The sequence below is a fragment of the Microchirus variegatus genome, assembly GCF_963457635.1.
Source record: "Microchirus variegatus genome assembly, chromosome: 5".
Classification (NCBI taxonomy): domain Eukaryota; kingdom Metazoa; phylum Chordata; class Actinopteri; order Pleuronectiformes; family Soleidae; genus Microchirus; species Microchirus variegatus.
Window position 1 is genome coordinate 17,829,744 of NC_139806.1, and position 72,089 is coordinate 17,901,832.

The 72,089-nt window shown below is 41.0% G+C and overlaps 3 protein-coding genes across 4 annotated transcripts in view; 1 reads left to right on the top strand and 2 right to left on the bottom strand.

Moving 5' to 3' along the window:
* The window catches only part of psma8 (proteasome 20S subunit alpha 8), a 2,653-nt gene extending 2,622 nt beyond the window's left edge, over positions 1-31 (top strand). Inside the window, exon 7 of the mRNA XM_083889471.1 lies at positions 1-31. This exon is cut by the window's left edge and continues 405 nt beyond it. The gene's annotated coding sequence lies outside the window, so the exon portion shown is untranslated.
* Positions 32-22,064: 22,033 nt separating this feature from the next.
* LOC310927664 (BTB/POZ domain-containing protein KCTD1) lies at positions 22,065-29,339 on the bottom strand (the record flags this gene model as incomplete). The annotated part of the gene is made up of 5 exons (XM_083890028.1): positions 22,065-22,226; positions 25,472-25,777; positions 26,938-27,082; positions 28,284-28,462; positions 29,100-29,339. 5 exons carry the CDS (start codon positions 29,337-29,339, stop codon positions 22,065-22,067), a joined length of 1,032 nt encoding a protein of 343 aa, XP_083746154.1.
* An 11,937-nt stretch (positions 29,340-41,276) lies between these two features.
* aqp4 (aquaporin 4) lies at positions 41,277-45,740 on the bottom strand (the record flags this gene model as incomplete). Of its 2 annotated transcripts, none has more annotated exons than XM_083888826.1 (5): positions 41,277-42,787; positions 43,622-43,702; positions 44,390-44,548; positions 44,638-45,055; positions 45,649-45,740. In XM_083888826.1, 5 exons carry the CDS (start codon positions 45,738-45,740, stop codon positions 42,536-42,538), a joined length of 1,002 nt encoding a protein of 333 aa, XP_083744952.1. In that variant the 3' UTR covers positions 41,277-42,535. The 2 variants fall into 2 exon arrangements, with proteins under 2 accessions (XP_083744952.1, XP_083744953.1); XM_083888827.1 differs by lacking the exon at positions 45,649-45,740 and adding an exon at positions 45,500-45,629.
* Positions 45,741-72,089: the final 26,349 nt, after the last annotated feature.

Here is a 72,089-nt window from a genome sequence, read left to right on the forward strand (position 1 = left end):
TGTTAAAATAAAGCATTTGTTTGTACCATGTTTTATTATTATTATTATTATTATTATCATCATCATCATTATTATGATTATTAGTAATTAAGTAAAGTAGTCAACCAGATGGTGTCTACTTATGAGACTTTCTTTTCTGGTGATGCACCGACTGGTTTCTTCAAGATAGGATTTGGGGGACGTATTGATTAGCCTGCTGCAAAGCAAGTACTGAGATAAAGATAACTACAGTTTTAAACGGCACTTGCGGCAATGCGGTGTGTGGCTATAAACGGCAGTGTTTTTCATTTGTCAGCATTCTGTGGCACAGACCTGGAAATGTGGGGGGTGGGTAGCGCAGGTTCCTTTTATAAATCACTCACCTCTCCCTCAGTCATTTAAAACAAATTAGCAATGAGTGAATGAAGTGTCTAATGGTGGCCCAACGAGACTCCTTTTTTTTGCCTCTCCTTTTTTATTTCACCCTAAATTCGCTTATCAAGCAACCACTGCTCTGAATTCTCAACGACACAATTATGGCCGGCGGTGTGGTAGGGCTGCTTAATGGGATCCTGGCCTCAGACCCCAGTGGGAACTTTCAGTGACTTTAATCTGGAGCCCTTTGAAAAGTTGTGCCGTGCTGTGCTGAAGAGCCCCGGGGTTCCCTCTGACTCTCACCAAAGACATAATGGTGAATGGTAAAGTCCTTCATTTAGAGTCATCTCCCCAAGCCAGGATTTCCTGAGTGGGTGCCCTGGCTGCCTTGACTAGAGCAATTGCACTTTGTCTGCAATTTGTCTTGTTTGTGAGTCTTGTAGGTTTGGGTTGATGTCAGAGGATCAATTAAGTCTCTTAATATGACTTTCCATACACGATGCCATTAAATCTTAGGAGGGCAATAAAACGGGGGGCTTGGATGACTCGCTCTAAGCCTTCTTAACTATACACTAATTGCTACTCACGTGTCAGGTAATAATCTGATAACATTATTATGTGGCAGTCACTTTTTTTGGTGCCCCGGTTCCAGGCAGAGATGTGTTCAGTCCATTTCATGACAACATTATCTGTGGGTAACCTTCCTTAAGTTTAAGTGTGAGCAATCCTTTGGCTACAGAGGTTATCTAATCCATCTCGTCAATACAGCTAAGGCAGCTTACTCTGTGTTGCTGTTAAGACTACTAGGCTTTTGAACTGCTTGTGGGAAGAGTTTTCATTTCTGTCTTTTATTTATTTATTTTACTCTTTTTTTCTTTTTCTTTTTGGCATTGTTGTTGCCCATAATCAGCGCAACTGTGCCTCAGGACAGAGTCCATCTCTCTCATCACTGACTGCTGCTCATCATTAATGCACAAAATAATGGCTTCACCAGAGGTCATCAACAGAGGAACGAGGCCCGAGGACATGTACTCTCCGAGCAAGAATGCACAGTGCTGCAGGCTGTCAACCGAGTGCATTGTTTGTATGCACACATACACATGCACGCACACAAGCAAACGTCTCACAGGCTGATTGCACATGCACACAGCAAAGACTATATTAGTGTGAACACATAACATATTTATATTTTTTTACAGTGCCTGCATCTTTCCTTTTCTTGATCCGTCATACACAACACGGTGAGCCGTTTTTCTCACGTTAATATACCGCAGAAACATTAACGTGTCTCACATCAGTGTGACCGTTTTATCTATCGATGTCCCCAATTCTCCTCTCTAGCTGATTGTCAAGTCACAAGCAGATTTCACTTTTGAGTGTCTTCATTTTTGTCACTCTGATGTGCCGCCCTGTGGCCACATTTCAAAGCATGCACCTCTCGGGATGGTTAAAGTTTTTCACTGCTGAATGTCCTTAGGTCCAAATAAGGCAACTGCTTCAAGGGTAGAGACATGCAGACACTTGCATCCTTGGGGAACTGAGGTTACACTCTTCCCCTCCTTATCCAGGGGTGTTATCACCCTGTGTACCAGCAGAGTGCAGTGTTGCATAAATGCAGCGTTCCCATCATACTGGTTTTTACTTTCATCTCACTTTTTTTGTCCTACAGATTGGCAGCATGGCTCTTGTAGCTTAGAGTGAACACAATCGACCAGGCTGCTGACATGTTTCTGTTTCTGTACTTGAATGCACGGCCACAAAAGGCTCTGTGAACAATCCAAGCCACCGAGGGAGAGTTGTTTTTGCTTAAAATTGTCAGATGAAAACGCAACATAGCTCGTGTCCCCGAGCAATGGCCAAGCTGTCAAAGTGTGTTGGGTTATAAAAGGCTATGTTCTCAACACTGTCCCTTTTCTGCTTGTCACATGTTGACAGTTACACACACATGCACCGTTTGTGTGTAGTGGATTGGCTTTTGTGTCTTTTGTGAGCTGCTGCAGTGTGAGGTGAAGTTGGAGCACATTGGTGTGCAAGCTTACATATCCAGAAGCAATCAAAATATGTTCTCTTTTAATGTTCTCTTTTTACCTCTAGCTCTGGGGATACATTTTGAATATCATTGTATTATCTCATATCACACATCTCATCTTCTCTGTCCTTAAATCTCTTTTGTCTCTGCCTGCTTTCTCTCTCTCGATCTCTTTCTGTCTCTTTCTTGCATAGCACGCAGCAAATCTTGATTTTCATCAGATTTCTTCTTGAACACACACTCAACTCTAATCATCGTCATATAAAATAATATATACAGTACAGTTGAGTTAAGAATACCGCCATCAGCTTTAGTTGGCATTTACCTTTGTCTCCTCTGGAATACGAACAGTTTTTTTTTTAAAGAAGACTAAAGGCATGGTTTGTGTTACCCCTCAAGAGTGACCAGTCAGGGGAGTTTGTCTCACAAAAGAATACAAGTGCGCCCTCCTCTAATTGAAAGTAGACACCACTGGGTCTAGATAGAAAGATAGAAACAGGGGGAACAGGAGAAACGAGGAAGGAGATGGTAAGATGAGGGGGAGGCAAAGAGAGCAAACATAGCTAAAATAAACAACTCCCTAATTGCTGCAGGGCAAAAGTAAATGGCCCTACGGCTCCGTGGCCTTGCAGGGCCATGGCAGAAGCCAGTCACACACATCACATAGCATTACTTGGGATGGGGTTACAGGAAAATGTCAGCCGACGCATAAGGAGGAACCATCGGCCCATAGGATAATTTGATTGCCTGAGGGAGGTGCAATCTTGCATTCCCACGATTCCTCTCTTTCCACCCACAGCCCCTTTTCATTGTATTTTTGAATTCATTTTCAATTTTGTTGTTTGCTCTTCTCTCCACACATACGTACATTCATGCTGTATTATTTTAAATGGAGCTCACTATGCCGATGTTGCTGCAGTCCTTTATTGCTCCTTAGGACAGAACAGGGAATTTATGGGTCACTGGTTCATCGTGTGGCCTCTGATATCTTCATTTACAACCTGATCTTTTTCCAAAAAAACATCTCCCCTCTTGCCCTAATGCACCCGTATACTGTTATGGGATGTGTGTATAACTGGTCATGGAGGAAATCATGCACCCTCTAGTCCTCCTGTGTCAGATGTGCTCAAGATGCCATTATTTAGAAATATGAAATGACTCAATGCGTGCTGTACATTTAAAGCAGATGTTTATGGCTTATTTAAATCGTCAGTTCGCTCCTCAGTGCACAGAATCATTGCTTTAGATGCAGCAGCTGCATATAGGATATATATATATATATATATATCAGAGTGTCATGGATAACCACAGAAAGGAGAGAGCAAAAGAAAAGAGAGACTGCGAGAGAGTTCAGCGTGGATATCTGAGTGCGTCTGACAGAGAGGACAGCCCTGAAGGCAGGTCCCAGCCCTTCAGCACCGAAAATGACACATGACTGCTTTGACTTTTGTCATCCCCTTTCTCCCTCCACCCCCAATACCAAGCCTCCCACTGAGGCGACCAAGGATACACACACTTAAAGACACACAGTCACACACTGTATACTGCTTAGATTACATTATCTTTATCCCCAGGACATTAGCCCTCCTTGTTGGATGACATTTGGGCTTGTGCAGCACTCAGGTTACCTTTCTTTGCCCCTGAGTTAAAGATGCCAGTCTGCATCATGCATTTGAAATGAAGGAGAGGGGGGGAAAAAAAAATCAGATGAGAAAGATTTCCAAAAGCACTTTGATCAGAGGCATCAACAGTCACGCACAAACTTGTTAAGCAGTATGTAAATTTGGGCTGATACTGAATAAAGTTGCCAGAATGGCATGAATCCATTGTGCTGCGATGATCAAAATAAAAGAGGGCTTCATACGCTGGAGGGCAAGAAAGTCACAGACATGAAGGTTTTTTTTTTTCCTTCCTCTTTTTTTTTTTTCTACAAAGGGGCTGATGGGATGCAGAGAGGAGAGATGGAGGGGAGGGAAATGAAAGATAGGGGAAAGCCTGGAAGGATCTCAATCTAAATTAGCAGAGTAGAAGGGAGACTTTGCTGAATGAGACATATAATTAAAACCAAAGTGATGAAAACATCAGCACTCATTCACTCACTCGCCCGATGAATTTCTTAAATTGCTACTAGGACGATCGGAACTTGAATGCTGAAGGTAAACCAGTCCTATTGTTAAGGCACACCAATCACCCATCTACTCTATTCTCTGCATTCCCTCACCAGCTTTCCTCTCATCAGCCTGCTCCCTCTGTATCTCTAGCCGTCCCTGGTTGCTTCTTTCTATCTGACACCCTGAGATGAATAGACGCTGTCACAGAGACTCTTGTAAGCCTGTCAGCTTTTAAACAAACAGTCAGCAAAAGGATCACTTTTCACAGGAAGTCTCCCAGTGTGAGGTGACGTTATTGGCCTGAGCTTGTTGTGTCCTGTCTGTGTGCGCAGACCCACCCATTGATTCAGGTAAGGAACACGACTTCATACAAGGACCTGCCGTCTCATGACTCATCCTGTAGCACCTCACAGTCAAACAATACGCTGCTTGGAATCAGTGAATTCGCAAGATTGTTGTTGTTGTACTTCCACAGCGGTAGCACACTGTCTTACATGCTGATAATTGTATTTATTCTGGCACTCTGCTTACAAAATACTTTGGCAGATCGAGAGGAAGCATTTTAACTTGTACCACCACCAGTAAATCTTTTCTCCTGAAATAGAAAAATACAAATACCCCTGCACTAAAAAGGGCCCTGAAAAAAAAAAAACAAGCACAACTTTTGTGAGTAAGAAAAAAAAAAAAAATCAACCCCCTCAGGTGTGTTCCCTCTCACTCTTCCTCCTTGCACCTGCACTGAGTTTCTCAAGTCCTCCGAGTGTCTCTCCACACAATGGAGACAGTGCATAGCCTCTGGCACCTCTCTCCAGCTGAGAGCCACCTCTCTCTAGAGGACAGTAGAGGAAAACCGCCAGCACTAACAACTGATCCTGGCAGATAAAGGAGCAGATAGGCAAAGAAAATGTGCCTTGGACAATACTTGCCTCGTCCTGGTCTTCAGTGCTTAATTTTTCGGCTTTGAGACATTGATGATAACAACCACAAAGACAAAATGTCACTGGTGATGTGGTGGTTACGGGAGAAAGGGCCAATAGCTACATTCTTTGACTTTACAGTGAAATCTGTTTCATCGCACAGTGTCTGGGAAACCACCCCTCACACTGATTCAATAGTGGATCCCTCACTATCAATCGTGCCGGCTCGACCACACACACCCCTGGCTTTCCTCTTCTTAAATCTTTTTTTTTTGTTACACGCTGTAACGTAGTAGTGCCAGGCCAGATGACCCAATACCAGATCGGTGTACCCCTCACACTGCTGGCGGCAGCTGACTGGAACGGCAGTGAGGCAAGATGGCCGTCTCAGGTCGCCTGGGCCACAGCTGGGGTCCCCCGAGCCAAAGTGTTGACCTGATGTGATTAAGTGTACATCCAGCTGCACAGATTATATTGCATGGAAATAGTGATACACCGGGAGATTTGTTTTTACTCATGTAAACATAATTGTTGTGCCATAATCAGCAAATTAAGACAGATGACAACTGTACTGTTCAGTGAGAGCTACCATGGATGGTTTTGCAAATTGTATTCCCTCGCCTCATATTAGTGATGCATTCAGTCCAGTGCGTGTGGTCTATAAGATTCAAAGTCCCTATATTTGTCCTGACAAAGACCTTGATAGGAACAGGGGTCTGAGTGAGAGTGCTTATTTTATTCTCTCCCATGCTGCTGCAGGCTATGGCTGTGTTAATGCAATGGCAGGGATCTTTGAAGTTGTGACTTTATGAGACAAAAGCTAATTTCCTTTCCTTTGTTCATTATCGAGAGAGACTTCCAGCCGGGCGGAAAGCATGCTGTGCTAATTATTCCATTCATGAGTCGTCTCTAAAGTATGTAATGGATTTCTGTGGGTTTTTCACAGGTAAGCAGGGTGATATACATTTTTGTCAACACGCTGGATTACAGCAAATATTCTTCTTAAGTCTCTTTGGCTAAACAAATGCTACATCCTCAAACACTTGCAGTTTGCAGAATGGATCTGTAACTTTGAGTTGCCACTCTGTGAGCGAGTTGTAAGTGAACTCTAAATGCATACTGGAGATAGCCACACTTCCAGTGATGTTTCAACAAATATATTCTCAGCAGACTTACAAGGCCATAAGTGTTTTGCAACTCATTAAGATCTGAACCCAATTTCACAAATGAGCCTCCAAGTTTGTCGGGCCAAGTTAGGCATGTGACATAATGGGATTTCAATGTTTCCCTAAAACACAACTTGGCAGAACATGAAGGGAAATGCAACATTTTGGTTCCCATCTCCTGCACATTACCAGGATGCCACCCACAACACCTGAGCACTCCCAAATGAGTGAGATGTGTGTGTGTGTGTCCCTGCACGCATGGTGTTTACCCTGCCACTTAGAGTTAGATCAGACAGCAAAAAACGGGTATAACTGTGATACAAGTAAAGCCATGTACCTCCTCCACTGCTGCCTGACACCCTTCATCCTCATCCTCCTCCTCTCTCTCCCCTGCTTTGTTTGTGCTCATTTTATTCCGTGTGCTGCCTCCTGGCAGGCAGGTCAAGGTTTACCCTCGCACCACACACCATTTCCCTCACATGCCGCCTGGGGGAGGAACACTGGAGGCCCGAGGCAAGGGCAAGCCCAAACAGCTCACACAGCATTGCTGCCACCACCACCTCTAACCACGCACAACACTGAGCTTTCGAATCACAGTTAGATCTTTTCTTCTTTCTTTTCTTCTTTCTTTCTCTCTCCTGTCCTTTGTTTTTTTTGTGCACGTTATTGATTTCTGTCAGTAGTAAGGTATATGTCTATAAACCGACAGATTTAATAGAGTGACAATAGAAAGATACTCATTTGTTCCCCCCGTAGTGTAAGTGTTCATTTTGAGAGTCTGATACTAACCCTGGCTAGAAGCTAGTGCTGGATTTTTAGCTGTAAATGGAAAACGCCTGTGGGCTTTTCATTTTCTAGGCCCAGACGTTCCCTTCATGGTGTCGGAGCCCTTGTGTTCACAGAGTTCATGTTTTGCTGCAGGGCTTTTTTTTTATTTTGTTTTATCTCATAGCTTAGACTAGCAGGGCTTTAACTCCCAGAGGACTCCTGTGTAGCAACAGCAGAGATCAACAAAGTAAGTTTGTTTATGTTGGCGGTGTCCGCATGTTGTCGACTTATACATTTCTCAGTCTCCATTTCCTGCCTCTCCTTGCCCCAGGGGAAAGGAGCCCTCTAATTGGATCTTGTTCTAATTGAGCCTAATACTGGAGCTAACCGGAGTTGGACCCTGTGGCTAATGAAGAGCTGAATCAAAACTAAGCATTAAAAGTTTGACTGTGTATGTGTGCAATTTAGGTCCACACTGTTATGCATGCACCACTACTTATTTTGGTTTGGACTTTGGTTTTTACTTCTCCCTTCTACAGATTGACGGACTGGTGACCTGTCTAGGGCGTACCCTGCCTTTCACCCTCATGTGGAGGAAGAACCCAAAAGCACGACAACAAGACAGGCATGTTTGTAGAGGAACAGGCAGTTTACCTGGTCCAAAGGCATAAAGATCAGTCAAAAACAGGCACGAAAATCAAGGGGCAGCCAAGTGTCCGAAGCCCCAAACAGGCACATATGCTTGGCAACAACAACAACACTACACAAGACAATCTAGCAGGAGCTGAGTGAAAATGGGCTGGTATATATACACAGAGGAACTAATGAGTAAATGGACTGCAGGTGAGGAGATGGGCGGGGAAGACCAGGCGAGGGTGATGAGATGATTGCAAGGCATGAGGGGAAAAGGCCGGGTCTGAAACGACAGGGGAGTTAGTGACACAGCATGGAAACAAATAAAAAGAAAAACAAACACATAGTAGATGTAACTACGTTACAGAGTGAGTGAGCGGGTGAGCATTGATCCTACTCACAGATATTCACCAAACAACGTGTTTTGGATGCTCCACAGGAGGGAGCTATTCAGTTATTGTCGCACCAGTTTGACACAAGTGGCAACCAGTCATGACATCACGCTTAAGAATCTGAACTCCTGTTTTGAAGCCTCCAAAATCAGAATTTGGTCAGTGCCACATTGACATTTTGCAAGCAGAAGTTCACTGAAACCACCTGCAAGCAAGGACGATAGTAGATTTTAGTCTCTTTTTTTAGTATGTAGGCTACACAGTTTGCTTTGATATCGCAAGGTTAGAAAAGTGAAGGTTTAAATACTTAAATCAATGGTGCTGAATACCACTTTCTTAGGATCCAGCTGTAATGGTCAAGCTGGCCTTCTGTATACTCGTATTTTTGGACTGAGGTTCTCTGTCCTGATTTCACATGAACTAACACACGCTTCTTCTGGTTCTTCCGTGACAATTTAATAATATTTATGTCTTAATGTATTTGTAATCTGATTCCATTTTTATGTTGCGTGCATGGGTTTCCCAGGGTTCTCCGGTTTCCTCCCACAGTCAAAAACATGCAGGTTTGGGGATTAGGCAAATTGGGGACTCTAAATTGAATGTAGGTGTGAGAGTGAATTTTTTTTTTGTCCCTATGTGGCCCTGTAATAGACTGGAGATCTGTCCAAGATGTACCCTGACTTTCATCCTATGTCAGTTGGGATTGGCACCAACAACCCTCATGTGGAGGATAAAGCGGGAGAAGATGAGATTTTTAAGTTACTTTGTAGAGTAGGCATTTGTTGCCAGTGCAGGAATAGCAAACTTTTCACTTCTGGTTAAGTAGAAAAGCCAATAGACTTTTCTACTGAACATTCTCTGACTGCAAGTCCACAGTCACTGGAGACAGGAAACAACGCATAGATGAGGTGAAGAGGTTTTGTTCTCTCTGTGATCGTGATTCAAACTATTGATTCCGACTTTGAGAAGCCCAACAAAGGCCCATTGTGGTCATCGTATACATCTGTAGGTGAAAAAGTGTTTTTAGTTTTCTGCAGCGTTTGTAGCTGTATGATAACGCCTGCATGGTCCTGGTTTCTGTATCAGTGCCGTTGCATGACCCTGTTCATTAACTCACCACAACATCAGACAATGTTGCTGAGTGAAAACCCATTTTCACAGGATTGATTTTTTTTCACCCCCCACATATTCTTTTCACGGCTGTCACAAATGCCAGTCCATTGGAAATTAAATTAAACAAACCATGCTCATGCTGCACTTTCAACTGTGATGCAGGCAACGGAGAAATGGAAATGAATAACGCCAGGTTTGTTGCTCGAGGGCTGGAGAATAAATGATTTCTCTATTGCCTCCAGCAAGGAGACGGTGTTCTTTAATATATGTTTCTACCAATCTGAAAATCATCTTGCTTCATAGAACAGTCAGATGTATACTCCATATGAATATCTGTAGTATAGTGCCTATGCATATTATCCAGTTTGAGGTGTTAGTTTATTTATTTATTACAGGTTAGTTTGCAAGTGAGAACTCAGAAGTGAGACTCATGGCTTTACCACAAAAAAGTCAGGGTAAATCACACACATTGCTCAAATTAAATAGGTTTGTTTATGTTGGAGGTATAGTGCCAACAATAATTTGGCACTTACAAGCAAACAACCATACATATGGTTCAATTTAATCTGACTTTCACTTATAGCTGCCTTACCTATTATGATAACAAGTTTATTTTATGCCATATTTGCATGGATGTTATGCTATTTTAAGGACTATTAACTGGCACGAGGTGTTAGCTCTAGGTGCTGCTTCAGTGAAGCTACCTGTTAGCCAGTCGGTTCCCAAAATAAACATGGAAACAGGATGCACTTCGACGATACATGTCAACTTTCCAGCATCTATGATTTTGTAAATAATCCAGCTTGTAAACTGTAATTGCTGCTGCCATAACATAGCTGTGGTCAAGCCCCTCATTGGCCACATATGCTTCAAATCCATTCTCTCAGCTGTGTACCATACAAACTGATGTTTGGAAGCCGGCAAAGTTCAATCTTGATTTCCAGATTATGATGTCTTTCCAAGCAGTTGCTATAGTTGGAGGCCTTCAAGGCACGAACTAATGCTGCACAGCATTGGTGACTAGCACCAGAGGGAGGGGTTAGGTGGAGACACAGCACTCCAGGTGGGCCGAGTTGCACCCCCCTCAGGCGCTCTGCCATGTCTCGAGATGGAGGGGGCCACAGTAAATGGTTCCAGAGCAAATATAGCCTTCCAAACCTCCAGCCTCAAGGATGAAGCCCAAAGGCCAATATGAAGATTGGAAACAGATGAAAGAAAGAACTTGGGGTGGGGCTCTTGGTTAGTCTTATGAAAGCCAGCTGGATGAAAGGGTTTTCTTTCAAGAATGCAAGAAATACTTTTTTGTTTAAAGACTTGATAGGAAAAAAAAACAAAAAACGTATTTTTCTTTTTTTGTGTGCAGGAACTGTTGGACATGTATGGACACGATACATGTGCATGTTTCATGTGCTCATACTCATTCAAGAGTGGGACTGCATTGGCACCAATAGCCCTTCAGCTCTTGTCTTATTTGTTGACAGTATTAAACAAATCACCGCAAAGCCCATTACTCAAGGGAACGAAATGAAACCCAGAGTGCATGTTTGGTAACATATACACTATATATGAGTATGTTTTGTGTGCATGGCCCCTCCCTCGCCCTGCAGGTTTCGCTGGGGTTTCTTGTCGCCTTATGTGTTGGAGGTGAGAGGGCAGGTGATAATTGAACACTCCCTGGTACTTTTAACAAATGTATTGAAAGAAGGAATCGAAAAACCTGTTAATGAGATTTCCATCCCCAGGCAGTGCTCAGAGTGATTATTCTTATAATTTTCTTTAATGTAATGAGTTACTCTAAGTTTATTTTCAGATTAATTCCCCCCCCTATACGAGTTGTGTTTTATTAGCCTCTCTTGTTCAGCAACACACAAGGTTTATTAATAATCAATGTACAGTGCTGTGGAGGAAGGTCCAATTGAGACTCAGCCTAGATGTTTGAAACCAAACAAATGATAAGACAGTTTGAATGATGGTACATCACTGGCCCTGTACCAAAGTGCACTTCTTGTGCTTGGGTTTGTTTACCTCACAAGATGGCTCCTGGCTTCGGGAATGGACCATGAAAATGGCTGCTCTCTTGTGCCTGCAGCACTCTATATAGATTGGAGTTTTTCATGTGGCAGTTAGGCTGCTGGGACATACACCCCAGGGGATGTACTCTCATTAAGGGCAGTAGCCTTGGGCACTTTTGCACTGGCTCCTGTGGCCATTGACCTCCTTTTCACCTGTGGGCTTGTAGCCATACCACATCTCTGATTCCCTGTCACTCCCAACAAAGCCCTGGGGTTGTCACATGATTCCAGTGACTCCTGACCTGCCTGGCCTCCTCCAACCCTTCCTGTCCTGTTGGCGAGCCGGTTAGAATAATCACACACACACCATAAGAGTCATATGTGCCCTTAAACATGGTTGGTATGTCCTTGGGCTTATGAAGGAAGGATTTTTCCAAGTTGACAGTGTTAAAATATCATGTCAAAAATGGCCAGTCCAATGTGTCATCTTAAAGCAACATGCAAAAAAAAAGTTAGAGCACTACAGTGCAACTAAGTAAGCCATCCATCATTTCTACAACAGTTACTGAGAGCAAATACAGTGATAGAAAGCACCTGTCTGGTTGAATGTTTACCTTGAGTTCAAGCAAATACTTGAGTCTTGCTGCTTGAATGGACACAAGCAGGATAATAACATTGCTTCGTCATTGTCCTCCCTAAGCCATTTTTGCAGCCATTTCCTGCTGTGGCTCATTTTAGCCACAAGACAAACTAACTTGTGAGGAGCACCTAAAGCTGATCTAAGATCCCATCTAAGGTAGTTAATCATTGATCAAAAACACATTACTGTGGACTTCAGGCGTTTCACTTCTCTGCCTTAAGTGCACAGAAAAATATCAATAAAAATCCCCCTGATCTTTTTTTTAATTAAAGGCTAAAAGCTCGATGCTGCCTGTTGCTGTTGAATTGGAACAAAAACCACCCTTATTTTCATTGTCCATTTAATGTGAAAACTGAGCACAAATACGCAGAAGACAGTATTAGTACATGAATGATATGATTTTAAAAGGTAGGCTGTTGGGTGGCCCTGCGTAGCTGATTGGTGGATTGAGATATCAGACCAGTTCTCAGCACCACCCATACGTATACCTGCAGGCAAAACAATTTTGTCCTCCACTAGTAAGCAATTAGATTATATTCAAACGCACTCACACAAAGCCTCAACAAACTGTATTCCCATATGCAGCATTCTCTCTTCCTCGGTATGACAATTGCTTCCTCCATATGTGTGAGTTTGTGTCAACACAAGGATTTGAGCAGTCGCACATAGATACGCTCTTACACACACACACACACCCTGTAGGTATAAGGTTCCAGTTGGTATATCTCTGTCTCTAAGCCCCAGTTTGATGCCCTAGACTCATGGTATCCAACCCCCACTCTCTCTGCATCCCCTCAGGCGTGTATGTGTGTGCGTGTATGTGTGTAAGATGGCTCCTTAACCAAGAGGGCATTGTTTCTCTCAGTAAGGTTTCATAATTGAACATTCACACTCTGATGAGCAGAAGACTAAAAGTAGAAGGGAAACATGTAACCATGCGCCACACGAATTATCCGTAGTCAAATTGTAACTCAAGATTGATCCTATGATTATAGTTGTGTGGTGTTAAGCGCAACTCATACATATACAGTATGCCGCGCACATTTTTTTAGTGGCTGCACATATATGGTAGACGATCACACACGGACCGAGGATTTTCCGCTGAAGGTGCGAAATCCAGTCAGCATGCAGCAAGTTGTGTATTTTTCGTAGGTACATGTGTGAGTGAATCAGGGAATGGAAAAGGGAACAGGCAATAGGGACAAACCCGTCAGCCACTCAGATCACATCAGGTCTGTCGGGACACATTGGAGCACAGCGAGCCTGATGGGATATGCCCCCCGGGGGTGTGAAGCAGGCCAGATGACATACAGACACAGAGGCGGGCGAAGACGAAAGAAAGAATAGTGGATGGCACATCCTGCCTTTAATGCACAATATGTTCCAATAATATGCACGCAATTATGAATCGTAACTATGACTACATTATGTCCTAATTACACAGCAACACCATACCATCACAGACTCACACTTGCATACAATCTTGTAGGCAAGCAGACACACACGCACACACACAACACACACACACACAAACACAACCATGTATACATGCATGTATGCTCTGTGATATCACTACAAACATGTAGCCTGGATCGCACACCAGATAACCTACATCTTAAACAACACAGGACATATGCTAATGTGGAAGGCATGATGTTCATGAGCTGCACACGATGCATATGCTCCTGCGTGTGGGTAAATGCACAGACACGCTTGGGTACATATGTCTGCGGGGGCAAAATGGGAAACAGACACTTGTCTTCATGCCTGTTCTTTAATTGGGGCATTTATTGTTTTTTGGTGGTGTTTACTTCGTTAAATTATGGCACATTGAGAGAAATGCGGCATGTTTCAAGGTTTATATAAGCAAAATTATGCTTTCAGCCATTAAGTTGCAAATTAACATATGGCTGTGGGATATGCCAGTTGAGGATGCTTTCACATTTCACACTAATCAACTTGACTCTAACATGTTGGATTTCAGTTTGATTTGCTTTCATCGCAAATATTGTTTCCCCCCTCGGCTGTGTGTGTGTGTGTGTGTGTGCGTGTGTGCTTGTGTATTTGAGTGGAGCCATGTGTGTGTGAACATTCTTCTGTCAGTTGTCCATGGCACCTTCATGTCAGCCTAAATTGTTCCCTTTCTTGAGAAATAAGAAGATGTGTGCACAAGGAGGGGGTGTTGCAAGGACAAAATGAACTAATGTTGAATATTCCGTATTGGTTTTACTGTAATTCTTTTCTAATTCTTAGTTTATTCAATTTCATCTCCTTGAGGCTGGTAGGTATGGAAATTAGGTCTGTTTTTTTTTCTCTTTTCTTTTCTTTCTTTTTTTGCCTGTGTAAATTGCAGCTATCACCCCAAGCCTTTTGAACAAGATTACCCAGATGGCCTTGCGTTGTGTGCCTGAAGTTTTATTTTCCTCCTTTGCCTGCTTTTCTTTCTTTACTGCAGGGAAAAGGAGAGGGAGCTGGGAAGCCTCCTGAAGGCTCTGGGCAAGGCCAGGAGGCAGCAGCTGTGGCAAAGAGAGATCTGGGGGAAGAAGAAGAAGAGGAAGGACAGCGAGTTGGGGAGGGAGAGCTGGGGGGGTGGATGAGACTGGTGCAGGGGGCATTGTTCTGTGCATGTTTGTGTGAGGGGAGAGGGCAACTAAAAGCTAAAGCTGAGAACACCAGCCATTATGAACACTACCCCATACCTGGCTTGGCTGTCAAGGGGAGTGGAATACCACTTTTGGAGTACTCTAAGAGGGGGTTGATGGAGTGGGCATGTTCTCTGTTTTATGTGAGGTGTTGTCGGCGGATATAGCCGAGTGAGTCCAAGTGTAAACACAGCATTCCCACATTGCCACTGTCACATTAGCAATACATACATTTCGATAAATTTAAGTCACACGCCAACATGGCAGGATTTGGTGAAAAAGCATGATGAATAGCAAACCTCCTGCTCAGGTGATCGTTGTTGTGCAAGTGGTGAGAGTTGTCATTGGGTTTCCACTCACCGTGTCCTGGACATAATCTGCTGCTGGTTTTCTGCCCCGAGTGAGAATATAATTTTAATATATTCAGGTGGCCCAAAGATAGAGAATTATGCAGAGTTAGAGTGTTCACCTGTTTGTTATTCTAACACGCAACAGCCTCCATCCACACTAATCTCCAAAAGAACACACCCAACTCCCAGATTGCTGATCTTGGCTTGGAGGCAACAGTGAAACGAGATTCTCACCTGAGATACGGTGAGAACAGGAGTAGCAACAGGAGGAGGAGGAGGAGGAGGAGGAGGTGGAGCTACTCATATCACACTAGATTTACTTTGAAAAACATAATTCTGCAGGAGAAGCTGATGGGAGACTTGGTGCTTCGTCAAGTATTTTATTTAATGCACACACTTTTGGGCACTGTGTTGTTAGCCGGAATTTTGAATGCACTCGTCCATACAAGAAATGTCTCAGCACATATGGTCAGCCTTTCCCGTTTTCTTCATGTGGAAGTGTGTTGCTGGATCACAATGTCCTCATGTTATTTCAGCAACAGCTTTTCAGATGCTGCTGCCAAGGAATCAATAGCAGGCTATCACTGTTTGTTTTCACTCCCTCCATTTGTTTGTTTTGTTAAGGTTTTGCTCTCCATCATAATGAATCACTTTTTTTTTTCCATCTTGTTCTTATTTATTCTCTTGGCTAGAGGTAGAATGTGGTGGTTGATGAGGGGCTGAAATGAACTGAGCCTTAGCCTTAGCCTGGGGGCTGGCGCATATCTTAGCATAAGTGATGGCCGACCGGAGGGCTCGAGCCTGGCTGAGAGTGCCCCCAGGACACCAACTCTGACAGATCATGTATTTATAGGTCTGTTGAAAGACCTCTATTGTGTCCCACATAGCCTCAGAGCATGTCTGTCCTCTGTATTATAATAAAGCCGCTGGCCTTACCACTATGATGGATGGGTGGCCCTCGAATTGCAAGCTCCAGAATCATTAGAGCTCTCAACATGCAGGTCTACCCATGTGTAAGACTGGTGCAGGGAGGGGTGCTATTGGTAATACAGTACTGTTGAGACCTTTTTAATCGTTTAATTATTAATTCTCATGCAAGAGAGGGAGGTGAAGAAAAGGGTTGAGGGAGGGGCCAAGTTTGCTGATGTTTTTTTTGCCAAAGGATACATTTGCAATTATCTCAGCGGCTTAAAACGCCCTGCAGGCTTTTTCAGTGCAGGTTAGAATGTGGAAACATATAGCACTTACAGGTAGCGCTACTGGTCAGATTTCATTGCAGCTGAAACATTTCCACAGAAGCCCACATTCCATCACACCACCATCACAGAGCTGCGCAGCATCAGTGTAGAAATGTGTTAACGTGGTCGTGCGAGCAAATGTATTAGGATGTTTTGGGAGAAACTGTTGAAAAAACAGAAAAGTAATACAATAGTTGCTTGAATATGCTTCCCCCCCCCCCCCCCTTCCAAACACACACACACATATAAAAAAACAGCTTGACTTTTCTGTGCCTTAAGCCTCACAAGCAGAGTGGTGTTTGAGCTGTTTCCCAATCTCATGTTCTTCTGTTACCTCTGGAGTAGAATATAAATGATTCCCTCTCAGTGTACAGTGTATGCCAGGGGGCCTGCAGCGACCATAGTCCGGTCTAAAATTCCTCACTGCAAGCGCAACATAACTCAAGGCCTGACTGATAAATAAACAATGGAAAGTGCAGCATGTTGTGGAGCACTACATAGAATCCTCCACTTGGAGCACTGTCTCGTACTACAGTCCAATCACCATGAGGTAAGCAGAGGTTGTGGAGAAAAAAAAATTGCCAGATTCATAAACTTAATTAAGAATAAATATTTACTTTTTAATAATGATGATGAGTAAACTGAGGGTATCTGTGTGCAACTGAGGCTACAGCCACACACACTTTTCATTTAAAAACACATCAATTCTGCTTTGCTGTTTTTGTTGTTGTTGTTTTTGAGCCCCCAAAAACAGAGCGGTTTTGAAAATGCTGCTGGCTTTATTTTCCTGTGAAAACTCCAGGGCCACATTTGTTTCTAGTTTAAATGGGCAGAAATGGAGACCTTTGGAAATGATGATGATGCAGTCGTCCGCATTCACTTCCTGGTTCTTATCGGCCACAGTTTTACAATCAGCTGTGGACGAAAAAACCCAGTTAATACTCGCTTTCAGTTTCACATTGTTATAGGTCTCATAAAAGAAAAGCCCTGCTCTGACTTTTTAATATCGTCTTTCTCATTAGTAGTACTTTCTGAAACTATAAGCAAACAACTGCAAAGGAGAAAATCTGATTACTTGCGATACAGAGCTGAAACCCTCTCCTGAATGCAGATTTGTTTTAAAATGCAATCTGCAAGTGGAAATGCCGAAGGATGGATGTAGCCGCAGATTACTAATAAAATGGGTGTAAACTGTTTACTATCGCTCTGGAAAGGTTTTGTCATGTTTGACTAAATTAATTGAGTATCATCAATTGAGTAATAACAATTGGGCTCAGACACTGCAAATGTTTTAGTGTTGCAACTGCCAGGTTCAATGATAATGTTGTGCCAGTTTTAGTCCAGACTTTCTTTACCAATATTGGTTGGATTCTCAGACAGATTCATTTCTCCCAGAGGATCAATCTTAATGACTTCTAACCCTCTAGTGCCACTAGCAGATTGACATTTGGTTGTTATTAAAATCTCGACTGTTTACTGTCGAATAGATGCATCTGGAGGATTCATATTTTCAGAGACACCTGACATCTAAAGCTGTACTTACACACTGATAAAACTAAAGGTGATTGCCATGTACACCGGCTTAAACTCCTCATTGTGAGCTTTGCCATTGTTGGCACATTGTTGGATGTGGCTCCTAAGGGAGGCTTTGCCAATTTGCCCCCGTGACAGAAGGTTTTTGAGTTTGACCCATGTGGACCAAATGTCAAGATTTGTGTTCTCCTGCATTTTCTTGTCAGAAAGATATATATATCCTGCTGTCAGAATATTAGGATGTTATGAAAACTTACTGAGTGGATAGTTCCAAATCAACTGAACCAACTTTTTTTTACAGTCCAGCCCAGTTTTTCACAAAGACTTGAATTTCTGTGACATATTATTCTACAATAGTGTGTGTCCATTTGAGATATTATTCCTACTGGCAATTGTCCATCTATGGACATTGACTGTGTGGGCATTCATCAAGCAGATGAGCTAATTTTTCAACTTGAAATAATGACTTGAAATACGTGGCCATTATATTATAATAAAGGTATTTATGAGACTTCAGTCTCACAGCCTCACTGTGAGATATCTTTGAAAATTTGAAATCAGCTCCTGAGGCTGAGGGTGGGGGAGGAGGTGAGAGAGAGAGAGAGTGAGTGAGAGAAATGGAGAGAGAGAGAGAGAGAGAGAGAGAGAAATGGCAAGGGAGAGATGTGGGAGTTGTGTTTTGCTTTTTTGCCACAGGTTACATTTATAATTATCTCGCTGGCATAAAATAGCCAAGAGGCTTTTTCAATAAAGGTAGGAGGCACCTACAGTGCAGAATATTAGCTACAGATCAACACGGAGAAAGAGAAGGAAGAGTACAGACAGAATATGACTATAGTGTATCATCTAATAAGTGTGTTTAGTCAGGACATCATTAGGAACAGTAGCCACTGCTTGCACTGTGAGCTCTGTGAGGGCTGGTGATTTGAAAATGAGGTGAATGAGTCCATCCACTGACCTTTACTAGTGGTGAGTAAGCAGAGCCTGGGGAGAAAGGGAAAGATGGCCACAGCCACTCCCTCCAGGCTCTGCTCTGCCTTTTGATGACTGGAAATAATCACTTGAGAGAAAGCGAGTGAAAGAAGCATGATCATAGACACACCGCAGAAAAAAAACAAAAACGGGGGATCTCAAATTACTTTATTCTCCTTTAAAACTCATGTCCTCTAAGGAAGTGGAAATCAGTGTCTTAATACAATTCATCTTTTCTCCAGCAGGCTATATCCTGAGAGGATATCTCTAATTCCTTTTCAAGTTAGTCTTAAACCAGGAAGTGAGAGAAAACATGGCTGGACAGGGTCTCATTAAACCGAGGCTGCCCCACAGGTAAAAAAAAAACCCCGAAAACCACACAGGGTGCACAAAAAGTACTGCAGAATTTTAAACTAAACACATGTTCATTTTCTCTCTTATGCCATTGTTTATGTTTTTGTTTTTTTTCTTAAAACAGTTACTCATATATGTATTAAAGCATTTAGGGAAAATGACTTATTTGCTTCCTTGCCAGGAGAAATTTGAAACAGGAGAAACTCTTAGCGTGGCTGAGTGCAGCCCAGGACGCCACCACACCCGACCAACAAAGAGACGTGAACATCACTTTCAAACCACAGCTTGTCGTTTTTGGACTTTTGTGTGTTTGTGTGTGCTTGAAGCTAACAAGATATAACATGTATATTGATGAGATGGGTTGCGTTTCCCTCTGGTTTCAAACCTTTATATGGAGCCAAGGTAACCATCTGCTGGCAGAAGCATGACATTTATTGTGATTTATTATAAGATTGACATCAACTTTTCTGTCAACTTTGGGCAAGACAGTTTCTTTGTGGTGTAGTTCCAAAATGATTGAAGTGTTGAAAGTCACATGCTCCAAATATTTATACCTATTAAATTAGATTTGACATTAGTGATCACACACTGGGTTGGGCAGGGATGAACAGGTGTGCAAAAAGTGTTTATAAATATGAAAAAAGTACTCAAAGAAAAATATTTAAGATCGATTTAAGATAAGAATATGGTTGAGTAGAGATATGATTATTAGGGATGGGAATCGATATTGGTCAGTATCGGTCTCGGTTACTGGTCAAAATCATTGGATATCAGTCAGATAAAAATGAAAAATCCAATTAAATCCGAATATTTGTATGTATTGCATGCTTCGCTATGCACATACTATAAATGGGAAAATACATATCAGTAAAAGCATTATCACTGAGGGCAGTTTATTTCTTCCCTTTGGGGGAACATTTGTTACACAGTTATGTCTTTGAAATGACTCAGCACAAATGTGTCGTTAACAGCTTCATAGTTCATAAATGATCTCAAATGACTGACATTGGACCAATGTTAGAATTAGTAGATCATATTAGTAGATATTACTGATCGAGAGTTTAGTATCGGGCACAATAAATTGGTATTGTCCCATCCCTAATGATTTTAATTCAATATATTTAAAAAAGAAATGCTTCATTTTCCCCTGTGTTAAACACATTGACACCCATTTTTTGATTTTTACGATTTCATGCAAAGCAATGCTGTGTACCAACAACATCCCACACCTCTTAGATCTGCACCTCTACTCTGTGGGAATAACAGTGAGTCAAAGGGGAATCTAGGGCGAAGAGGCCTGAAAGGGAGACATATAGCATAAACCGTAGATAGCCAAAGTAAGTGGAGATTCTGCCAAAAGCGATGAAGATGACAGAGCTCCATGTGGGATTTCACTTTGGATTTTGACCCTGCAGGGATATGAAGACGCAACTGACAGGACTTGCGTGGAGAAGTCGTCTCTATTCAATAAAACTAAGTAAAGAATGCCCCCAAGTCGTCTCTGATGCACCAGAATAAATCCGCCAAGGTACAATATTGCCTTGGTAAAGTTATCTTTACCTCTTGGTTGTAGACACTACATAATGTAAAAGATTTCGCCATTAAACCAATTCAGGATGCAACAAAGAGATTTCAGAAAAAAAGTTAAAGGAATATGCTATTATCTTGCCACTGTGCTTCAAATTTAGCACAGGTCAGACATAGCGAATGTGAAAGCAGTCCCTACAGCCATGTAAAAACAGCGAAGAGACACCATGACAGCTGAGATTGAGATTTATTTCCCTCTTTTTTGCCACATTCCTCTTCACTCAAATCTAGGGAGTGTAGCTGGGCCAGTCATTTTAGAAATACTTCGATGTGTGCTACAAACAAAAGTGATCTTGATGTGGGTAGTACAATAAGCTTTTAATCAGTTCAGTCATGTCTGAGGCAACAATTTGCTTTAAAAAGATTCAATGTAAAAAACACAAACACATATACAATGAAACAATTTACAGGCCATAACTCAGAGGGATATCCTGATCCAATTAAATAATTCCCATGGAGTTAGTAGTTCATACTCCCCGAAGAGGCAAGTGGTGTAACATAATAATTTACTAAATTATTTTCTTTGCTGCATATAAATGGCAATTGATGCTAATTTTTTGATGATACTAATGTCAACTATATGTTATGGTATAATCCAATAAAATAACTTCTATTACAGTTAAAATAAAAAACAGAAAAACACTTCATTTTGTATCACAATATTCATCATCATGTTAATTGTGAAAGAGGATGCTTTCTTTAAAGTGTTTATGACAACTGAGACATTCTGTACTGTAAGCAACACATTAGTGACCTTTTTTTAATTTTTTTCTACAGCGAGGGATAACCACACACTCTCAAACAGCCAATTTGCCAGTGAGACAACAAAGAAAAATCAAGTCACTGGTGACTATGCAACAAACTACATAAGAGATAATAGCCTTTCTTTTTATTTATATGGGTATAATAGAAATCATATTCAACCTAATGTAGGTTCCAAGTTTTAAAACAAACTTTGTTTTGGGGATCCAGCGTATATAAATCCTTTTTTTTAAAAATTGGTTTATGTGGGGGCTAGACAATCACAAATGTCCTCGCAATCTCAAACTTATCATGTTTGTATCTTCTTATGGCAAAAAAAAATCTCTCTTTTTTTTAATTCTCTAGATGTTTCTCAGTTTAAGAAAACAAAAACATCAACAAGGAAATGAAAACAAAAAACAAACAAAAAAACAGAGTCCACAGAGCTCTGCAGCGTCGAGCTTTATGGCTGCCACAGAAAAGTATAGCACCCCCTACTGCTTGGGAGGATTCTAGTCCAGCTGTTCTTGCTTTATCCTGTGTGAATTTGGTCCCCGCTGAACCGTCCTCCTCAGTTCCCTCCTCAGAACGTACTCACTGAATTGGGACGAGTCTACGCCGCCGCCACAGGAGCCAGCGATCTCGAAGCCGCGTTGCTGGAGACGCTCTAGAACCTGAAAATTGTGCAATTGAGAGACAAAGGAGGACGTCAGTGACACGTACGCAAGGGAGTAAAGCATCGTTAGCACTAGCTTCTTTCACATTGAAATTAGCGGGTGTAGCCAGTGGTTGGTCTGTCCTGTGGTGAAACAAAACAAAGTTGGAAGAAGAAAACCAAAACAACACTTTGCTAATTTGAATATTCTACTCTGGTTACTCTTTCAATCACTCTTTTGGTTATTCCAATTCATGAAATAAAAAATATAGAGCGTTGATCCAAGTTGTAGATAGTAAGGTTTGCTAATGGCTATGCTATCAGCTATGCTAATGACCTGAAGTTTAATGCACATTGGGCCAGAAATGATGCTTTACTGCCACAAATAAAGCAGACAAAGATGAAATTAGCATGTTTAATGTTTAATTAAACAAGTTCTGACAGTTGAAAAACCTGTTTCAAACCTGGGAATAAATTATGTTTTTTGACCATGGGAGAATACCCTGGGGAGTAACAGAATACACGGCGTAACATAACCTGTAACTATTCCGTTTATAGTTACAGGAAAAAAAGACGTTATCAGATTATCGTTACATTTGTGTGTTTACAATGTGATCTCGCGGGGGTGGTGTTTTAAACTAAAACAGAGCATTTAGCAATTTCCATTTGCCTTGTAAAGAAACATAATTTATTTTTGCTTTGTAAAGTGTTAAAGTCACGCGTAGTGCCCTTTCACTGAATGTCTAAAGGCTACGGGCTGAATTTGTTTAATGAAAAGCAAGTTTTTCTTAAACTACACTGAAGGACACATTCCCCCACTTCATTTTCAAAGGTCACATTGTTCTGTTGCAAAAGTGATCTTACTGATATCTATTTTCTCTTGGCCCCATTTGGAGTTGTAATCCAAAAGTAACAGAAAGTACTTAAGTTAGATTACTTTAATATTGTGGTACCTGGATTAGGTTGTTAACTACATTGTCGAACAGATAATTAGTAACTGTATCAGAATTTCTAAAATAACCCTGCTCTTACTTGTCATTGATGGTCATTTGTGGAGCTCTACAAGTCAACATAATGACATTTTGTCAATTACTGCAAAACTGGAGAACATAGAATGACCACACTCTTGCCCACTTGAGTGAGTCTAGCACTGAAACAGCTTTGGGACGAAGGCGCGGCGACATACGGCCTGTGATGGGAATTTGGATGGGACTTCTGCAAAACTAAGAGCCTCTTATTACATTATTTTCTGGGCTACATGTCTCTCTCTCTCTCTCTCTCTCTCTCTCTCTCTCTCTCTCTCTCTGTGTCTGTCTGTCTCTCTCTCTCGCTGTGTAGCTGTTTCTGATCTCGCAGCCTTGCAGACATCTACAGACGTGTCCAGGGGGCCTGTAGGATCACATTCCATCGAATAGGCCCCAGGGAGCATTGAGGCTTTCTCTCTCTGCCACTTGGCTCAGTGTGGGCTGCAAAATCCCCTCTCCCCATTTCTCTCCCCCAGCCCCCAGGCCCAAGCCTCCGCCAAAACTACAAAGGTCCCCCTACTGCTGGCAGCTTTCTATGCACCCCTGCCTTCTCTCAACCCCCCGCCCTGCCTCCATTAGCCGCAGATACAGCATCCACCGCCGGCGTGCTTTAATAACCAAACAGGATTATGGGCCCTGCCTGGGGACAACCTGCCAGGGAGCATGCTCACTCTCTTGCTCGCTCTCCACGACTCACATACTTCAGAGAAGGGTTTGTTTGTTTGTGTGTGTTTTGGGAAGAAGATGGAGATTTTATTTCCTCACATGGAGACACAGTCCAGATCCATGTGATATATTTTTAAACACCCCCTCCACCAATCATTTATTAATGCCTATTAGAGGATTTTTACATCAATGAATCAGTGGAAAATCAATATATAATTAGAGAAATTTAGTATTGCCAAATGCATGCCGAATATTGAAGTTGAATTTTACTCATTAAATTTCGACTGCTCTAGCCTCCACATGAGGGTCTTGGGGGGTTTAAGGCGGGGTACACCCGAGACATGTTGTCAGTCCATTGCAGGGCCAACACACAGAAACAAACCATTCACTCTCACATTCATACCTAAATCCCCAAATGTACATGTTTTTGGACATTACCTGGTAGAGAACACACGCGCAAACGGGGGAGAACATGCAAACTCCACACAGAAAGGCCCTCGATTAAACCGGGATTCAAATCGAACACCAATCCGTCTGTCCTGAATTTCACTCTGTCATGAATTTATAAGTTTTCTTGTAGATTCACAAACACGGTTTGCCCCTGAAGCTGATGCCTTCAAGAGGGTAATATAAAATCCTTTCCACGTTTAAATAATGAAAGTCCAGTTACTGTTTTTGCCCCCTTACAACTTACCTATAAAAAAAAACTTTCCCAACATCTTATAAGATATTCAAGACAACAATGAAGAATATTTTTTTTCCATTGTGGCAAAATAAAGTTTCTAACTTGATGAGAGCATTTGAATCCAACGAGCTCATCACTGCATCCTGAATTTCCTACTCTCTCTTACCGGCGGCTACTTTCCCCCAGTTTGCTCATCAATACTGTATGACTTAGCAGGGCTGAACATCTTTTTTAAAAAAAAATATTATAACTCCATCATGGTCAAGTGAAATGTCTTAAATGTAGGAGCTGCAGTTTACTGATAAAAGTATGTGTCACATCTTGATATGTATTAATATTTACATGATGCCACAGATATGCTGCAGACTACAAACCATGGTCTATACAGATACAGTACAGGATTGTGTGATCATGTGGAATGAAAGCTACAAAGGACCACTTTAAATCCACTAATAGCAGGTTGGCACAGATGCCCATTTAGCACTGCCAGTTTCAAACTCTAAAAATGACTTAAGCATTGATGTGTAACTTTTAAGTATTGGGAAATAGATATGTGAAGATTATGTTATGCGCAATGGGAAACATAAGGAAAAAAAAACCTGCAGCATCCAACTGACAAAATACAAATCATTATTCCAGTCAGAGCACAGAGAAGCAAAGATGGTGGTAGACTTGTATAATGATGGTTGGCTAAACTGATGCTTTGATGAACTCATCAAAAGATTTTCTGCTAGGCTGTTTGATTAGATTTTTGTTTTTTAAGAGATATGATTTTGCAATCAACCCGATATCAGTAATATTTGCAAAGTCTACAGTATAACGACACTCTTATACTTATTAAAAATAAAATAGCTCACTGCCAATAACAGCCAAAACTAACTTATTTACCTGGACAGAGTTGAGGTGGCAGTACCCATTGAGTGGGAAGCGGATGACGTGTGTGGAGTCATGGTTCCAGCCGGCATTGACAGAGTTGCACATGACGTCACCGATCTCTGGGAACACATCTTCAATCAGGGCCTTGTCGCCGCTGAGCGTGATCCTCTCGCCGAGGTCGGGCGCAACACGCACCACCAGACACTCGCAGGGGCGAGACACCCGGCTCAGCTCCTGGTCCTGGCGCCAGCGCTCCAGCTCTGCGAGCATGGGCTGCAGCTGGAAGTACCGCGCCTCCTCATACAGCAGACTGTAATCCTGAAGGAGACATGGGAGTACTGTGTGAGTTTCTGACCATAATAAATACTGATTTTTATGATTAATAGTTGGCAGAAACTTGTTGGTGTTGGTGTCTCTAGCTTAATTAATCTAATGAGTCAAAAATAGCTAATATTAGTATGATAGGTATTATATAATAAAGTATATTTCAAGACTCAACTGCATTTATTCATTTATTTGTAAAAAAAAAAAGCCCAGAAACTCCTTAAACTTACAGATACATTCCCTGCATATCAAGATAGGCTGCACTGAGCTTCTAGCTAAATGCAGCTTACAGTAAATCCTACTATACAAAAAAAAGGAGAACTTGTTAAGTTTTCTAACAGTTGAATAAAAGGAAATAGCAGAGAACATTGAAACCACTGTTCTACATGAATGAACTATAGACCCTATGCTAAGACACCATTAAGCCAAAATTAGAAGGAAAAAAAAAGAAAGGAGGAAAAACCACTGAGAGGATGAGATTTGGTGTGACATGTAACACAGGGTAGCGTGTGGGTAGAGGAGGAAATCCTTTACCCGCAGGACTGCGGGGCCTAAAATCACACAAGTTCACGATTTCTCATGCTCCTGTCAAAGTCTACCCAATGTGAAAGTGGCCTTAGCCTGAACTTGAGCCTGTCTTTTGTCTTTGCTTATTTTAGCTGACATACTTTTCCACTGATTGAGTCACACTGTGGGCAGTCCATCAGATAATGTGGTTATTTGTTTTCTCCCGGGGCAAGCTAAGTAATTACTGGCTAAATGTAAAAAAAAAAAAAAAAAAAAGTACAAAAAGAAGGAATGCTTAATGCGTCACATACAGTGAGGCTCACCCTCGACGAGAACATAAGAGCGGTGAACAACTGTGCTTCCTGGAGCTGCAGCGTTTATTTACTCGACCTTGGTCAAAGCTTGTTTCTTCCTCCAAGTATCTCAAAAAACACTCGGGCCAGAGGACGTCAAACTGCATCTCGTGATGAGCAAATGCATCGTGATTGAGTTTTGTTTGAAAAGCGAGTAGTATATATTCAGCAATTCAAATAGGACGAGTGACCCAAAGCACTGCATGGCCTTAGCATTCATTGTGTGTGTTGAGTTGCAGGAGTGCTGACTGGCTAATGGGGAATTCACAGTTTCTAGGACGGACATCCACTCACTTTGAAGTCGTCTGGGATGAGCAGCTTGGACGTCCTGAGGAAGTTGAGGATGTAGCGGAACATGTGTCCATCCCTGTCAATGAAGTAGTGCTGCTTCAGGCTGTCCAGGACTATAGGCTCTGTGCCATCAAAGAGACGACCGATTCTACCCACACAGACAGGAGGGAGTGGAGGGTTAGGCGGAGAGGGGAGGGTGGTGGAGAGGGAAGGAAGCAGAGGGGGGGAAAAAAAATCAACATTAACAAAAGTTAATGAAAACATAATTGCTAGTGTATCACTCTGCAGCCGATGAGCCTGTTTCCTGCGCTCTGTGTAATGGAAGAGCAGGAAAATGAAAAAAAGAGAGAGCGAGAGCATCAATAATTTATAAGAATGTGTAAAGCAGTGTGACAGGTTTCCCAAGCTCTGATATATTTATCACACCCGAGCTGCACGATTGCACGACATAACTATCAAAATAATCATATTGTGATTATTTTGATAGGTACTGCGATTGCGACGTGATTCATAATTGGAACGACTTGTCAGTTTTGCATCTTAGCTGTCACCAAAAAAAAGCCTGTCGATTAATGAATGAAACATATTTTCTCATCTGAAGAGCAAGATTTCGGGGCCAGTGGATTTCATCATATTTTTAATAAATAATTGCAGTCTATTGCGCCTACAGACCTATTTCACTAAACAATACCGAGACTCAGACAAGAATAAACCAGGAAGAAAAGGGTGGTCTAAAGAAAGACAGAAGGAGAATAATCACAGACAGACGGAAAGAAAAGAAAAGATTAAGAGCAGAGTTGGTCTGGAGAGGTCAGGCCCAGCTGGTAGTTGGTTGCCCCAGGCAGGGAGCCAGTCGCCCTCAGGCCTGAGCTCGGAGCGACAGTGCAGCCTCCCAGCCTCCAGATGGCCCCGTGCCCTGTGGCCCTTTACTGCTGACGTGACATCTGTCAGAATAACCAATTTGCTTTTGTCTGAATGCTGTTTTCTGCACTTGAAGCTCCTTCAATTTGTTTAATGCTCAAAAATAACTGTGGGCTTCACACTTGGGAAGGAGGCATTTTGAGACACGACCTGATAAATCCTACGGCGAATGATGAGGAAGATACGTGGAGCAAATATTTGATCAAAGAACTGAAGCGATGCAACGTTCGCCTGCTTGATGTCACGTCGGACCCACGCGACGATGGTGACAAAAAAAAATGTACTTGACTAAACTTCACTACTCTGTAAAACACAGTGAAATTCATGATGTCATTTCCTATTATACGCACGATATATAACACAGCAACAATCAGTAGTGGTGGAACACACTAAAAAAAAAACACATAAGCACAGTAGAGCAGACTCACCGAGACTCTGGGAATTTTGTTAAGGTGGCCAGACTACTGGTGTACATGTGTCCACCCACATCGATGTGCACAGGGGCGTTGGACTTGGTGAGCTGTGCAGGTGTGGGGATGCCCTGGTTACTCAATGGAGACACTGGTGACCGTGTGATCATGGGCCTGGACATGCTGGAGCGATTATCCTGTTCCAAAACACACAAGGGAATGAACATATTAAGACATGTGCAAGTTTGATTGGTGGAAAAAGCATTGTTTTTTGAAATTATTGCTGCAAATGCACTTAAAATTTTGCCATAAACATCTCAGTATGTATACGTGCAACACTCCACTGTCTGGAGGGTAAAATGGAAGAATTTCCTCTGCAAAGTTAGAGCAGCCTGACCTTGACCTGAATGTTGCCACAGAGCACACTCCTGAGGGCCATAATCTCCTCAGCCAAATTAATTTGGATCAGAAATTGCACATGAAATGAGCATTAATGACTCTTTCATTTGAATACTGTAATAGGATTTTGGAGAAACTGTCTCCTGTTAACCTACAAACACCATTAGGAGACTATTTCAGAGGAGAATGACTTCAAGCTCCAAAAGTTTTAGTGAAAAGAGAGAAAGCATCTCTTTCACTGAGGATACAGGTGCAAACGCGACAAAACGATCAAATGACTGATGACTGACTGATTTGCGCATTCTGCATTTAAGGGCAGCAGGGATCCATTCACACATTGAAATCAATATAATGCACAGCAACAACAAAACGTGTTAAAACAGTGTGTTCCTCTTTCCTCCTCCAGAGACTCTAAATCGGACTTGACGCTTTTACCTGCGTCGGCATCACTGTGTTTGGAGACGAAGTCAGCGAGTGATCATTTTGCTTGAGAGACGCAGCGGGAATAGGCTCCCCGGCTCTGACGGCGAACATCAGCGTGGGCTCCCTGTTCTCCACCGCGCGGATGGGAAGCCGTTTGAGGGACGCGTGCACGGAGTCATCCGCAGAACTGATTGGACGCGGTCGCTTCCTCGCTTTCTGATGCGTTAAGTCCATGATATCCGTCTCGTCCATTTAGCGCGCAGACTTTAAGGTGAGCGGTTGTGTGACGCGGTTTGGCTTCTTCTTCTTCTTATTATTATTTTTTTTCTTCCTTCTTCTTTTTCTCCAAACACACCTGCCAAATGCGGAGAGGCGCAGAGCGAGAGCACCGGGGGAAGAGCTGGAGCCGCGGCTGTTGTCACACGGAGCGGCGTCTTTGCAGAAATGGCTGGGAGAAGTCAAAGCCCCCGACAACATTAGCATTGTGGCGCCCGCGGCTCTTCTGGGCTGTCGCTCTTTCAGTGGCAGGTAGCCTATGTGTGCGCCGCATTTTCAGAACAAACCAAACGCTGCTTAACATAATGTCACGGTCTTGGTTGCGCATGGGGGTCGGGTCAGTGCGCACATCTGGACCTGCCGCAGCTGACCTTTGCCTTTTTTTTGGAGCGGCACTTTGTCAAACCTAAGCTTCATCATTCAACACAGCAACGCGGTCCCACAGAGTATAGAGTTCAGTCCGTGAAATAAAAGCGACACTAAGCCACTCAAACATCTGGATACAACACATCAAACCAGTACCCAAAGCACTTCACTGACTGCCTTAACAGTACAGGATTGAACGTATTACCATTGCCGCGCAGAGACATTTCAGGGGACAGGGGCTGAAATTACTAAAGGGGCACCCCACAATGATTAATTGAAAAATAATTACATTACAGTGGCAAATCGTGTACTTTCTCACATATGTATATGTTTAAATAACCATACACTTAATACAAATGTTTAATTTGTCAAGTTTCTACAAATTAGTTTGCAGAAATTGCAACTCAAATGAATATTTAGGGCATTTTTACACACTTTTAACTGAGAAGTGATGCTATGGGTCACATAAACCATTAAAATATATATATTGAAGTGTAAATTAACAAAATGTATTTAAAAAAAAGGGGTCCTAACCTGGTCACAGCACAAACAGGCAGGTGCTTTAGCGCCACCTGGGGTCTATCTGTGCACAACCATGAGTTATATAGTGCTTATAAAAAGCCGACATATGTGACATGATCACTATAGAGCCCTCAAATCATCAGACACAACGCAGGTTATAAAACAATTCACAGATCCAAATAAGGCATCTATTTTGAAAAGTAAACTTTATTTGTTCAAGCTTGTATCTTGTAGTTTCTGGTATAAAAAAAAAAGAAGAAAGGATGAGCTTTTATGCGGAGGGATCATTTTCCGGTTTGTCTTTCATGTTTGCTAACGTATTGTTAATGTCTGTGATTTTACCTCTGTATGAACTCTGATATTTTAATGAAGCTGACTTGACTTGACATGGAGAAAATGCCCCATTTACCTTCCACCTTCATTCATGAGCCACCTATCCACTCACAAAAAAATCACCCTGGAGTATTTTTTTCCCACATCCTCAGATTTACTTTTATTCTTTTTTTTTAACTATATGACACCTGATGACCACATGTGCATATAGCAAAGCCAGCACACTAATGAATCACAGAGTATAAAACCAGACCACATGTCCAATTGCTGTCAAACGTACTGCCACAGCACTCTCTTGAATGCAGGGAATCCACAAAATTTTCATAACATTCAGATTAAAATTAATTAGTTCAACCACTGGCCTTAAAACATCCACATCCCTGCGCCTCATTGGCAGTGTGAGTTTCACACCTAGCTACCCAATTAGCAATTAAGCTTGCCTTTGAGTGTAGGCCTCCAATGTGGTTGTGTGTGATCCCGGTCTGATTTGCATGCCGCTTGTGCACGCGCTGATAAGCGCAGGCAGCAGCCATACATAGTTTTAAATTCAACTCAAAAGGGGCCTGAAGGGCAAAAAGAGAGAGAAATCACATGGCTGCTCTTCAAAAGGGGACCTGTGTAAGGCAGCCGGCAAAGTGCGTGGGATCACACTCAGAATGCAGGTAATTTGTTCCCTGACTAATTTGAGGAGATGGTGTGTGTGTGTGTGTGTGTGTGTGTGTGTGTGTGTGTGTGTGTGTGTGCCTGTGGAGAGTAAGTTCTGAAAACAGCTTGGTGGAATTGGATTTCCTCAAAGCCTTGTCATTGCAAAGGTGGATTGAGTATAAAATCTGTAAGGCATTATGGAAAATTGCAAGGGAGAGGGAAGGGAGTGAAAGAGAGCAGGGCGGCTGGGTGTGGGTGTGAGGTGGTGTGGGCTAACAGGTGGTGGGGAACGTGCACTTATATCGAAATAACACTCCTGAGTTGTTAGAAGCCACGCCCATATGCGCAGTGGCCGCTGACCGTGTATCGAAATGGACGCCGTCTTGCCGCTTTAAAATAAGCCTCGAGATTGACCGATTTTGAAAACGGGCAGTTCACAAAATGCCACCTGCAACCATGTGGGCACCTACTGAGCTTCCCCAAAACTAGCTATTAACTAAACCATTAACTCCTCAGGAAAATCAAGTGAATAAGGCAAATTTTTCCTAAAAACACTTCCAGTCAAAAATGACTTGTTTTTGCAACCAGCAGAGTCACTCCCATGTGGCTAACTGCTACTTCCATTATACCTCCTGGGCTTCACTTACACACAAAACCAGAGAACTATGACAATTTTTTTAAATATTATATGCTGTCTTTCTCCGCACTGATCTCAAAGATAGTTCAAAAGTCACATAGTTCATCAATAAGTGATGCAAGACTCCTCATGTCACCAAACCAGCTCTTATTTTCCTACCTGTTGCCATCTTTAATTTACCACAGAGCGTCTTCCTTGTGACTAGTTTCATGAAATGAGTCAAATCATATGTATTTTCTCAGCTTGTGTCATTTTGTGAGCACAAACACATCTAAATCAGACACAGTGCATCTAAACTTTGTTTGTCAGAAGACAGATGATGAGATGTTTCAATCGTCAGGATGTCACAGAAAGACTGCTCGTGGAGAATAACAAAAAAAAGAAAACAAACAGGAAGGAAACCTCTTGTTTAAAAAATTGAGTATCACACCGACTGTCAGTGCGGCAACAACTTGCAAGCGAGTATCAAAGGGCTCGAATATACAACAAATTAACCATCACAATTTCTCATCCCACAATGCAGCTCTTCAGTGTTTCGACATATCGCACAAGACACAATTAGCATTTCAGATCAGAGCATTAACATTCAGTTTGAGGCAGGCAGACTGGTATTTACATAATCTGGATGGGCTGCCTCTGCTTTGGAGCCCACGGCCATTTGTTTCAAATGTCCACACACAGACAAATAAGAACTTCGGGTTAACTTCAGTCACTGTGCAGACTGGAAAGGGGGAAAAAAAAAGCAGACAGAGAGACTGTCATAACAGCAGTGCCTGGGTCGGTTTGTGGTCTAGTTAGGTATGAGTAACTTTGTATAATAGAAATGAACATAAATCAAAAATTAGATGACCAATAACAGCTGTTTTACTAACTACTCTGCAATTCACATTCACTAGTTCTGCGTTTTTGCAAGAAGGCCATTTTGTTTGAGTAAAAAAAAATATGGCTGCACTGTATGTAGCACTTTGATGAGTATAGAGATAACATTGCCTGTGGCTTGCATCATGTCAAACTCACTTGTCACAGATTAAAGCTCTCTGCATTTTCCTCAGTAAGAGCAGAAGCTCTGTACGTTTGGGAAGACAAACGCAGCAACACTTTGATTGTAAAAGAGAAGAAAAAAAAAACACACTAGAGGATGAGGAGGCTGTTGAGAAGAAAGGAGAAGTCACCAGTGTAAAGAGACTACACTGACCTGCTTGTTACAGTATCTGGATAAACCAGTGTCTCTGGATTTGGGCGATCCAGTCTGTGTTTGAGAATCCACATGATCAACAGGGCAAAAGGACTCAAGCTACATCTCGTTAGAATACATTAACTAAAAAAATCAGTTCAACATATCGGATTAAACGTCCAAGCAATTTGGATAATACAGTAGTACATACGCGTACTCAAGTTTTATCACAAGAAGAACTACTCACTCTTTGTGGTAGCAGTGACATCACAGAAAGGGAAGTGTGATCAGTGCCGCTTTGCCGCAGGCTTTTGGAGACGCTGGTGCATGTTCACTGGCACAGACTTAGCTGTCCCAGGGCACAGGAGTGGCCATAAATAGGAAAGGCTATATGAAACGTGATCACAGCATTTCACCTCAAAGGAGTTCCAGTTTGAGCCAAGCACCTCTAATTTAGAGCTGATGCTGCAGCAGTGCTGACAAGACGTAGACTCACTGATTTTTGGCTTATTAATATTTGTCTCCTACCACATCAGTCTGGTTGTTGAATGTTACTTTAATGGGGAACAGATGTCCAGATGCTGTACATACAGTACAGTGCTGTGGCTTTGTTGTTACAGCGCCATCAAGTGGCCAGTCCTGAGAAGACAAAATCTCAGTCTCACTGCCTTATCATGCGCCCACTGAAACTGGAGAAACTGATTACTGCCTTCATCACAGGTGACCCAAACTTAACAGGTTTGTGTCAGTTGTGTTGCATTTAATGACTATAGTTTTTGAAATGGCATTTCAGTGTATTTCAGTGAGACTCGTCCAAATAACCTCGCTTAGTTGAGGATGTAATGCACATTTTAGAAGTGTAAACTTATGAAGAGAAGTATGCAGGTGTGTGAACTACACAATAAACTCTATCGTGTGAGGAATGCATTCCGATTGTGACTTGGCAAACTATATTTTGCCGATTCGCATCCGGACCTTGGAGTGAATTACGCACGGGCAACAGAGGAACGGGGAGGATGGAATTTGTCCTTATGTTGTCCTCATTTTCTTTAATGTGAAATTCTCCACACGACCACGACTTGAATTTTGAATTTAAGGCTGATTTACAGATTCTGCATTGACGTGTCACAGAGCCACATCGTGTCTTTACAGAATAAGAAAAAAACGCCTGCGGCAAAATTACTCCACAATGGCGTCTTTCATTAGAAGATCTAGGGCAGCCAGGAAGCAAAACTGTTTCACGACAAATAAAAAAAAAACGATCCCGACAACAAAACAACGAGAGCGAAAATGTGTAAAACGACAAACGCAGGTTCGAGTAACTTAGGAGCAAGTTATACAGCGACACGGAGACGCTGGTGTGTTCGGGGCTGAAAGGCGCCAGGAGCGAATTCACACGGTGGATAAGTGGAGTGTTTTCTCGACAAGACTGCAGTGTAATCCGATGTTCGTTTGGACCGGAATAACCAGAGCCTCGTTTATTGTACTCACGCGCTTACATTCGTACACTAACTAAGGAACAATTGCCAGGAAGTGGTTAAATATTTTTTAAGAACTGTACCGCTCGAATCGCTTGGCACATGCGTAAAAGCTGCTGCGCCTCTATGTCCCAGTCCATCCAGCCACGGAAATAATAGCAAACCAAATAAATGTCCGCTTACCTGATACATGGAGCGGCATAAAGTATCTTTTTATGCACCTTTTCTCTCCGATTTGGCCCACGATCTGCTTCTCTTCCTACACCACTGAGAAATGCAATAGCTTGGCTAAGGTAGACAGAACAAAATACAGAGAATACTTGCTCCAGGGCTCCGAAACCCCTCAAGGCAAAGATCAGGATACAATTAGCTCATGTCTCTGCCCCAGTCTAAACCCATCTCCAGAATAAAACTGCGAGCAAATGGATCACAGCAGCATTGCCTCAGTCTTTGTTGAGTTTATGTTTTTATAAAATCAAATAAAGAAATCTCTCTTTTTTTTTTTCTGCATTTACAACACCCTCACTCCCCCTGCCTCCAACTTGCCTATTGCCTCCCTCTCGCAGAGAAGCTGATTTTAATCGTTATGATTAGTTTTGATGTAACGTTCCCTCGGGCGATTTCTACAAATGGATGGAGTGTTTCTTTCCCAGGGAGGAAAAGCAGCAGATGATGATAATTATATAGATTGTTGGTGGAGCTTTGTGATTTTTTTTCTTCTTCCTGTCTGCCTCTCAAACCTCTAACCCACAGTGTCTTTAACACATGCCATGCACGCTGCATGTGCATTAGACTACTTGTTGATTAGCCTGGAATCAACTTTTCAAATTAATGGAATGTGGTTAATGAAATCCTCACTCTTTTCTCTTCCCCCTTTGTAATCTTTCCAGTCTCTTTCCTCCCTTTGGACCACCTCCAAATGACGTAGCTGTATAAATAAGCACTTCAGCTCGCCTTGCCCCAATCAAGTCTGAATCAGTGCCTGAGGGTGATGTGCGAGCTCATTTCAAATGTTCAACCATGCATGATTTCAGAAAGATTGAGGCACTTCTGAGGCTTTTAGTATTACTTGGGGGATGCAGACAGTACAAAAGTCACTTGTTTAAAGACTTACTTTTGTTCAAAAAAAAGAAGAAAGCTCCATTCACGTGAATGTGCATCATCATTCTGAGTCAGGAGTTGTATCCTGTGTCCATGCGAACATAAAACTGACAGTTATTTCTTTATAGTCCTCAACAGTTACCTCCACACTCTTGGACATGATCTGCTCTTGCGCCCCCTACTGGTGAGAGCATCAACTCTGAACAGTTGAGTCATGTTATTGTAATGTAACCCAGCATCAAAAAAAAAACAAACAAAAAAAACAGAACAAAACACGAGAAAAGAACAAAGGAAACATCAATTTGGAAAGAAATATTTACAAACAGGCTGAGTATTCAAATGTTTATCCAGGGATAAAACCGAATCCAAGTTGGTTTTGTTCAAGCGACAGTGGAACACGAAAGCCACGCCAAGGGACCAGAGACTGATGAATGCAAGCTCACAAACAAAAACATTTTCCAGTTCTCCTCATCTAAAGAATTCCCTGCTCCAAGCATCTTTAGTAGACAGTTGCTCTTGAGGAAGGGCCAGCTATCCTTTGCCCATCCGATCCAGGGATGATTAAACTTTCCTCTTTTTGATCAGCATGTCCCACAGGAAAACAAACACATGGTTACAGTGTTAAGATGAAGTTATTTGCCCCACGGGCAAATTGGCACAAAATACAGCAAGTCTCATGCACACATGCACACATTTTTATGCTATTAATCTGACAAACTGAGCTGAGAACACTCCAGGGCTTGAAATCCCCTACTTTGTTCATATTTAAATGCAAATGGAGCCTAAAGTGATCTCCTCATTTCAGTGTTTAGAATATGCATCGCATGGAACTGAACTCTGGAGTTGTCCTTGTTGCCAGCATGTGCTTTGTGCTAAAGCGGCAGTGGAGAAGTAGTACGGGTCTGACTGCCACAGCGGCTACAGGAGGCGAACACTGGCTGGCTGCGCCATATTTTGGTGGACAAATTATCCAGATTGGTTGCAGATGTTGCATATGCCCCGAACAGAAACTGCCTAGTCTGAATGACATCATAAGGATTATAAATGGAGAACGGTGAGAAGAACCCTGGAAAAATTGATGTGGCTTGCTGGAATGATTAAAAAAAAAAAAAAAACAACTAACCACATCACACTTTAAAACACAGAAATTCAAACTGCCTTTTGAAGGAAGAAATAACACATTTATCCCTGTACGAAGGGTTAGTTAAGCGTTTGGTGACTCGTGTTTCAAAGTCTTTATAACACTGGCTCTTATCCAGTCGTCTGTTATGGTAAAAGTGGCTGCTGTTTGTCAAAAGTAACTGTCCATGACACTTTAAAACTATGTGCACCTTTTTTATACAAACAGTGCAAGAGTACAATACAAAGATTAAAACAAATTAGTTTGTACAATGCTCAGTTCCTCTCTTTTGTGTTGCCCAGCAACATTCCTACCCCACATGTGGGAACGTCCACAAGACTTTTTAGAAGTGAATACTACTGTGTAAAGTTTTTACAGGATAAACAGCTCTTTTCCACAAAATCACCATAAGTTACACACTGCAGCTTTACACCTGGACTTAAGCAGGGAATGCTGTGTTTTTCTATAATCCTCCATCGTTACTACATATCATCATATGGAAATAAACCTTGTTATAGTACTCTACTGACTTATTATTTGCATTGAAATACTAAGTCCCTGCCACTTAGTATGGACTGAGAGATGTCTAGGTTTTGCCTGAGACCATATTAATAACTTCTATATTCGCCACACCCCTCTAATGGCCTGTGGTTATGTAAGGGAGTTGGATGAATAAGGGAAAGTGCTGAAGCTGCTCTACAGCCTGACTCAATCTGCCCTGCAGGGTTGCGCCGTTTCTGGGCCAGAACTGTTCATCAAATATTATCTTTGGCACAATACAATTTTGCTTAGCAGAATGTCTGTTGCTACGGTATCATCCGAGTGATAGCACAGTAAGTCAAGTTAAACTCTCGGAGGTTGCATATTCACAGTGTTAATCATGTGACGCAGGAGCTCTCTTGTTCGGTTAGTAAAACAAACACCTATGTGCTATAGGGTATTTCTTCAGTGTCATTTTACATACATATCCAAAAAGTAAACTGTGGCATGTTGGCAAAACGCAAGATACATTGTCATTGTATACGTATGCAACAACATTTAGACTAGAGCACTGGTTAAGATGGAGCTCACTCTAGAAAGCAAACGTTGCATGCTGAGTTTCTCCTGCCAGAGGAAGCAGTTTCAGTTTGCTGTTTCACAGAAGTGATTGAAAAAAAGTCAATGTTTTAAACTAACACGTCACTTTTCCTAAAGTAAGCAAAGAAGATGATCCCTGATCCCTTGGTATCACTTGCAATCCCTAATTCTGGCTTTCCTCACAGCCCCAAATGCACCTGTCCCACCTCCAGCGGACAGAGAAGTGACACTACTATGAGGGGAAGAGAGACAAGAGGGGGGTGCGGGGTGTGTGTGTGTGTGTGTGTGTGTGGGGGGGGTGCTTGGGTAATGCTGTGAGGCTCTAATAAAATGTAATCCTATTATATGGTTCCCACTAGAGGGCAACAATAATAAAGGTTTCCCTAATAACACGAGCAGACCAAAACAGCTCCTCCGGTCAAGTCCCACACTTGCACATATATCCTCTCATTAACCCAATTGCTTTTGGGCCACATTACACCGACAGGCCTTGGAGATTTAGCCATGATGGCGAGGCAAGAGTTAAGAAAAACAAATGTGTTTCATCAAACTGCAGTTTGGGCTGCTCTGCATAAAGGAATTGAAGGTGGGGGGAGGAGGAGGAGGAGGAGGAGGAGGAGGAGGAGGAGGAGTGAGGGAATGTGTGCGGGTGGGAAGTTGGAAGCAGAGCCCTGAGGAAACCAATCAGAACTTCTCCACCCTCCCTTCCTGTGTCAAAGCCACTGGGGTCTCAGGTGTGTGTTACATGAGCTAATACCTTCCAAACATTGTTTGCGTTGGAGTAATCAGAATTTTGTAGATTACCATTCTGGAAATGATAGTCCTATCATTGGTAAACAAAATCACAATATAGTAGAGGAGCATCGCAAACTCGGAATCACATGATAAGACTCGATGGTTTCGCAAACCGTCCAAATGGTTATGAACTTTCTCCTCTTGGGCCAAGCTAAATGAAATAGTTTGTTGTAGTAAAGTCCCAGAAAAGCTGGAATCTCATCATCGGATCTTCGCAAACACACACTCCTCACACGGGAAACCCGTGAAAGTGACTTTCTTTGACGAATACGAGAGCAACTGCGATCTCTCCTGGAAAGAGACATAAACACAAACTCTCACATTTTACTGTATATGATTTCATAATGTAATGAATGAGTCCCTGCGTTTTGTTTTTTTTGTCCTCACATAAATGTGGTAAAATATTTATCATAAGTGACAAGGTGAGTGAGAATATCAATCATATTCCCAAGACAGCTTGAGTTATTAAGTGAGCCAGTGTAACAGTATTACAAAAACCCAGAATAATAAAGTTATTTATCTCTCCCTCTCTGTATGTATGTGTGTGTGTGTGTGTGTGTGTCTGACAGCATCAGACAGAGGGAGAGAGTGTCGCATGCCTTCCTGTTCCTGTACCACCCTCCAACCCCAGAGCCGCAGACTCAAGGCAGTTTCCAGAATCAAACAATTTCACGCAGCTACTGGAGGAGGAAATGAACTGAGCCCAGAGCAATAATAAAATTATACAAATGTTATTACAGACTCGCCTGCTACTGTCCTACTTTAATTCAAATTTGGGCACTCCAGGCGCTGCTGGTGGCAGAGACCTTCCTGAATAAATCAACATTAGCTTACGTCTAAATTATTAAGGAAGTGGGAGACTTTCTTGTTTATAATATGAATTATTAAACAAGTGTTTAACGCTGTTTTTCCTCACGAATCCCCAAATATTAATTGCTAATGATCTTTAAGGTGTGTGTTTTATCTTTTTGCCCCCCTCTGTTGTGTGCTGGGGAATTGGGGATCTGAATTTTGAAGTCACAAGGAATCTGTTCTCGGTTAGATAAGCGCGAGATGCACTTTGAGATACACTTTGCTGGCATCTGTATGATGTGCTAATGAAGTTCTGCTTGTAACAACATTCCCATCATTTTGCCATTGTGTAGCATTTGCAATGTATGTGAATGTAAATTATGGAGTGTACCGGCTTTGCATTAATAGGCTTCTGCTCAGCATCTTGCTGATAAGTCATTCAAGATATTGATATTGAGTGTTGGTCGATTAGTTGCTGTCACTTTTAAAGGTGCCATATGTAAGAATGTGGCCAAAAACGGTTACTACATTCAAATTCAAAATACCGAGGTCTTTTAAGTTTCGTTTTCTGACGTAACTGGCAACCCGTGGTTGCTCGGCAGCTGAGACTCTACTGACTGCAATGATTGGTAGACGGCGGTAGGTGGCGCCACATGCCAAAACATGATTTCAAAACATAAACATTATTTGCAGTCAACATTTTTTTTTTAATGCAAATATTTTGTCTGTACTGTTGTTGTTGGTGAGTTCAGTTTGTTATATGAACATTATTCCTGAGTCTCTGTGACATATTAGGAGGATTTTATGGCCAGTTGCTTTAGATTTATTACATAATGCACCTTTAATTATTATTATTTTTTTCGCCTAAATGAGGCAACTTTGTCCACCTTTTTGTTTTTCACCCAGCAACCACAACCTCAATTTCTCTGATTACATCTCAGGGTGTGATTGATTCTTTACAGCGTCTGCTCATATGAACTGACACACAGACGACAGAAAATGCATCACAAGGAATTTCAGCAAATGTCCCTCTCTAACCAATATGAAATTCATAACAAAACCAAATTTCCAATTCAGTGGGGACTGGCATCCTCACCTGTCTTTCTCTATTTAATCTAGGGATGAGCAGGGGCCAATACATCAAATCTGAGTGTGAGCCTATTTCCCATCCACCGTCCCAAGAGGAAATAGTCAATGCATGAAACATCAGATTTATGCAATCATTTCTTTGAGTAATAAAGACGATTAAGGGGAGCTGAGATGGCGCTGGCCTCGAGCCACTGAGGCCTTGAGGGATACAGGCAGTGTGTCTGCAGGTAAAGGACAGCAGTGCTGAGGAAGAAACTATTCAACTCCAGTCGGTTAATACAGAACCATGTGGCTAATGCAACTCAATTAAGGCACTGTTACAACTGACACAATACTAAGAGTACAAAGATTAAAAAAAAAAAAAAACTGTTACTATGTCTGTGTTAACTTACTTTAGATCCCACTTAAGTACTGGATCTGTGTTTAAGGGCCATACAATCCTGTGTAGTCCTGAGCTAATGGCCTGGATCAATTTCAAATGAAATGTGGATCAGACTCATGAATAAAACTAGGACTTGTGCCCGCCTGTCTTTGCAGAGTAAGCTGTGCATCCAAGGCTCATGGCTGCCCTCCACTGGAGAAATACAAAACGGAGGGATTATTCCACAGTGTGTGATTCACACTGTAGCCAGTAGGTGGTGCTGTTGCAGCACGGACAAGTCTGAAAGATGATGGAGTTCATGCATGTGGGTGGAAAATATTGTTTTCAAGTTGATGCAGCAGGAGCAGTGGGGCTGATAATTTCCACAACATTAAAGAAACGGATTGGAGTTCTAGTTGTTTGTTTATTGGAGGAAATAAAAAGAGATAACAGATCGCCTTTATTTTCACATCACAAAGTGGTCTCATCTCCTGTACTCTCTGCTGATTTAACGAGACTATATATGAAGACTTATCTCACAGGGAACACCCATTAGAGACATTTACGTGGCCATAGGGAGAATCATCTAAAGGTAGATGAGCCAATCCATCACTGATCTGGACCACTCCTCCTCCTGCACCCGATGTCTAGCACTTTGTGACATAAAAAAAAGAGATAAAATTGATAAACCTGGTAACAATGGCCATGGGAATCCTTATAAATATGTGAACATTCTTTGTGCGGCTATGCTTTTACCCAATGCCAGAAATGTTAAGAGGTAAAAAAATGTCTTTGCATCGTGAAGCGTGGACATTTTGCCAGAATAATTTAAAAAATACTGTTCGAGCACAGGAGGCACAGAGACAGATCAGTCACATTTATAGTCAATAAATTAAATTCTTGAGTATAAAGTGCAGCAACTTAAACAGACTTAGGCGATATGCTACCAAAGAACCAAATCTGGATCTAAGCAATCTAAATTATTAAGTATCACAGTTTTATGAAAACAGAAATAAAAGTGAACATTTATTAGACTTGACTAACATAAAAAAAGTGGAGATGAACCTTTACAGAAACACAATGCCTCCATAAAGATGAACTGGATGCTTCCTGCCTCGACCAATGCACTGAAAATAGAGATCACTGTAGTATAACCTGGATAATAATGCTTGTCAAAACTGTCTTACATTGCCTGGGACTTGTAATGTGCTTAATGATCACATGGAAAATCTCACCTGTTGTTACATATACAGTACATGGACCAAATGTGACACTAATCCAGAAATAACAAGGCTGCATGTTCTTCTTCATTTCTGTAGTACAGCGTGATGACCCTTCTTAATTGGTTGACCCCACGAAATATTTCTTTTGCACGATGTCTTATCGTCGGTGTCTCGCAGAGTGCAACGGGCGTTGCGTGCCAACACTGCTGCAAAGTCACTCGGGGGGGAGTATTGAACACACTGTAGATGTTTGTGTGATTGAGCCATAACATTATATTAGCTTTATGGCGATGAGAGTAATTCAGCACTGCTGTAAAGTCTCATTGATCCAAAATATATTCTGCCGTGATGAGGATTTAGTCGTCGGAGGGGGGAGGGGACAGGCTCAAGATAGGTAATCCAAAGTTTGATTGTCAATCTGGTCTACAGATTGGTCTCCATTTCCAGTGCACGTGATAGTCATACAGACGAAAGCACCTCTCCCGCCGAGTCGTGGAAAGGATCTTTCTTCTCAGCTTTCTCCAGGTCGATGGTGTGGATGGAGCCCGGTTTGATGGTAATATCGTCCACCTCCACCTCCCTGTATTTCCCTGATGGGTCCTTTTGGAAAGTCAGTTTTAGCTTGTTCTTTATCTCAGGGTCAGGGCAGTACAGGTACTCATAAAGGCCAGCAGCCAGTACGCCTCCCAGAATAGGTCCCACCCAGTACACCTATCATAAACAGACAAGAAAGAGACAGAAACTTTACTTAGTCAGCTGGCATATGTTATTTTTCCTTGTTTCTCTGTTATTTACTTCTGGCAAACAAAATGTTGCTCACTGACATCACGACCAAAAGTGACAAAAAAAGTAAAAGGATCACACGTTTATCACAGGCAGGTAGATCAGAGTCTGCAGAATCAAACACGTAAGGACACTTTTGAATATGATACTAGCCACGGTGACATTTACTAAGTATAACCCAGACAGTGTGGCAGTTTTAGTGAGCTTTGAAACCCTGTCACCTCTGTGGTGTTTACTTTGTATTTACTGATATTACTGAGGCGATTACGACTACTACTACTGCTACTACTACAACTTCCTTCCGTCCTACTTCTACTTATGCAACTACTACGTCTTCAACAACTACCACTGCTGTTGCTACTACTACTTCTACTTTTTCGACTGTTACTGCGTCTACTACTGCTACTACTATTACCATTACTGCAACCACTCCTGCTGCTGCTGCTGCAGTGGCTGCTGCTGCTACCTACCACCTGTTTTTTACCGTTCTGGCACTGGTTCGGGAAGTTTGACCTTACCAGGTTTCAGCATGGCTCACTGACCGACTGTTGTATGAGCTTTCCGCCACTAGGACTGCAAAATACGTACATCAGCATTCTATGTTGCGTGCCATGACACTTGAGTACAGTAACCTGATGTGCACCGCGATGAATCCCTTACATATAATCCTTGATATGCAAGTGGAACAAGTGGAGTCAGGCAAATATGTGGCCACTCTAACCCCTGAAAGAAAGATTATGCTATTCGGACTGTGTCTCTTACCCAGTGGTTCTCAAAGTTTAGTGTGACAATTGCAGGGCCAAGTGAGCGAGCAGGGTTCATGCTGGCTCCCGTGTAAGGAATCTGGAAGGCACACAGTAACATTGCTATTAAAGTAAATCATCAAACGTCATCGTTTAGTGTAAAACGTACTTTGCGAGGTATGTTAAATGATGCTGATCGGTTCCTCAGGATGAGACATTTCCATCTTACACAAGATGAAATATGCAGTATGTACATATAAATTTGCTAAAAAGGGCGAGAGGGGAAATCACTAGAGCAGCGCAAACCATAACATCAATTTACCTGTGCATTCATTTGCTCTGCAAGGTTCAGGAAGCCCCCAGAGACCGGTTGCCATGCGATGGCAGCCTCCAATAAAGATGTGCATGTGGGTGTGAATTACTAAGAAGTGAACAATATCACACATCGAAGAATAGATGCTTTGATGCACCTGTGGTTTTTTTTCCAAGAGGCATCAATGCTGCCTCCTGCTTTCATAACACGCTAAAGAGGCATGTGCTTGGAACTTATCTTGTTCCACAGTACTTTGATGAGGCTGCGCTGATTTTAAAACAATGCTGTGATTTAATCTTAGTATTTCAGCAGATAGATTTGGATGATTCCTAAGAAAGGTTGGTTTAATTGTTACAACAGTTTGAAAAGACATTTTAGGTAAATACATTGTTATTTTTATATTGCTGCTGCTGCTGCTGCAAATAACTGCTATTCCAAATCGATCCCTTATCCTTCTTATTGGAAGGTACTTACTGCAAATAAGTGACCAATTGCCACAGCAAAGCCGATGGCCAAGCCAGCAGAGCCCCCAAGGTCTGTGCGTTTAGGGTCACAGGTGGCGAAGACAGTGAACACCAGCTCAAATGTGATAAGGAGCTCCACAAGAAGGCCGTACCCTACTGGGATGTTCACCTTTGAAATAGGAGATTTGCTTTAGAAAACAGTGGGGAAATATTATGACAACAACACAGTGCTGCAAATGAACATGGTCAGATTCTTACTGCGGTCACGCCGAGGGACCCTCTTTGAGCCGCAGGTGTGACTAGGTAGAGAATCGCAGCTCCTGTGATGGCGCCCAGGCACTGAGCCACCACATAGAAAAACGCCTTTGCCAGACTTAGCTTTCTGGTCACAACCATAGCTGCAGTGACAGCTGGGTTTATGTGTCCACCACTAATGTGGCCAAAACATTGCACCATGGTGGCAATGCTGAGGCCAAAGCACAATGAGATAAGGACTAGGTCAGCGGGGGGAGGCTTCTCCTCTCCTGCGGCCCAGTTGATGGTGGAGCCCAGACTGAGAAGGACAAAGATGAGAGTGGCCAGGTACTCTCCAGATACAGCCCTCCAGAAGTCCTTGGTCCAGATCCCTTTAAATGCCGCCATTATGCTCTGACAGTTACACCAGGACAGATACCTCCTGGCAAAAAGAATAATGAGCAAAATGATTAGCCTACTTACGTATTCTTGGTGTGTGTGTGTGTATGTGTGTGTGAAAAAGTACTGAGCCACATCAGGATGGCTGCCTGTGGGCACAACATTTATAACTCCACCAGAGATTTAAACTTATGACTTTCCGTTACAAAATGCCATACAGAGCATTCTTTAAACATTGTGCATGAGGGCAAATTATCACAACTTAAATCATCCAAGGGTTCACGTGCTGTCACAAGCTGAACTTTAACCAGGATGAAGGAAAATTAGTCACTTTAACTGAAATCCATGCAATCTACTTCACATTCATGAAAAAAATATGTTGACAATCAAAACTACATCTCATAAAACTGTATTAAGCAAACCTCTAAGGCACCAGAGTTGCAGTGAGTGGTTCTCTTTTCCTCGAGATTACAGGGCTACAACTTACCAACTGCAACAACTTGCTCTCCCTCTGTCAGTCCCCGCTGTGTGTGCTGTGTTTTTATTCATAAGTCCTGGTGAGTTAGTGAACCAGCTGAGACAACTCTCCCCTCATCACATGTAAAAACTGAGACGGCTGTGACCTGCAGTACTTACACGAGAGCAGCAGGCAGTGTGATCGCAGGAGTGGAGCAGAGAGCAGGTCTTTCAGATGAACATGATCCACACATTGTGCCTCGGGATTGCATCCAGCTACTTTATTACGTTACTAAGCAGTCATCACCTCACAGGAATTAAACAGCCTGCTCAGGGGGGAGGAGCCCCGATCTGCTGGGTGAGCAAACGGTGTTGCAGAAAGTGCAGCAGCACGGTCACTCAGTCAGCCTCAGCATCTAAGTCATATCAGGAATTTCAAAACGTGCCGCAGAAGCACAGTATTCCCAGAAAATGCTGATATTGCAAAGACAAGACGACGTGTAGAGATGCACGTTAAACTGCAGCTTTATCAGTGTAAAACTACCTAGTTCAAACTGTACAATAACAATGTTGTAAAGATATTTTGTTGCAGTAGTATTGTGATATCATAGGAGATGCATCACAGAAAAGACATCCGTGGGGGAAATTGGTTAAATCAATAATGAAAGTAACTTTTATTATCATTTACGAATGTACATCACTTTCAAGAGGGTTGTTTGTGCAAATTGATTTCTCACACAATGCATTATTAAAGTAGAGAATAATTTGCTGCAGCTTTATGTTGCTAGATGATGTTAATCTATATCAACAAAAGTGATGCAATGCACTCATATGCAATAACTGAAGCCTATGACTTACATTATTCTACATAATGTGCACTTATTTGAGGAAAAGTTCTTGGAATGATCAAAACAGACTGCCGTTGTTTTGTCTTTTATTCTCTGAATAATAAAAAGAAGAAAAACCTTAGTCTGTTGTTACTGTGTCACAGGTAGGATCTGAGGATTAACCTCAACAAAGGCTGAGACCTCCATGGAATCACTTTTAGATGATGAGTTACAACCATAAACCATGTGTTGGCAAATCAAATGCCAGATGTCTTCCATATCTGCACACAAACACACTTTCATGCACACGGTGCTTTTTCTTCATCATTTCCATGATAAGCTTCCAGAAAATAACTGGGACAATGTGCTAGCAAATGAAAAGTCACAGTATGCTGTATGTTACTTTAACGATCATCAGAAATCACCAGAGAAATGTTTGTGTCAGCTTTTGTGGTTAATGTGCAAATGATCTGTGTTCTAAGCAGAGAAATGCACAACTTTAAAGTGTTTTGAAGCCTTTACAGCAATTAATGAAATGTTCCAACTTACTGTAAAACTGAATAATTAAATCTATAAAATATCAAATGTCTAAATGCTAATGCTGTATTTATTGCATGCAGGTTTGAGATGCTTACACTCCAAGTTAGTGACTATTCAGAAATATTGAAAGTCACATATACCAGTCATCAACAAATAATATACTGGGTGTCAATTAATCTTTCACACCTAAATATAGTGTGCTGACATTGTGATGCAGCATTTCCTCATATTAATTATGTATAAAAAAACAAGTTTAAGAAATAGAAATTATTTTTTTTCTTCCTAACATTTATGCTCGTTGCACACATACAAATCCCATGATACCATGACAATTTGAAAATGTCTTATCAGAGGAAGAACATAATGTAAGATCGTTTATCTCCTCTTGTTTACAGTAATAACTGCAGGCATTATAACACTGTGTCACTTTTAACTGGAAACAGAAACAACACAGCTTCATTTTAGTTATGTGAGATTAGTTAATCATCAATATGTTAAAGATGACTCATTCGTATGTGAGATGCTTGTGAGAAGGACAGTCGTACGTGACCCTGGCTGCATGTGTACAATCATTTACAAACACGGTGCATGGAACTTATAGTTTGGTAAATTTGTGTGACCAAAATTTAATGATGCATGCGGTAATGTAAGTGACATTGGCCCCGACAGAACACTCCCTGGAGTTTTCAGTTTCGAGTTAATGTGTGTCCTGTGTTAATATTTGTGTTCAGAATCCTTCATGCTCCTTTAATCCGACATAATAGTTCTACCCTCTGAACAACAGGAAGGTCAGGAGAAGAGTGAAGGTGATTTTTGAGATTGCAAAATGCCCAGTGTAACATGGAAACGAAATACAAATAGGAAAAGAGGAAAGAAAAGAACATTTCAACATCCGTTATTGAATAACACAAGTCTCTTACATTCTTGACATTGAGGTACTGGCACTGAATGCTGAAGGTTAATACAGAGACATACAATGTGTGTTCTTCATGCTCACACAAAAGTATTTCAGGCCTATGCAAACATACCATATCACCCATGAAGTACCATAGCAGTCACCGTTCGCAGATAGAAAGAAAATGTAATTATTTTATTAGTACAAATACTTAAACTCCACTTCGTTGCATTCACCATACAATGAGATACAACTTGTCCCATTTGCATAATGTGACAATTATGCATGTGTTACCGTTTTATTTACAATGGTAAATATGGCCAACGGCCTTGCTCATTTTACACTGAAATCTAAATGTGAACACTATATGAAGCTGAATATTAATGAGCTACATAAATCGTTATAAAAACAGTTCCTAAGTGTAGTGCGGAGTTCTTTTCCTGGATCCTGTTCCTCTGCTTCCTCCAGGCATCGCTCACACATCAGAGAAGCCTTCCCCTTTAACTAATTAAACGCTTGCCTTAATTCTTCTTCAGACTTGCATGTGTTTAAGTTGCATTTGTGTCAATTAATGTTTGTTGACACTGTGCAAGATGTGTTTGTGTTAACGAGCTGTCCTCCACATGAGGCTTAGTTTAAAGTGAGGTCTTTTATTGATTCACTCATGGGTACTGTGCCGAGTTTGGCACCCACCAGATTGTCAAGACTTGACAAAAAACAATCATTAACAAGAGAGATGTCGGCAATTAATATTTATTTTTAAAGAGAAGTAATAATATGAACAAAATAAATCTGTAATCAGGTGTATAAGTTCTAAATGCAGGTGCATGGATGTGTGTGTCGGATGCAATGCAATGGCAAGAGAGGGAGAGTAAGCATGGCTGGACTGCAGGGCTTTAAAGGCACAGCCCCGCCTCCTCAGAGACCGCGCACACCTGAGGGCTATGAGCTTGACGGCATGCCTGTGTACACACAAAGAGAAAGCGAGAGAGGCACCTACACAATCATTGTATCATTGTGCTTTATTTTTTAAAACAAAAACAATCACAATCCTTGGTCGTTTCACAAAAAAAGTGCACACACATAATAATAATAATAATAATAATAATACTAAAAAAGAATAAAGAACAAACAGCCAAAAATGTTTGATTTGTTATCCCAGTTACCAAAATGTCTAATATTCAGTTTTACTTGTTACTCCAGTGATTTATCTGAAGCAGCAGAAGCAAACCGTCTGTGGTAACAAACATGTTTTCCTTTCTGAATTATACTGCCATGCCTCATTAGCCTCAAAGCTACTGCCTTTGTTAGCGCCGCACCGAGCCAAATTTCCTGCAAACCACAATGAAGAGAATCCCACCACTGTTATATAATCTATAGGCTTGACAGGCAGCCAACAAAAAAAAAAGAAAAAAGAAGAGGCCTCTTCTTGAAAGACAGCACTTGTTGAAGGCTCGATTCTTATTGAACTAATTGAAGCAAATGGGGACAAACTGCCCGTGGAAGTTTGTTTGACCTTTAACACGGAGAAGGAACAAACAAGCTTCTGAGTACGGTCCCTTATCGTGTGTTCATGCAATGGGATGGTGCATGCTACTAGCATGCGTGCAAACCATATGATAAAACTACAATTTCAGATCCACTTCAGTGGAAAGTGAGTCGTTCTGCTTATGTTCAGATTTACAGGTCAGACTCTCAAAGTGTGGCAGAAACATCTGACAGACTTATGACATCATATACACAAGGATTACTGAAATATTCTACTCAAGGAAAAGCACCACTATTTTGATAACATTTTACTTAAGTACAAGTAAAAGTACTGATCTAAAAATGTGGCTTGTTTAAATTGTACTCAGAGTAAAATTTACTTAGTTACTTTTTTAAAGGTCCCACTTTTTCTCCAAGTTAACCTAGTTCCCTGGTGTCCTGATGAACATGTCTGTGACATGCTTTGGTCAAAATACCATAAGGATGAAGCACCACAGCAGTTCAATCACTCTGCCAAAACAGCCCTGTTCAGAACGCTCTGTTTAGTAGTATCTCTTTAAGAAAAAAACAAAAAAATTAAAATTAAACTTTAGGGACAGGAAATGACATCAGCCACAGAGGCTACTGGGAGCTAACAGCAGTTAGCATTTGGAAAAGTGATCATTTGCAGGCTCTAGCAGGCACATTGCCATCATATATAACATGTATCCACTGGACAGATAAATCCTCTAAGACTGGAAGTTTGTGTAGAACTCTGTGCTGCACTGTGGAGCCAAGATTAGAGCTTTTTGTAGACTTTGCAGACTTCCGGTTTTCGGATACGGATGCCGTTGCCCTCGCCAGCACTCTCGCATGTTTTATGGACAAAGCGGAGCTCCACGAGACAACAATTCCAGGAATTTAGCGCATTGTGACGTCCCAAAGAGCGCGGAAGTCAACATCGCATGTTTTATCTCCTGTACTTAGACTGAGGAGGACCACAAAAACATGAGTGAATGAGGAATGAGTTTTTTTTCACACTTTGCCGACTGATAAGACATTCAAATATCAGGATTTAAATGATCAAAAAGTTGATTTTGCATTATATTGGACCTTTAACAAGGTTATTTCTTACCAAATAAAATATATAAACACATAATGTATCAATAAAAATGGGTCAAAGTCCCTTAAATAACGTCAATCCACCCGTCCTCTTCATTGTGATATTATTTTAATTAGGCTAACATTTTTTTTTACAAATGGATGTGATTTCACTTAAAAAACAACTACAAAAAAACAAAAACATATTTAAGTACACAAAAAAACCCACTCAATTACAGTAACACCAGTACATTTATTTATTTACTTTCCACCTCTGGATATACATTAATGCAAAGTATAACTGCATAGTTTCATAGTCTAAACAGCAAAGATAACTATCATTGTTTTTATGCACAAAGGTGAAATATGTTGGCTGAGTCCTGGGAGTGTAAACCTAACGCATATTTCCTTTTTAAAGTGAGGTTTTATATCCAAGTGTGTCCCTGCATAAAAAGCTGCTTTGGCGCATCCTACTGTTGATACACGGTCACGGCAAAGCTGGGAATTGACTTTCAGATGCAGCCACCACTGAGCTGAGAACTACTTCAGGATTCTGCTGCATCAACTCACAACAAAAGATAATTAATGTGCTCTTTAAAAAAGCTATTGATCTGTTAAAGCTCTGACGGCACAGCGTGTCTCTGCATTATCATTACTGCTGCTTAGTATTTCATCAACCCTACCTGGTAGATCACAGTCTGCTGCAGGGAGTGATGACGTCGACATGTAACCAACTGCATGCATTTATTTCTCACTTATAAATAAAACAAATATTTTTCTGCGAGATCAAAAACACGGTTGGTTCCCGTTTCTGGCCGTCTGTACAAATACTACACTCTGATAAACACGCGTTCGCACGCAAGCATGTACACAAACTTTCAGAAGCACTCGAAACGACCTTGAGAGCATGCTGCTGCCGGACAAAAACAACTTGACAAGATCCCAATGTTTTCTGCAGTGGGGTGAGGGCACATTCCATGTAAGCTTCATTGCTCCTATTCAATCACCCAGAGAATAGACTCAGATTTTCTACTTTGGCAAAATCAGTGCTGTGGTAGAAACACAGCAAAAACAACTGGATATTATTTGAGTCGAACATAGCCAGAAACATTTTTTTAATTGTTTTTTAAAAAAGAACAGCTGATTTAGAGGTAGGTAACAGTGATAGAAGCTGTGTCAAAGGCACTCAAGCGTCTCTACAGCGTCCACGTTTCACGGGTCCAGCCATCACAGAACTCAGGCAGCTCAACCTAATGCAAACAGTACAAGTATGAATGGCTTAAAGGGGATCTGCCTGTAATCACAACATTATCCCGAGAGCAGAGTTATTGACATCTGTCCTGTGTCTCACTGGATTGTCATAGAAAAAAATAAAAAATAAAATAAAAATAAAAAATGGTTGGGAAAAAAACAGGATCCAGCTGAGGTTTAAGATACTACAACATAAGAAGGAAGCAGAACCAGATACAGCTCAGGAAATTTAGATTAGATAGATTCCTTTGTTTTCTCAGTACAGTACTGATATACTGGATTACTCAGCCTGCACTGACAGACTCCACAGTGACGATGGCGGCCTTCATCTTCGGTGTAAGTCATCATCGCCTGCTGTGGATTTAATTTGAAGACCTCATCTCTCTCTCTATCTCACTCAGGTCTGATCGCTTCAAAGAGATTCAGTGGCACGGCAGGAATATTCTTTTGCAAGTGCTTTCACAGAGGATATATATATATACTGTACATGCAAAGTATGTGCTTTTTTATTTTATTTTTATGTTTGTCAGATTCTGTGATCAATGGCCTCTGGATTGGAATGATGTGGTTTAACTCGTACAGCATGTGTATGTAATGCTCAAGCATGTCTTGAATAAACCTGGTTTAATAGATCTTTTTCTCAGTAGATATTTCTTGGTATGAAATAGCAGCACAGACAGGTTTTACTTGTAACATTAATAAGGGTTCCACTCCAGTTGGAGAAGAAAGAGCCAGGGTCATGCTAATGTTCAAGTGTAAGGGTCGGCCACACTTAATAAACCTTTAACCCTTTAAAGAACCCATGTTATGCAAAGTCAACTTTTTAATCATTTAAATCCTTATATTGGGACTCTCGAGGCCCTGCCAGTCACCAAAGTGTGAAAAAAGATGACTCGCTCATGTTTTTGTGGCGCTCCTCAGTCTAAGTACAGGAGATAAAACACGCAATGTTGACTTCCGCACTCACTGGGACGTCACAAAACGATACATTTCTGAAATTGTTGTCTCACGGAGCTCTGCTTTGTTGAGTGCTGGCGAGGGCAACGATCCGAAAACCGGAAGTTTGCGAAGTCCGCGACACGATCTATTCTTGGCTCCACAGTGCAGAACAGAGTTCTACACAAACTTCCAGCCTCAGAGGATTTATCTGTCCAGTGGATACATGTTATATATGACGGCAATGTGCCTGCTGGAGCATGAAATGATCACTTTTACAAATGCTAACTGCTCTTAGCTCCCAGTAGCCTCTGTGGCTGATGTCATTTCCTGTCCCTTAAGTTTCACTTTATATTTTTTATTTTTTTATTTTTTTAAAGAGATACTACTAAACAGAGTGTTCTGAACAGGGCTGTTTTGTCAGGGTGATTGAACTGCTGTGGTGCTTCATCCTTATGGTATTTTGACCAAAGCATGTCACAGACATGCTCATTAGGACACCAGGGAACTAGGTTAACTTGGAGAAATAGGATATAATATGACTTCTTTAACACCAAATGTATACGTTTGCGCAAGTGCACTTTGCATTATTATAATTACGCAGCGGTTTGCGCTGTCGGAAAAATACTGAAAGAATTTTGAGAAGTTGCAAGCCAACGTGTGGTTATTATGGTGACATCACTCGAAGCTGGCGAATCAGTGTGCCGACTTTTTGGCCTGTTTTTGGACATTGAGACAAAGACTCAAACCAGACAAAACCTGATGTTCATGTACAACTATAAAATGTTTTCTTTTTCTTCATTTTAAATAGTTTTTTGCACCATTTGAACATGCAGCAATTGTAAATAACTACCAGATATTGAAACTTAAACTGTGAGCACTTACTCACAGGACACTTTCTGGCCCTTTTATGGTTAACATAACACATACATTTTGAGGCTTAGGTGTTAAAGGGTTAACCTGTAGAACCATTTTTTTTTTAATTTTCTAAAAAAAATATGTGCCTTTGGTTAAAATGATCCAAATACTGTAAATGAAAATCATCAGTCAACATTATCAGCATGATCGCTCATTTTGAAAAAGAATGGCACACAAACAACACACACTCACACATGCCTTCATTGTCAGTATCCCTCCCGTGTTGCATATTTCACAAGATGTGACAATAACACGGCGCCATCCAAACTTTTAATACCCTAAACTGAAGAATGACCTGTCAACTTGAGTTTGTCATGTCTTCATTTCCGTCCCCAGCAGAGCACCATTTGGCCTTTGTTCTTCCAGGAAAAAAGCAGTCTCACCGAGCATGTCCCTGTTCTCTCCAGATCACTTTGTGATCTACCACCCGAAGAGCAAAGATCATAAATATCTTGCACTCGCAGCAACTGTTGAGTGATTTCATCTGTGCCCCCCCCCACTCCCTCCCCCCCGCCTTTTTAATTTCAGAGAAAGACAAGCACTTTGGAGGGGGACAAGCAGTTCTCTGTTGTTCTGTGTCAGTGCGGGTAAACACTGATAGTGTGTTTCCAGCACTTTGAGTGCATCTGGCCTCATGTTTCATCCCAGCAAGAAATTATGACCTTCTGAACTTAAACTTTGACACTTTCTGTGATTAATATTTATTTACTGAAATGATTATTTCACTTCGTCCGAGTTCCAACAAACACTAATGATTATCTCTAATTATCAGTTAAACAGAATAGTAATGACACTAAGAGCAAAAGCCCTTGTTTTTTTATATCATGTTTTCACAATAATCCTTTTACTATTATTAGTCCACGAATGCTTTATCTACTCTTTCTGGTATTTAATAAAAGTGGTTCAGCCGACTAGAAAGCATTGTGGGATTAATACTTTTAGGAATGAAGGTTACGTATTGTAGCATACATTTGAATTTCCTTTATTACTTTTCAGACTTTGTTCATTGCCACAAGCCGTTGCATTATGAAGAACAATTATTTATTATAAAGGAAGCCATGTGAGACATTTTTGTACAATGTCTACACAAAGAGCCAGATATTAATTGTAACGTAACTGATTTTCAGACATTGACAACATTCATAGCATACCTCACAAATGATATTCCTTATATCTTCACCAATGGAGGAGAGAATAACACATTAGAAGCCTTTTAATATCATCCATTCTTTGCTCTCAAGGAGCAGACACATTGTGGAAAAAAAGCTGCTTTTCGTCCTGTGCACTCATAACCTGCAGAATTGTCTGTCATACAAGCACAAGCCTTTTGTACCATTCTGCACTCTGAAAACAGCAAGCAATTCACTGAGGAAGTGAAAAATAAATCGTATGACTGCAGGGCAGGCGGGAATGTAAGATAATGTAAAAAAAAGAGAAAGTCAGCAGCTACATTAATATTAACATAGGTCACATGCAGACTTTAAAGGTCCCATATTATGTTAAATAAACTTTTTAAATCATTTAAATCCTTATATTTGGGACTCTGGAGATCCTATCAGTCGGCAAAGTGTAAAACATGCGAGAGTGCTGGTGAGGGCAACGGTAACCCGAGAAACGGAAGTCCACGAAGCCTGCGAAAAGTTCTATTCTTGGCTCCACAGTGCAGCACAGAGTCCTACACAAACTTCCAGCCTCAGAGGATTTATCTGTCAAGTGGATACATGTTATATATGACTGCAATGTGCCTGTTAGAGCCTGCAAATTATCACATTTCCAAATACTAACTGCTTTTAGCTCCCAGTAGCCTCTGTGGATGATGTCATTTTCTGTCCCTTAAGTTTTGTTTTACTTTTTTTTAAGGTGGACCTAAAGAGATACTACTAAACAGAACAGGGCTGTTTTGGCAGGGTGATTGAACTGCTGTGGTGCTTCATCCTTATGGTATTTTGACCAAAGCATGTCACAGACATGTTCATTAGGACACCAGGGAACTAGGTTAACTTGGAGAAATAGGGTATAATATGAGTCCAGTAAAATAAATAAATAAATAAATGAATTTATTTTTATGATTCAGTCTACCCACCACAATTAACCCTGTCTCCAGCCAACAGAGCAAAATGGCTGACAGATACATTTGGCATTTAGCAGCTTAAGTTATTTCCCTCAGTAGTTACTGAAGAACAAAACAGAGCAAAAGGAGCATGAAAAATGACCTTTCACCTAACAAGGTGGACTACATCACAACTCCAAGTGAATGCATAGCTCAAAATGATTATACTTTCTATCATCGCCTCTAATCGAACCAGAATCTGTGACCGACGCACAGAATGAGACTATAAAAAAAACAGCACTGGATGCGTTGCTTCCCTGTATTTTTAATTTTTTTTACCCCAGCTACACATTCCTCACATGTGACTGCAACACCAGAAACCTCCACCAGAAACAGCTGAAAGGCTGCTGATCACAACTTCAACCTTGGACAAATAGATGGCGCAGATAAACTTCGGAATGCCGACGCTGGTGTTTGGTTGCTTTACTTATCGAGCGCTGTTAAAGGAAAACCACCACACAGTGTACACAAGCTCCAAATGCTTGTGTTTGTGTCATTCTGACACATGTAGACAGAATGAACACAGACTCTCATTACCAAGCCTTCATGGAGACAAGCTGTCAAGTTGAAACCCACAGGATCTCACTGCAGATGCTGTAAACCATCAGCCTTAACTCCCCGAGAGAAGCAGAGGATGTCTGCTCACATCCGTGTTAGAGGGAAAAGCAAAAAAATTGTTTACGGGGAAACAATTCAAACTGATTTTTTGATTATAGACCCAACTCTTCCACTAGGTGTTAACTCCATTGGGTTCAGTTAGAGTTTACAGTCTGCTGTCAGTGCCGCCAGTGGAGAGATTTAACCATCTCACTATACTCTGTTCACCATTGTATGAAAAAAAAAAAAAAAAAAAGGGAGACAACTCTGGCTAGAATTCCATGAACAACAGAATTATATTGACCAATATGATCAATATGTTATTATCATGTGCGATGCGGCTTGCTCCACAATGACTATTATTGATCCGAATGTCAAGATGCTCTGGTTTAAACCAGGGTCAGGCAAAGAAATGACTATGAATTATGAGAAAATGAGGACAAAGAAAAAAAGGAATAGTGTGGCCGGGTCAGAAAATGGCCAGAAATCAACATACAGTATGTGCTGTTGACTGAAATGACAGACAACACATTGCACATGAACTGATTTTTCCAATCATATTGCATATTTACTATTGCTTTATATTCATACCGATAGTGCGTAACCTTTAAATACAAAAAAAACAAATGTCAAACCATTGTAAATTCTGATTAAACCCATCAGCGCCACACGACTCTTTGCGTTTCTCAGTATAGTGGGGTTTAGATCTTAATCTCCAATTAGTCAATAAAAGACATCGTCAGTGATACATTCTACATATTAATTAACCATCAGGCCATTTATTGAGTTGTCCTTCTGCTTCATGAGTCGTGACAGTTGGGCAAATAGATATGTTTGAACACCTATGAGATACGTCTCCCCGTGCTTTGTCTGCAGAACATTATTTTTCAGCCTATATGAGGTTGAAGGTAAATAATATAGCATACTGTAAACAATGGTGTCTTATATAAAAGGGGAGAATCTGAGAAAACAAAGTGCTCGTTGGCAGAAAAAAAACAAGCATTAAAGCTTTCATTGAAGGAACAACATCAGCGCAGGCTGCAGCACCGTAATAAGGCAGTATATTTTCAGACGGTATGTTTTTTAGTGTTCGTTATGTTTCTCCTCATTTTGTTGCTCTTGCCTTTTTAAAGTGCTTCTCCTGCGTGCATTTCATCGTACGCCGTCCGTAATAAGACAGGAGCAGAGCACACTTTTACAAAAATAATACAATGAAATAAAACCTTGGACGTTCCCGCTAATTAAATGAAATGTTTGGATTCACTCACTGCATTGTATTCATCGATGCAGCCCTTTGTTAGTGGAGTTGCTCTAATAAATTAGCCTCTGGTGAGGAGTAATTGAACGCTGCTTCTTTGGCCTCAGCGCCAGACTTTTCATTGCACTCCGTTCACTCATCCACTCTCACCCTGCAGCTCAGGCCTGGAAACATTTCATACTGAAAATAGAGCAGTGTTGCAGGTGGGAACTTCACCACTGGTCATCGCTGCCTCATTTCATTTATCACCTTTGCTGATAGGAAGAGCCGTCGAGTGGGATAAAGGTGCAGCCAGGCCAGGACTGACACAAATATCAAACCAATGGTTGAAACAAAAGAAAACATTTAAAGTCGACTAAAATAGTAATTGCAACACATTTAAGACAATATCATTCTCCTATGAGGACATTTCACCATTTTACAGAGAATGTGAAACCTGAGTTACATGTATCCCTTAGTGCAGGTGCACCTTTGGTAAATTATTGTTTTCATCTTCTTACGTATGTGTTGTTGAGTCAAGGTTATGATTCATTCTATATTGCTTTTTTATTAGTGATATAAATAAACAATAATTGTGCAGAAGTCACAAAATAGAGTTTTTTTTTATTTTCTTTTTCTTCTTAGACACAAGCAAAATTTCCCAAATTCAATCCAATTTTAAAGGCACCATATGTAAGAATGTGGCCAAAAACGGTTACTACAATCAAATTCAAAATACCGAGGTCTTAGGTTTTGTTTTCTCCGCCATTGTAGCTCAGACGTACTGTAACTGGAAACCCGTGGTTGCTTGGCAGCTGAGATTCTACTGACTGCAACGATTGGTAGACGGCGGTAGGTGGCGCCACATGCCAAAATGTGATTTAAACATAAACATGATTTGCAGTCTGCAAAAGATTTTTTTAATGTGAACATTTTGGTTGTACTGTTGTTGTTGGTGAGTTCAGTTTGTTATATGAATGTTATTCCTGAGTCTCTGTGACACATTAGGAGGATTTTACAATCAGTAGCTTTAGGTTTATTACATAATGCACCTTTAAACATTTTGATCACTTTTCTTCAAATTGCCTATAGGTTATGCTGTAAAAAAAAGGATATAAGACATTATCTTGCACCTCTTATAGCCACTGTATATACTGTATGTTTTAACATAGAAATGCTGTGTTCTCAGAGTTAACAGAGGTCATTTTGACCATGGCTCCAATAAAGTCACCCACATTGGAAAAGTCATTCGGTGCTCCATTAAAATCAAACTTTCATATAGTTACTGGTGAGGTTAGGGTTACAGTTAAGATTACTAACTCACATTCTCATTTTTCATGTCTCACCTCATTTTTTCTGTTTCACCGCATCACATCACGCTCCGCACACTTCAGAAAACTGTACACACACTCTGTGCAGAACGTGTGAAGTTTCTCATCACACGCACTTTAAAATAAACACCACCTAAAACACAAGCCACGCAACACACATGTCGCGTAATATTGCTGGTGTTTTAATCTCACAGTCGTTTGTCTAGTGCTTTCATAGTCGTTGATGATAACATCTTGAAAGACAATATGATATCAGTATTAACATGAGTAGAGCTGTTTTAATTAGCATTCATACATTTTAATACTCATGTTCAGCCTGGAAACCAAAGTCTACTCCCTTCTTGTTAATGATGCAGGTGTCACATGCTGCCTCTGGATGGCGCCAACATGCTTTGAAACACAGAATCATCCACCACCCACAGATTCAGCACAGACCCATATATATATATATATATATATTTTTTTTTTACTTTCCGGATGATGACTCCAGAGGCATTATACTGCATAATATTAATTTAACAGTGGATGTACTGTCACAATATGACCTCCCTGCCAACTTTCTGTGCTTATTCATATTTCAGCCAAGGCTTATTTCTCTATTAATGTTAACTTCGTGAAAGGAAAGCTTCCTTATAAAATTACTAAAACAATTACACTACTGTATCTCCTATTGTCTCTATCTGTACTCGGATTATAGCTAATTTAATTGTGATAATTGTTTTACGACATGCATGCATCCATGTAGTTGCTTGTGTTGTTGCAAGTTTTAGGTAAACAACCCCACAGTTGTTTGGGGGCACTGTTAGGTAGCCAAATAGAAAACACAACATTTTAATAAAGCCACTTTTCCCTCCCTTTTTCTATAGATACTACATCCAAGGTCACCACTGTCTGTTACAGTATAAAATGTTTGCTTGGGGGGAAAGAAGCACCAGCAACACTACAGAGAATACAAGCTGCGTTCTTTGACATGTTGGGGAATAAACGTATGGCTTTTTAGTTTACTTGTCAAAAGTTATACTTACATTGTTATCACTGTTGCGACTGAAAGGTGCAAATGTTGCTTTGCTCACATAGAAAATGAGTCCACCTATGCATGTACTGTCACTGTGTTGACAGATTATTTCCCACTACATCTGGCTCATAGAACACCACCTATGATCAAGTCACAGAATAGTCCAAAAATATAATGCCTCGCACTCCAAGAATTGGTATAATTTTCCCTTTTTCTTCTCACTGACTAAACAAAGAGGATGTAGAAAATCACAGTGTGAGATTCCGAGTGTTGTGAAGTGAATTTTCCACTTGTACAGAGCAAACTCTCAGCAAGGAGCCACTTATCATATTATACAAAGAAAGCAAATAGCATGTTTCACGTAAAATCTCTAAACTATTCTTTTATTTTCATTGAATTTAAGTTAATTACTCAGGAGACACACTCGCTACTACTTCAACAAAGATATTTTTCTTGTGTTTAGTCATGCAATACAAGACGCCGGGTCTCATAAATTCACACAGCTCTCCCCCCTTTATGCCTGAACTCAAACTCTATAAGTGGTAGCCTTCAGTGAGTTTTCCAACATTTGCATAGGAGAGGAGAAGTTTCTCCCTTTGGTGACATGTCGTACAGTTGATCCAGAACAAAAAGTGACATTTTCACGGTTAAAGCACAGAAAGAGCTGAAACGGCTCTCGCAGCAAAGACCATAACAAAGAAAGGTTACATTCAAACGAGTTCCCACAATGCTACTCATGTCAAGATGTGATGTATCGATATAAAGTAATGTGGCTGCTGCAAAACATTCTGAAAACACACAAAAAAAGTGTCAATGAAATGTTTCAAAGGTGACATCTGCTGCTCAAAAAACAACAACAACAAAAAAAATAACCCAGTGGTTCAGCAGACTGACAGAATAAATGTTTCTTGTCCCTGCCCACTCCTGTGCTGCCACACGACACACACACACACAAGCGCTCCTTCAGTCAGGTCTCACAGTATTGCTCGAGAGAGCCTATTTTCAGCCGAAGGACACAGCTTACAAAATAACGCTGCATTGTTTTTGTTCCCCGAGACACAAACAGAGGCAGAACAACATCAGCAACAACAACCGAAATCAAAAAAAATCAACAAAAGTTATGCTTTAAGTGTTTGCGTGCTGCTGCTGCTGCTGCTGCTGCTAGATGGAAAAGGATGAACTGAGGATTTGAAATGGTGAAACTGTAAAAGTGTGTTTTTTTTTTTTCTTTGCTTTTCTTTTTGGAAGGTGGAAGGTAGCTGTGTTTAAATAAAAGGGGGGACTGAGGACCTGTTCCCTTGTGTAAGTGGATGTGACAGCTTCTCACCCAGGAGAGCACTTGTACAGAGCGCACACTGGAGGCCAGCAGGGCCACCTGTCACACAGATCTGTGACTAAAGAACTCTATTAGGGAACAAGCACCCCAGGGTAACACACACACACACACACACACACACACGTACAGTATACACACACACACACACGCATCAATATGTGCATGAATGAAAGGAGTCATAAATGTAAAAAGATTAGCTAAGAAGACAATAAATACTGTCAATGATAAGACAGGAGAAGATTGACAGCCACGTCCAGCATTAATACTCCTTTTAATGAACCCGTTTTGTGGATTATGTCATACTTGTCATTCCAGTACGACAGCAATATGATTGCTCAAAATATGGCACGTTTTTAATTTCCCCGAATTGAATGAATTTAGAGAAAACAGAGGCTGTGAATGGTGACGTAACATTTTTTTTTTTACCCATAGTACATGTTAGGTGGTGCATGTTCCACTCTGTCCACACTCCATTTAGCATATGACAGTTTTCAAGATGGATTTTGCACAACACCCACACAGATGATCCACATTTCAAAACTCTCTCTCTGGCCTTTGGATGCATGCATGCAACTTTTCTTTTCCCCATTTTATCGTCTGTGATTATTACCTGTCAAATTCTCTTTGGACTTAATATAGGTTACATAATGGACCAAGATAGCCTTCCGGGAATAGAATAGCCAAGGGAATTTTCCACACTGTCACTCTGTTGTGATCAGAAAAAATAATCAGATTTGACACCGCTGCATCCACGACAAGTTAGGCTGTCAGGACTCTTTTGCTTGGTCCCTGTCCTTGAAGCCTTTTGTCATTTTCTTTTTTTAACTTCTTGCTTTCTCTCACCACAGAGAATGAGTTGTGGAGATGTTTGTTTTTTTAAATGGCTACTGGGATAATATCTATGAAATCAGGGATGATCGTCACTGTCTCTCAAACCACTACCCTCCCTATTGCAGGCGCCCACGTGACACTGTCTAGCTGATCCAAGGAGAGAAATTCATTGGAACAGGTGGAGCTGTGGACCATATCCCATTAGTGAGCCTGCCAAAGGCCAATCCCTGTAGAAGTAAACCCTCCTCTTCATGCATCATGGCGTGAGCTACTGTATATAGACTTAAATTTATGGGCAAAAAAAAACTGCTTCTGAGGCAAAATAAAATGAGGGAAAGATGAGTATGCAGTCAACGCTTTTAATATGTCTGTAAAATACATGCTGTAAAGCCCTTTTCTGTGAGGAATGCATTTTGCCCGGGAACATTTCAGAGGACAGTCATTTTCAATGAAAATCAGTGGCTGAACTGTAGTGTGGGTTTGTTAATGTGTGTACTGTGTGGAGTGCATGTGAAGGACGGACATGGCTCTGACTTTGGCTTTGACTGGATTCACTGTTAGCCCCTGGCTTCATGACTCTTCCCACATGGCGACACATTATGGCAACACTCTCGGTGCTATACATAGCACAAAGAATAATGTCGAAGCAAATGAGAGTCATTGTGTGCAGTGATCTGATAAAACAGTTTTCAGTTTTTATTTGTTTTGTTTTTTTTATGTTACAAGAAAATGAAATGGACCACGCAATTACAAAGTAGAGTTACTGCCTTGTGGTTATATGTCCGTCATGAAACAATCCGTGTCATTTCAGACTTATAATATTGTAATGAATATAGGCTGTGGAGAATTTAACAAGCAGTATGATTTCAGTAAATAATGTTCATTGAGAGCTATGCTGTGTATCTATTGTATGTACAAATATCTAATTTGTTGATTTTGATTTTGACAGCACAAAGCTGTTGCCATGACAATGATGATTCAAATGCTTGTTCAACCCAGCAGCACTAAATACTAACTGCATGTACTACTGTCTTACAGATTCAGCATCTGTTCAATATGAAATATGGTCACAATCTTGAATATTGTTCCTGAGTTGTGAGGTTAGGTTGCTTGCAGAACTCATTTATAAACTTTTTTTTAAATTATTTTTTTAATTGTATCCATTAGTCTTCTGTGAGAAATTCTGACAAATTTGAGTGTCAATTGTTGTCCAATGTCAAAAAACGTGTTTTCCAACATCCGTGACCTTTGGCTACTATAACCTACTCTGTTCATCCTTGAGAGTTCAGTTGATGTTTGCCAAATTTTAAGAACATTGTCCTCACGGCGTCTCGGAGATCCAGTGTTCATGAGAATGGGACTGACAATGCGAAGAAAACACAATGCCCACAGCCATGTCTGTTCCCAACACGGAGGCATTGAAAAGAAAAAAAAGTTTTAAAAAGAAAAAAGTGAGATATGGCATGTGAGAGCATGCTGAGATGGGTTCTACATAAGACACGGGGAAATGTAGTTATAATAAAACACACTTAATTCATACTACGTGGTAGAAATGAGGAGTTAATGTGCAGAATACCCGCAGTGTATTTCGCTGTCACCAGGTGTGAATTTTAGTCTATAACCCAAGACCAATCATCACCTTTCATGACTTTCACACTGTTAAATATCCAAACAAAATTTATATGGAGCTTTTTATTTGGAATTTATTGGTATAACTATGTCTTTGTCCTTCAAAAGTAAAAAATAATAAAGCTAATGTGCCTGCACTGGCTGTTGTTTGCAGAGCTGCGTTTAATGGGATTGTGACGGCCCGAGGCAAAAAGTACCTGGTGCATGATAGTGGCAAAATCTTCATCGCTATGGACATTTGAATCAAAGACACAGTTTGAAACAACGCAATTAGCAAAAAATGCCAAGGCTGCAATTTAAGATGTACCTTAAAATCGTCTTGTAATATGGAAGTTATTTATATCTCTAAGTTCTCCTTGCTTTACTTAAAGGTCCCATATTATACCCTATTTCTCCAAGTTAACCTAGTTCCCTGGTGTCCTAATGAACATGTCTGTGACATGCTTTGGTCAAAATACCATACGGATGAAGCACCACAGCAGTTCAATCACCCTGCCAAAACAGCCCTATTCAGAATGCTCTATTTAGTCCTATCTCTTAAAAAAAAAAAAGTAAAACGAAACTTAAGGGACAGGAAATGACATCAGCCACGGAGGCTACTGGGAGCTAACAGCAATTAGCATTTGGAAAAGTGATCATTTGCAGGCTCTAGCAGGCACATTGCCGTCATATATACCATGTATCCGCTGGACAGATAAATCCTCTGAGGCTGAAAGTTTGTGTAGGACTCTGTGCTGCACTGTGGAGCCAATAATAGAACTTTTCGCGGACTTCGCAGACCTCCAGTTTTTGAATACCGTTGCCCTCGCCAGCACTCTTGCATGTTTTACGGACAAAGCGGAGCTCCACGAGACAACAATTCCAGGAATTTGTTAAATTTTAATGATTGTTTTTGTGCTAAACCTAGTTGCTAAAAAGCTCAAAATGGGAGAAATTTATTTTGCTAATTTAGATGGATTTAATTTTTTTTTAATGGCAACAAAGTGAATATATTAAACTTAGAACAGAGACTGTAAAGACTCAAATGTAATATGAAACCTGCCCCACCTGTCTCACATGTAGAAGAAGACGATAGGAATCATCTAAAATAATTTATTTAAATAAACCTTACACATTATACAGTCTGTGACTACTGTGTGTAATATGCATTCAAATGTTCAGTCGCTCGTTTACATCGAGTGCTGGTCAAGTAACACATTTCCGGTTCCTTTGGGGCACACAAATCTTTACCATAGATTTGCTATAGTGACTCATAGACACAGGGACGCCCTTGCAATGAAAAAGATAGGAAAACCAAAATCTAGCAGCCGAAGACGGGACGGTACCTATGTTCCCCGGGTCCTATGTTCCCCGTTTTCCCCAAAAAAGGTCCTATGTTCCCCACTTTGTATGTGACAGGGGAACATGGGACCCTTTTTTTGAAAAAGGGTAGGGTTAGGGTTAGAGAAAGGGTCCTATGTTCCCCGGTCACATACAAATCGGGGAACATAGGACCCGGGGAACATAGGACCCGGGGAACATAGGTACGATCCCCCGAAGTCCGTCCACAGCCGAGCGGACTGGCCCACCTAACCGGATATAAACATGTTTTTACTCCGGTAACTGCAGATCTGCATCAGTGTGGACACATGTCTTCTCCACAGGGTGAGACATGTGATGACCGAGTCCATCATGTCTTTATCAACTTTTGTGAAATTCAGACTAGTCACAGCAAGAGGCAGCATTAGGTGTCTCTCTCTCTTTCTATTGTCATGCAGGCAACTTCCTTTAAATGAAGTGCAAAAAGCAAAAGTTTTTGGGTCACTATTTGACCTAAATCACAATTGAGTCCTGGGATCATTTCAAAACCATTTGATTTATACAGACATGTTGCTATGGCACATACTGTATTCGTCAGAGTAGAGGATATTTCTCATCCCAGCGAGCTGCAGCACACAGGAAATTGTGTCCCCTCACTGGGCTGTGCACACCGATGCTGTTTATTTGGGTTATCTGGGGTTCTTGTTTCAGTTTCTAAAGGGCTGGAACGGAGTGTTGTTGAAAGGCTATGAAACATTTATTCAACTTAGTCTCCTGAATCCCACGCTGAGCTGGAAAGCTCATTGAAGAAAGAGCAGGATAATTATCCTCATCAGGGAGAGAGCCTATTTTTTAAATATTCCAACACAACTTTAAACATCATTATTTTCTCTGTATGACATCTTTTTTACCCCTTTCTCTGAACTTTACATATAAAGAAAAGCTTTTCCTTTCAAACATGTCCACCTGCGAGCTTGTAGCGGATTGTAATTGTACCAATAATAGACCCGACTACCTCAACTCACAAGCGAGTGGAAGATGGTGTCTTCAACAACACGCATGAACTCAAAGTGGTGTTTAATTCTGCGTGGGAAGAGTGGTGAGTAGGGATTCAGTTTGGGACTTAGAAAGTTATTGCTAATATCAGTATTGTCATAAGAAAGTTAAATCTCTTTTTCCTGACCTTTTGTTTGAATTCTCCTTCTGCGTGTACTTTACAGCCAAATCAATATGTGCATCAAGGCACTCTATTCTTCACGCGTAACGATGGCTGGTGGCTATAAATTGTCCTCAGCACATTATAGAGTAATAAGTAATTCCTGTATGTCTGCGGCGTATATGACTATACTGTGTTTAAGTCCCATACATATTGAGATTTTACCTCAGGCTGCGATATGAATCAATGCAGACGTTCAGCAAAAACACCGGAGCTCCTTAAACCTTCATATGGATTAACTTAAGTGTACACAAGCTAACTGTGCTTATGGGGGTGAATACATTTAAGGAAGTGTAACCCTTTATGCACCGGGCGCTTCAGCTGTGAACAACAACATGTATTATTATATTACAGTAGTATCAGTATCTTTAGCCTGTAGTGCGTGTGAATTAAAAATAGGCTTTTTATTCCAATTAGAGCCTGAACTCATGAACAAAGACCACAAACCAAGTGCAACAGACGATGTGTGTGTGTGTGCTCAGCATGTGTCCTTCTCGCAGGGTTTTTATGTGAATCTGTGTTTTTTTTTTTACTACTTGGTTTTATGCATATTTGTGTCATTTTTTTTTATCTGCCATTCTTTATTTATTCATTTAGTTGTATAATGCACTGATGTGCAGAAGCTCCCAGAAATCTTGTAGTACACTTCACCATGACAATAGAACAGAATACTTTATGTTCTTTTCACTAGTGCTTACAAGAAATGCACAAATGCGGAGTTCAAGAATTCATTAATTATTGTTTGTTTGTATGCACCGGCATTTATTAGTTTATTAGTTACTCATGGTACAACATCTCATTGACACTGTGTTATTTCAGTCGATCTAAAGCAGTGAATCCCAAAGACACAGATGGTTTGTGGTAGATTTTGTACAGAATCTTCCCATTATTTTAGTAAAGATTTGAATGAATATGTTTAAAAATCATATGTATAAAACTAAGTAGTTATTAATTTACTTAACATATCTTGGAAATGATTTGTTTACCAATTTAAAATAATATAAAGGTGTCTTATATGGGGGTCACTTTAGTTTAGTTTGAAGTTAGAAATTTTGTATGACTGGTTGTTTTACTTTACTTGTACTTGCAACATGGGGTTTTTTTTGTACATAATTTTACGATAGGTTTATGTTTGTGTAATGTGTAATGCGTTTTGAGTGGAGTGAGAAAAAAAAAGAATGATTCTATGTGTTCTTGTGAAACTCACTTGATATTGTATAGTTTGATTTATTTTACATCTTAAAGGTGCCATATGTAAGAATGTGGCCAAAAACAGTTACTACATTCACATTCAAAATACAGAGGTCTTTTAGGTTTCGTTTTCTGACGTAACCGTTAACCCGTGGTTGCTCGGCAGCTGAGACTCTACTGACTGCAATGATTGGTAGACGGCGGTAGGTGGCGCCACATGCCAAAACAGGATTTCAAAACAAACATGATTTACAGTCTACAAAATATTTTTTTAAATGCAAATACTTTGGCTGTACTGTTGTTGTTGGTGAGTTCAGTTTGTTATATGAACATTATTCCTGAGTCTGTGTGATAGATTAGGAGGATTTAATGGCCAGTTTAGATTTATTACATAATGCACCTTTAAGATAAATAAATACACACTGGCACTGAACAACCCCCTCAGAAACTCCAAGCGGAACTATTTCTATTCTGTTCATCCCTTGGTAAATTTTAAATATTTAGTAAGCAACTACATGTGAAAGGACAACATTGATCCATGGTGTTACTTCATCCGACTGCTGGCTTTCTGACCCAAGAAGTGTTTCAGTTACAGGTCAATGCGAAGAATGACCCAGTCAATGGGCAGGGGGCCTGTTCTCATCATATCCTGAGGCTAAACAAACTGCTCTCCTTCCACCGTGAGGCCTGACATAGTACAGGATAAACTGTTTTGAAGCTGCAAAGAAGAGTTACTTTCAAACCCTCATCCACACCGTGGCTGTCACTGTCGATCATCACTTTCCGAGTACAAAGTGTTTAATGATGAGCCAAGTTTCACTGCATGATGAAATGATTTTCTGTAGGTTTTGGCCTCCCCATACACGTGATCTTATTATGTTTGCCTCTTATATGCTGAGCCTGACTTAAACCCAACAGCCCACCCACAGGAAAGTCAACTACTTTCTCCAAAATGTCTTTTTCTTATAAAAACTTGAACATATACCACTCTCAGCAGTGCATTATTGGCCACGTCTCTCATGCTCATGTTCCACTTTTAAGCAGTCAAACCCCCACAAAGATTTTGTCACGCATCGCACTGGTTTGAACATCATTACCATGCATTTTGCACAGCCAACTCTGTGTCGGCTCTCATATGGGCTTTGAAGCAATCCTGCTTTGAACATAAATGAACATTAAATGATCTGTTCTTATCGAGTCGCAGTGAAGTGCTTGCGTCTGCAGTACAGACAACACAATACCAGGGTAGAGTAGGGGCTGAGTTATTATAGAGAGCATTTATGGAATTTATACTAATGTTACAAGAAAATAAACCCACTGGTGCAAAATGTGACAAAGAGACAATCAAATGGATTTAAAACATAAGGGAACATAATTAGTTCAGTATGACTGCATTTAGGCACTATATGTTTCCAATACATGATTAAGAAGGAAAAATGGTTCTTTTTATAATGTAATAAATAATTTTTTTCCAGTCATTTGAGCCATACAGAGAAATGATTCCATTAAAATCTTTATCTGTTAGTGAAGTTATAGCCTCTCATCACACACTGGCATTAAAAGAGTCTTCTCAACACGTTTAAGACATTGTCCACAGAAGTGTTGGTAGATCCAGATGCTCCCTCTCTCCATTTGTCAGAGAAGTGAAATCAAAGCAATCTTCCTGCCTGCAGTTCTGAGGCCTTTATCTGCTGTACTGACCTGTCTCTTCACATGGTGGATGACAATGTGAGCGCTGGCGGGAGGGGCTTAACAACCACTTAAGGCACTTTTATACAGCAAGTTACATTCATTCATATATCATTATACAGTGAGTGTTGTATATTGTCTTCACATCTTTGTGGTAGTGCAGTAAAGGCAGACAGTCAGAATAATCTTGACCAAGGACAATTCAACACACAGAGCTGTAAAAGCCTGGGATTGAACCAACCAAACATCCATCAGATTCATCCTACTGGTGAACAGCTGTGTGTGTGTGTATGTGTCCTAAACCACTATTATTTTCATTTGCACAATACTAAAGCAAGGTTGAAACGGGGGGAAAAAAGACAACTAAAATGTACATCTGCGATGGCTTCATGTCTTGTCACTGAGTCACTGAGTGGACTTTAATAATAATAATGAAAAAAAAAACCTGAACCATGTCAGCGTGAATAGAAGGTTACCCTGATATATAAGACACTTGTTCAAGAACACTTTTGAAAGAAACTTTTGAAAAGCAATGCAGAATAAGACAAGGTCAACAAACAACTACAGTACAGAGAGAGAGAGAGAGAATTTTCAAGCAGACTTATCAGAATGAGTGAGGTCCAAGCCTGGAGCAGATCGAGGCTGTGGTCTCTGCAGGAGGGAAGTGGAGGCAAAAACTGTCATGGCAAATCTCGAGGCTTCACTATTGGAGTTCATTTTCCAACCGGAAGACTGTCTTTTTTTTTTTTTTTTTAATGTTACACTTTTTCATTTATTTAGTTACTTCCTGGTTTTCCTGCTCTGCTGTTTGTCCTCTTTTGCTTCTTGTCGGCTGCATGTTCAGTCTTCATGCATTCTTCCCGTGTTCGGTGTCAGCAGGGACTTGTGCACATGTTCCACTCATGCATATCTGTCACAGTTCCATTCATACTTAAATGAGGGTCTGCATCTGTCTGGAAGACCCACATTCAGATCCATAGGGCTGTATGACTTGTAATTTGTATGAATAAATGAATTTGTCCTTATTTATTTATTGCCTAAAAAGAAACATTATCTTGGCAAACACGTTTTGCACTAACATTTTCTTCACAAGGTGCTACAGCTACAATTAAGCTTTACTTATCAGTAACATGCTAAAGCACTGGAACAAGGGCCTTTCTGCATGGAGTTTGCATGTTCTCCCAGTGTGTGTGTGAGTTTTCTCCGGGTTCTTGACTGGGTTCTACGGTGAGAGTGAATGGTTGTTTGTCTCTATATGTGGCCCTGCGATGTACTGGTAAACTGTCCAGAGTGTACCCTGCCTATCGCCCTATGTCAGCTGAGATAGGCACAGCACCCCCGCAACCCTCCGGTGGAGGATAAAGCGGTGGATGGATGGATGGATGCTAAAGCAGTGGTTTACATGAAATCCCAACTGTAGAACACACATATTTTCCTTATTTTAAGAGTAAGGATAACTTAATGTCTTCTGATCTCTGGCAAATGGCTTTGATGTAAGGTATTAAGAGTATTATGTCATTTCATTCTTAGCCTTCACCTGAAAACACCAATACTGACTCGACTAAGTCTGACAGTATTGGGTTTCATTCTAAGCTTTTTTTAGAGTTGGAAAAGAGGAAGGGTTTTGGGCTTATAACCACAGGGGTTCCACTGCGGGTTCCAATCCAGGTGCTTCTGAGCAAGGTACCCAACCCCCATTGTTCCCCAAGCGCACAGGTGTGTTGCACTGCTCTTGCTCACATGGTTTGTGCACTCACAGGTGTAAAATTCCCCATCACTGATTGGTTTGTGTACAAATATAAGACATGTTAAAGATGTATGCATTTTGCATTTTAAGTCAGTTTCATCATTAAAAGAAACGATAATTTTAACTTACACAGCATTCTTAAACTTTGGCCAGTGTCTAGATAAAGAATTATAGCCAAGCACAATGTGCTTGACCCATTGGCAGATCAAACAGTTCAAACCTGAACTTTACACCCCCAATTTTCAAAATAATAACTTTTAAATAACAATGTTTTAGTCTTCTGCATAGAGTCTTCATGTACCATTACACACATGGCTGGATGTCAACAATAACGTCTTTTTTAGACCATTTAAACTATGAATTGGCCTTAAGAGTTTGTTGCCTTGCCCGTCCACTCGAATTTAACTCCTACTGTTACTGCCTTCACTTTGGATCATATACCAGCCCTGCCATCATCTACCACACTCAGCAAGCCACTGAACACTCTCACTCAGACTCCAGCTTACTAAATCTGTCTCTGAGTATGGAGACGTGAATTTGATCGTCAGGAGATGTGGTTCGGAACCAGACACTCTTTCTACAACAACAGTGTCTGACTCATTCTGTCACTATCATCTTCGTTTCTTGTTCGCAGGCAGTTCCTCAAATGGAAGCTGTTGGTGTTTTTTAATCTGATTTTAACATATCAGTTATTATTGTTGGTGCTTGATATTTTTGAGTTAAATGTTGCTACTTAGGGCAGTGTTACCATTTGACCTGTACAGGGTGTATCCCGCCTTTCTCCCTATATGTCAGTTGGGATTGGCACCAGCTCCTTGCAACCCTCGTGTGAAGGATAAAGAAGTATGACATTATCAAATATTCTACTTATTCAACTTTCTCTTGTCTCATTTCCCTTGTTCTCACCCACAAAATACCTTTTTATAGGATACTGTGTCTTATAACACCTATGGGTATTACAGATTAAAACAAAATGTGCTTTCAACAGACTCTAGTACATTTATTAATGTACACTGTCACTGTATATATATACATACATAAAAAAAATCAAATGAGTTTCCACCACATGACTGATCGAATGTTCCGCTAAATACAGTGGACGTCAGTCACATTGAATATGATATGCAGCTTGTCAGAGAGTGGCTCTACTTTTCGTCTTGCATGAAGCACAGGGGCATGAAGGTGTAAGATGCACTGGCTGTGCTTATTAGGGAAGACAAGTCGTGTTCACTTCAATTTTCCCGAGCCTTTGTCAAGAAAGCGGGTGCGTTCAAAAGCTCTGGCTCCCTTTTCCTTTATCCCCCTTTGCAATATAGAGAATAATTTATTTGGATCTACTCAGGAAATCTATTTGTCAACAAAAGACTCAAAATACATGCACAAGACAGAGATTGATGACAGTATGTGTCATGAAGAGTTGCCAGTTATGCAGTATTCTAAATTTCCTGTAACAATAAC